Genomic DNA, 60,948 nt, shown 5'->3' with positions numbered 1-60,948 from the left:
TGTACATTAATAACATACTCGGATGTAATAATGTAAAGCAACTTCTTTCACAATAAGTGCACTTTGGTTTGTTTTCGAATTCAAATGAGTTCAAACAGGAGAAATATGTAAACAAAAGCACGTCAAAATAAAAGCTGGAGGTCACTTTGGTGTTTGAACATTTCATGTTCAATAAGATTCTCTCATTGAAACTTTAGACCATTTCAGTCATTAAAATATATTTCAGCAGAATGAAATGTTCAGATCTAAACCATGTCCTTAAAAAGGTCCCTACCAAGTCTAATCCAGGACTTTAATATGAAATGGTCTGGTTTAATCCATCATAGTTGAAAGATAAGTTTTGATCCACAATGTGAATCAGTACATTTGCCTCCAAATCCACTGAAGTAAAAGCCCCAGAAGTGCCTGGAGGAGTGACTTTGGAGTGATTCTGTCAGAGATTTGTCTCCTTCAGGATCCTTTCTGTTTGCCAACCCTGAAACAGAGCAAACACACACAGCAGGATTAAGTCAAGGTCTAAACCAGGAATTAATCAAAGTATGACAACACACATATAACTATAAAGACCAGCACTTAAGTTAGTGAGAACCAGGACTAAATCATGACCAAAACGAGACTAAACCAGAATGTATGTATGTAAGCAGGTTTAAACCTGGACCAAACAAAGACTAAACCAGATCTACAGCAGGATTTATCTCAGTCTAAATTCTGATGTCGATCCTAAACCAAATATTTTCTACAACCTTTCCGCCATAGTTATTTTTAAATTATATATGTATGTATATATATATATATATATATATATATATATATATATATATATATGAGGATTGTGCAGGGTGTGGCTCAGAACTAAACTTACCAAACAAAAATTACATTTATAATCTTACTTTGCATTGAGCAAAATATTTTCATGAAACAAATTGTGGAGTTACAGTTTAGTGTTGGCATGGAAGGCATGCAGTCAGTGGAGGAATGTTATCACAAAAACAAGGAGAAAAGAGGAGCAGACTACAAGACAAACACTGGGTAAATATTGATACATTTTCATAAAAATGTATCCAAAAAGAAATATTCATGTATTCCCAAAACACAGGCGCAAACAAGCAACTTTCAGACCAGTTATGGAAGCGCTTTGAGCTGACGCACTCACACCACTGCTGCAGAAATTGGCTTTAAAATCATTGTTTGACAAACATAATCCCTAAGAGCAGTGGTCCCCAAACTTTTTGACTTGAGGGCCACATTGGGTTCTAAAATTTGTCCGAGGGGGCGGGCCAGGAAAATATGGTGTGTTTGTGTGAACTAATGAATTACTATAAATTACACGCAAGATTTGACCTGTAACTTGTAACAAAACAACAAATGCAAGGCTCAATGTACGAATTGTTTTCCAAATGCATTAAATAATGATTAATTATCTACTGTCTTCTACTGCCCACAAGAGTCTTCAGTGTGTCAAACACTTGTGCTTCCTGCTTGATTGGCCCCGGTGGCCGTTTGTGGTGAATTTTATTTTCTGCGCGCCATAGATTTTCTTGTACGTGCCATCTCTTGGGGAAATGTGGGCATTACAGGCGAAAGGTAAAATGAACGGCCAGGCACAGTATTGCGAGTTTGAATCCCGACTCCGACATTTGCTGCCTGTCCTCTTTTCTCTCTCATCATTCCCCTTCCTTTTTTTCTCATTCCATCTACTGTCTAATAAAGCCTACGGGGAAAAAAATATATATAACTTGGACAAGCTTGGCGGGCCGGATTGAAAGGCCCAACGGACCGGATGTGGCCCGCGGGCCGTAGTTTGGGGACCACTGCCTAAGAAGAAGACAAGTCTGGTAACTCTACTGGACCAAAACAAATGAAGATGACAGCCCGCATCACAAACTAACGAGGCTAACGAGGCCAACATGGCAAGCGAACCTGACATGAAGCCGAGCAGCGTTTTTCAGACAATATGGATGATCTACATAAAATGAGGGCCGAGATGGAGGCCAATGTGGCGACAATTGGGGTCCAAGAGGAAAGTTTTCTGGAGAAGATAATACCTGAGGTCATCTCAGGAGTTGAGGTACCTCCCACCACAATAGAAAGAGCACATCGCCTGGGCAAACCAAGGCCCGCATCTGATAAACCACAACACCTGATAATGAGATTTCTTACCGATGGTGTGAAGGAACCTGTCCCGAAGGCTGCAAAGGTTAGGTTAGGAGACCGCCATTACAAAGTCAAGCGCGTCTTCTTTGCTCCAGCTATTCCATACGAGGTTCATTAACTACGACAAAAGTTCCATCACATCTGTGAGGAGCTCAGGAAGAGAAAGCTGAGCATGGACTCTCTTTCCCTGAGACTCTTTATATATTGGTGACTTTTTATAGTAAAACGCACATGCTAAGAACTCCAGGGAAAGCTAGGTGCTCTTGAGGAAGATGCAAAACACAGAGAACTTTTTAAAGATTTTGCCCTGTAAGCTTTATTAGACAGGAAAGACGGCGTGAAATGGGGGATGAAAGAGAAGGGAGGACATGCAGCAAATTGTTGGAGTCCATATCTAATGTGATGCATTTTCTTTAAAAAAAAAAAAACCCTGAAAAGGTGCATATACCGCTAAAAGAGAGAGAGAGAGAGAGAGAGAGAGAGAGAGAGAGAGAGAGAGAGAGAGAGAGAGAGAGAGAGAGAGAGAGAGATTTCTCTTTCTATTCCAGACTCTCTTGATTTCTATCCCCCACCGGCTGGTCGATGAGCCGTAATATCGTAAATGGAATAAAACAATCTCAAGATTTGTGTGGCAAGGAAGGAAACCCCGAATCAGACTTAAAACGCTACAGTTATCGAAAGAAAAAGGTGGTTAGTGTTTACCTTGTCTGAAAAATTACTTTATTTCAGCTCAAATCAGAGCGTTGCTGTACTGGTGTGACGCAGAATATGAAACTCAGTGGAAAAATATTGAGATTAATGTTGTGCCGGGGATTCCTGTACAGGCTTTACTGGCAGATGACGAACCGTCATCTGGAGGAGGTTAAGAATTACAACCTGGAAGGAACTAATCAAATTATACAACCTAAACAAAGATGTAAAAATCTTAAAATGGTTGGCTTATGACCAAGGTTTTGTACCAAATATAGAACTGACTGAGATTCGAGGTCTGGATTACAAAAGGTATAAATGTTTTTCACCCAAAGAATTCTTTGGTTTGGAGGAACAGGACTTTTATAAGTTTTCACAAATAAGGAGTTACTATAAACAAGAAATTAAACAAAGCAATGACCATTGTTGCCCTCTTACTTATAAATCGGAACTTTCTAGGGGAATTATATCTAAATTAAACACAGTTCACATAATTAAAATGCAAAAAAAATAAATTACATAGTCTAAAATAAACGCTTTGGTAATAAAAACATAAAATAACCTTCATAAATAGAGGTTAAATTCAATACTAGTCGATCTATTGTGTTCTAAATAGAAATATTCAGCAAACATCAGAGCGTGTTAGAGGAGAACACAAGGGGGCGCTCCAGAATGACTTCAGAAAAATCTTTAAAATAATCTTATGTTGGGTTCTGATATTTTCTACTAAAATATTAATTTGTTTCAATATGTTTTAATAGTTCCAGATGTAAAGGATGCATTACAAATTCCGAGTTCAGAGAATAAATGATCAGAAGTCCAAATATTGGATGACAAATTCAAAACATTTGGGCAGTTTTCACAGTTCAACACGTTTCAGCACAGTTTGCTCTGGGCCACATTCGTCCAGTTTGGAGTCAGCTTTATTACTTATCAACAATAATATTCACTTTTCCCTTCACCTTAAATATCACTTATATTTATGTATGATTTTACACAAAATTAAACATTTAAACCTTTTTTACAGTTTGATTCAAATAAAATATTGTAGAAAATATAAAACATAGCTTGAAAACGTTTTCATTATTGTATTCACAGACATTAGGCTAATAAAAGGTACCAGCCGCTAATATGAGACACACAAAAAGCAAAAACAAATGATAAAGTCAGCTCCTTTCTCAGAAAGCTAAAAGCCTGACTTTACAACAAGATACAACACAATGTCAAAACACAATCAAACTATAAAAAATAATCGTGTGACACATTCGTAAACATCATCCTTGACACTTAAGTATCTTTTACTTTTATGAAAAGCGTGCTCCAATCAACGAGCACAAAGCCACGCCCTGCGTCATGTGACCAGTCTTCTCCTCAAAATGTTCATTTCCAGCCACAAGTTTGTGTGAAGCGTAGTACAAAGTGAATATGGCTAAGAAGAAGGCACCGACGCTGCTGCAGCAGAAGTTTGAGTCACAGAGAATTAGAAATATATAAAAATAAATACATAATTTGAATGCTAGAGAACTATCTGGGACGACTTTTTAGAGATAAGCTTTTTGTTCTAAATTAAAATTCCAGTTTTTTTATATTACGTTTTTTTATTTCCAAAATGAACTAGAACTTCTTTTGGTTTTCATTTTGAGACATGAAAATAAATTGTAATAAATAAATGATAGTTTGTAAGCCTATGGTTTAAGTGTTTTTCTCAGTGCAAACCTTTAAACTGCTGCAGACTGACACCACAGTAACATAACCAAGCATTTATTATCACCAGAAGGCATTCATTCATTCATTCAGCAAAAGAAAGTTTAAGGCAAAGAGGCACAACCTAAAGTCCCTCAGTTTTCTAGTCTAATTTTTTGCTCCATTTGTGCTTTGAAACGTCAAACTCAAGCAGAAAGAAAGCAGGCGGTTCACACGGAGACGAGCTGAAGTGTAAATGTATGTGCCAGAGCAGGAAGAGATGTAAACAATAAGAGCAGGGAAATCAATGTGATCCATAAACATATAAACAGAAGAGTCAATGAGGGTAAACATCACTTCTAAAGCGTTAGTCTTGTTTCAGTCCTGGTTTGGTCTTCGTTTGACTAGTACCATTTTTAGTTTACGTTTGCAATACACACACAGCTCGTCTCCATGGGGACTTGGTCAAAGGTTAAAAGAAGAGTCATACTCACAAAAAATAAATCTGGATTATCTTTAGATGAAGGAACATCTGAGTGCAACTTGATAGACACTGGTTCCCAGGTTTAGTTTCCAGGTTTAGAATAATTTACATGTAGTAATTTTGTGAGTACAAGTCTTGCAGAAGCAGTTAGACCAGAAAGACCATGTTAGAAAAAAGTTCCAGTTTTGATTTTAACTCAAGAGAAAAAGAAAGACGATGAACCAATCACAGTCTTGCCTGGTCATTATGTTCTTTAAAGTAAATATTTGTATTGTTAGATTCAATGAACTAATATAATACTGTAGGTGCAGTCACGTGACGAAACTGAGCACTGTGATTGGCTCACAGAATGTGCAACCCATTAGAAAAGACAGATATGAATTAATTCATTTGACGAGGACTGACTTTGGGAGAAACGAGTCCATTTCACCGTTCTCTTCAGTCTCTTCTGTCGTCAAACTTCCACCAGTTCTGGACAGTCCCATTTTCCCACCATCAGCATTTCCTGCTGCTTCACTTGCCCCGCCCCCCACGCCGCTGAGCATGCTGGGAGCTTTGGGAAGACTGTACATGTAGACGGCACCGATGACCATCCCTGCCCCCGCCGTAAACATCAGATCCACATGGAAGCCAAACAGATAGACAGAGGCCACAGTGGACACGATGATGGAGAAGGACGTGGCAAAGCCTTTCAGAATGTTATCGGCGTACTTCACCACCATGGCCACCAGGAGGCCCCCAAACGCCTGGTTGAAGATGACACACCTGGAGACGGCACAAAGGCAAATCATAGAATTAGAATGATTGAGACAGGAACAATTGTACATTTAATACACATAGAAAATTTGAATGTATTGAGTATTTAGTTAAGTGAAAAATGCTACCAAAAAAGCAGATTTAAAATAAAAAATTAATGTTTCTGCACTTTTGCGATTCATTTTACAGACATTTCACATTTGTCTGATGAACCTCAGAAATGTTTTAACACATTTCTGTTGGATTGTCTGTTGGATTGTCTTATATTGTCTGAATATTGTTATCGGGATACTCCAATAACATATCAATATATTATTTATTGTCAATATCGCCCAGCCCTGATATGTAACCAGTGATATATAACCACTGTTGTCAAAAAAGAGCATTTCAATAGGGATGGGCGATATAGTTGTTCCAATATGGTCGTTTTCCCAGTTTGAGTTATGCTTAGATCTTTGTCTATTTTTTATATTTTATTATGGTATTGATTTTAGAAGTAAAGTAAATTTTCATTATGAATTATGAAAACAATGTTTTTACAGGAATATTTATTATGCAATGAAATTGTGTTGTGTAATTCAAAGACGGATTTAATGGTGGAAGATCATCGTTGACCGAGTGTAAAATAATTATACAATTGATCATTTCTTTTTCTTTCTAAACCTGGGCCTGAAAGCGACATCTTGGGTCCAAGTCGCAAACTGCGATTACAAAACAGATTAGTGTGGCTTCTCTGGACTCACCAGACCATGGAGGTGTAGCCGAAGAAAAAGCCATTGTGTGCGATCCCAGGGCCGTCGTTCCACCACATTCCCAGCAGCCCCAGTGTCGTGCCGAACATTCCGAGCTGGACGTTTCGCACCCACACAGATGCCGAGCTGCCCTTCAGGATCTTTTCAAAATAAACTCCAGCGAAACCAGAGGAGAGGCAGCTGATCACCACAGCCACCAGACCCACCGTGTAATTCTGAGAGGAGCTGTCTGACACAGAGGACTCCTTCTTACCCTCCTGCTGTACCTGCAAGAGCCACAAGGGGGCGCATTACACACAGCAAAGATCAGGAACCAGAAGCTCAGGGAAAGTAATTGGAGCATAAAATATCTTATTGTTATAGATACAAAAATAAAACGTAGTACAAGATTAGTGGTAACAATAATGATTGCTTTGCTGTGAGGCGATGTGTGCTGACAGAAGATGTTTAACGTTTTGTCATTTTGTTTAATCTTATGTGAAAATGAATTGATTCGTGACTTTGCTTCAATGCACTGACCTGAACAATGGCGACTCCAGCAAAGAGCAGCAGCAGCGAAACCCACTGGACCCTGGACAAGGTCTTTCTCAGCATCAGCACCGAGAACAGGGCTGTGGTGAGGATCTTCAACTGGTACGTTACCTAGCGACCAGAGAACAGCGGACCAACTCATGACAGGGGCAGAACAAGAGCAGACAGGAGCAAAAGAACATGGAAGTCACGTTTCACCCAGGTTCTATTTAGAGTGCGTTGGAACAGGTCCTGCTACGAGATCATCGGCCGTCTCTCAAACATAACAAATGCTTTCTTCATAAATGTAATCTAATAGTACACAAGTTATATTTTTCAATCAAAAAAAATATCCAAAAGAAGTCCGGTAATTCTAAGTTAGCGGCGCTTTTTCTACGTTGATTTCACTTTATTGCACCTCTTTGCTGCATTTTCATGTCCCTTTATGTAATGAATTGGGTTTGGCTTACGTTTTAACTTGACTGTCCATAAACAGGAAACAGACGTTATGTCATCATCACAGGATATCGTTGTGGAAAAAGATTCAGTTGTAGTCATTTGGACTCTCATTGACTCTCATCCAAGAGTCATTCTTAATCGCGAATCAAGCCTGGGAACACCGATATTTATCCTACTCTGAGTAACCCCTGCCCGCCCTCCGGGCGGGACCTCCTGTTAAAGGGAGTATTTGGTTTCACTTGAAATTAACCTCTACCTCCTATTGTAACCCGACTTTCGCTCCCCCCTCGATATGACCGGAAGGTTGAATCTTAAACCTACATGTCTGTTTAAGGACGGATTCTTTTTTCTTTTTTTAAATGAAGATTGCCTGTCTTCGATAGAGTGGTTAGCAGATGCACAGCACTCTGTGGTCCTGAACTTGCATGTCTTCTGTGCTGATAAAGCCTCTTGTGAAAAGGCTGTTTAGTCTCTCCCATGTGCCACTCTTTACAGCTTTCGTCACTACATTGCTGCTTTTGTGTCGGAATCTTGTCCTTCGGATAAACTTGAAATGTTGCCGGGTTTAAAATAAACAGGAATTTTGTGTTTTTCCGACAGGCCCGAGACATAAGCTCTCACAGCCTGTGGATACCCGGCTTGGGCTCTAATCAAAGTGAAGAGAATCAAAAAGCAGGACGTCATAAGGCGCTGGTACAGCTGGCAGCCCGGTGTAAACGCTCTCTCTTCTTTCTCACACTTATTGTGCTTTATCTCCTATATTTTGTAAATATAGTTAGTATATTTTTTCTATTTTACTGTACGATAGGGACACGCGCTGGAATAGTTTTTTAATTCAACTGTTTTTGACTTTTTTCGGCTGGATTTGAGCGTTTTTCGTTGCGTTCGTTGTGTTGTTGTGACGTGAGCTAGCTCCGAGCGAGCCCACCAGCCCCCCCCCGCGCCCTCCGGCCGCGCCCTCCGGCCGCGCTAAAGTACGGCGTGTCGTCGGTACATGTTTATATACACGTTTATATGAAAGAGGAACTTCACGAACGATCGGGACACGCACTGGAATCGCTTTGAATTAACTTGTTTTGACTTTATTCGGCTGGATTGAGTGTTTTCGTCGTGTCGTTGCGATGTGCCTTGGCTCTGAGTCCCCCGGCTCTGGCCCCGCCCCCCGGCTCCGGCCCCGCCCCCCGGCTCCGGCCCCGCCCCCCGGCCGGCGCCGTACCGCGTTTACACAAAGGAGGAACTCATGAAACTGCGGAGAACAGTCGTCTTACCCGGAGATCGTCACGTTATCCCGGCGCAATACTGACCTAACCTAATACTGATGTGCAATTCTGTCGTATGTGCAATTACTGTGAAATTCATGTGCAATTACTGTGAAATTCATGTGCAGTCTATGTGCTGTCGTGACACATATTCATGTGCAATTACTGTTGTGATCACATGCAATGGTATTTATTTATTTGTCTATGGGAGTTTTTATTTATTTATAGGAGATCTTCTACTGAAAGTGTTTTTCAGACTTCCTATAAGTGATCTGTTCTTCTGTATCTACCTCTGTATCTACCTGCGTTGCACCAATGAAATTTCCCCATGTGGGACAATAAAGGAATATCTTATCTTATCTTATCTTATCTTATCTTATCTTAAATAGGAAACAGAACCAAGAAGGAAGGGTGTTTTTGTGCATTTTTTATGGAATGGCACTTTTTGATGACGTCGCAGAGGTGGAGGTATTCTGTTGTAGCTCAGCACGACTTCCTGTAATTTTCAACTTTCAAATTTTCTTCACAAATTGAAACTTGATTGAAGAAAAAATATGTACCAGAGAGACTAACTCACCAAACAGCATCATAATTACAAAACATGAGAACCTGCCATTTTAGATAAAACACTACCCGACATTCTAAACTGAGATCATTCTAATCCATATTCAGTAGGATTCAAGGCAAAGACTAGCCCAGCGAAGTGTGGTACCTGGAAGGTGGCTGCAGGGAGGTTGGAGATAGCGATGTATTGCAGGTTGTTCTGAAGCGTGTAGATGAGCGAGGGCACAGCCAGCTTCAGCGTGTCCTTGTACTGCACCACAATGGAGTCGAACAGGGACAGGGCCGTCTCCTTCACGTTCACTGGAGGAACACAAGGTCATTTACCGCAAAACACAGGAACTATTTAAACTGGGATCTGGGATAGGAGATCGTTTCAAACACAATGTTAGTAATGCAGTGATATTCCAAATGTAGAGGTTTTGACCAGGGTTGTTACTAAAAAAGTGTCTCCATCAACATCAACCAAAAGGGGCATTAAAGCCTTAACAATTAGCTATTAACAATTTAAAGACAGTTTTGTCCTTGTGTGATGCTCATTTCAGATCTGAATACATTTTCCTTGGCAAGTGTTGTTTTAGTGTTCGTCTAAATCTGGCATTCTGCTGGGAGTGGACCATATACTGGCACTTGGGGATATCAAGATTAACCACATTTTTACACTAACGCAGATATGTATAGCCACGGCACGTTATTTGTGGGGTTTTTGGAACCTACGGTACACCGTAGAAATGCCCCCAGGCGCAACGCGAGTCACAGGCAAGGAGACGGAGCAGAACATAAAGTTACCAGATAATCCCGTTTGATTCTTCACAAAGCTTTTGTTTGTTGATGACGTGAGCCAAAGAAAGGTTGCATTCTCAGTCTCAAGCCCTTGAGCGTTACCATGGAGCTCATCTCACTAATAACTGATATAATAATAGCTTCGAGAATAAGCTTATATTTATATTATTTAATCCATTTTGGGCATTATAATATTTTCTAAATAATATGCTGTATTAAATGAGAGGCAGGTTGATTTTAACATTTTCCTCTCACAGGAATATTTGCAAGTTTAAACATACAAAAAATACAATACAAACATACAATATCAACGTTTCCTTTCTTTTTGCCGATAATTGTGATTAATCGTAAAATCGCAACATTTCCCCCTACATTAATCGTGACTCTAAAATGTTGTATTGTGACGTCCCTTCTGGTACTAATGCGAGATTTATTCACATCTAAGCTGCGCCAGTCTGTGTGCCAGTTAGTCCTTGTTGTGTCTTTACATGTGTGTGTAAATGTGTTGGCACTCACGTCTCTTCTGCAGCAGGATTATGAGCAGACATGTGAGCAACTTCAGCACCTCGGCCATGACCACGGCGGAGGTGGCATAGAAGCGGTCTCCAGGGAGAGTCCGCACGAAGCGAATCGATAGGATCAGAGACGCATTCTGCACCACCAGCACAGCCAGAGAGATGTACTTCAACTTCCTGTTCACTGAAACACAAGTCAACGTGTAAAATTGCAATTATGCGCTGTGATTATATTCAACAAGTTGGATTTTCTTATTACGCATTCCACCTTGCATCCAAATGTGGAAAGTAATGTAGGACTATGTCAAAACTTGGACTAAACTATATAATTAACATTTGTTTAATAAAAGGAATACATTTTTTTCAGATAGTACTTTCCAAAGAAAGACTGAAGTGGGTGACAAGTTTGAAAAGACCTGAACTTCCACTTGTGCACACAGGACTGGACTGAGATTAGAGCCTAAGGATGCTTGGGACACTGTGGAACCGGTTTACTACCGCAAAACAAACAGAATGTTTGTTTTGCACAATTCAAACACGTTCATTAGTCAAACAAACTAGCTTTTTGCATGACATTGGATCATGGGAGACTCACATTTGAGTGTTTGTCCTTGGTGTAGAACCACGTCACAAACCTAACATGGTACATGCATTGTTACTAGACTGAATACGTTTGTTCATTTCTTCATACTTTATAAACAAAACAAAAGTTAATATTGTGGTTAGCTGGATGGAGTAAAATATAAAGTGTTGCACTGATATTTGACAAGTCGTTAAAGGTGCACAATGTAACTTTTTTCTGATGGAGGGGCCATCACCTGCTCGTCTCTATGGAGCTTGTCTCTATGGAGATACATTAGATCTCCAAACACACTTTCATTACAAAATTCACTTTAGTCCGTTTGAGGAGAGTTGGCTTTTGAAGGCATACTTAGGAAACATGTTATTTAAATAATTTTGATAGTTGAAGTGTGAGTAGATTTTTGTGACACTTAGCAGCGGATAGTCACTTTTACACGTCAATTACGCTCAGAGCTACAAAGTGACGTGGAGCCCTGTTATCTTCAGTTAGCATTCTTCTGAAGCACATTACTTACAGTCTGTAAACATTTATCAACGAGTTTATTTTGTATCGTCTTAAGGGAAACCTAGAGCGCCACAACAAAACGCTCGTGTAGTTGTAGCACACAGAAGATAATGATAGTGGAGGTTATATGAGAGCTAACCCCTCCTGGTATGCTAGCCCATGCTCCTGGAAGTCAAGCGCAAGTGTTGTGGTGTGTGATTTTAACCATTCTAAAGCATTTCCAGTGTGTTGATGCTAAATGAACCCAGTCGTTGAGTTTCTAACATGTCTATCATTGCTCAAACACAGCGATGATCTCTCTCTTACCGTCACTCTGAGCTCGACTCACTCCCTTCTCCTCCCCAGCCTTGGAGAAGTTTCCCTCGGCCATGGCTGCGTCCCACAGCCCGCTGTTCTCCGCGGAGTCAAGGCGCTGAGGCTGCGTGTCACCCCCGAACTGAAACACCGAGGCCCAGCGGTGTGAGGCTTGTGGGGAGGGCGAAAAAGTGGGGCCCTGTTGAGCGGAAAAGGTGTCACATCGGCGTCCAGGGCCAGCGCAGCGAAACAGACGTAGGTGACATGAAGATGGGCGTGAAAAGCTAAGAGGTCCCACTCTGCGCGTAAACTACAACGCAAATGCTTAACGATACGCTCCAATTGATTGTATCTTGGATGAATATATATTTGGAAAAAAATAAAACCTGATGCCTGTACCATGAAAATACCAATACGTCCATGAAAAATACATGTCATATATGAGAGATATACAGATATACAGAGTGAGAGATCTTGTCATTCGTAAACGCTCTAGTGTCGTTACAGTCGCTTCCTTGTTCAGGTTGAGCGCAGGTTGACCAGGAAGGATTTGATTGGCCACAAACTCTCACCTGTAAAAGACGCAGTGTTTAGCGCCGTCTAAAGGATAACTCAAGTAGTGATTTGACGACATCAGAAGGTCTCATTGTTCCTCAAGAAAGCCCGCGCTGTTCCCCTCAACCCCATAATACAACATTGTACAAAAGGTCCCGTAGTTTGTGTTCGATGGAAATTTGGTTATAAGATAAAATAAGATAAGATAAGCCTTTTTTTGTCCCACAATGGGGAAATTGCAGTGTTGCAACACATAGTAGGTACAGAAGTAAACCACAAAGAACAGATAACTTATAGAAAACTTTTTTTTAAAAACACTCTTAATAGAAAAGTTCTAATAAAAATTCTTATATAAACCTCTTATATTCTTAATAAAAAGTAAAAAAAAAAGAATAGTAACAATAGTAACACTCTTATTTACAGCAGTTATATGGACGGAGAATATTGCACAATATGATTGACATTATGTCAGAGTATTGCACATGAATATGACAGTATTGCATATGATTAAGTCAGTATTGCACATGATTATGTCAGTATTTGGCACGTGGTGTCTTGGGCACAGGTACCAGACAGGAGGTCTTCCAGACCTGTGGTACCACCCTCAGCTTCAGGCTCATGTTGAACTCCACACAGTTCATCTGTGCAGGACTAAAGGAGCCTGGGGCTGATGCCGTCAGGTCCTGCTGCCTTCCTCACTTTAATCCTCTTCAGCTCTCTCTCGACAGTCAGTTATTATACCTTTACATTAATTTGCAGTTTGTGCAGTGTCTTCTTCTTCTTTGGTGTTTTATAGAGGTTGGTATCCAAGTATTACATCACCGCCACCTATTGTTATTTTTTGGACTTTATTCTTAGAGCAAAAGCACCTTATTCTTTAGACTTTAGAGAATAAAGCCTCTCCCGCTCAAAAATAGCTGAACTGAAGCCCATTACTGGGCTTCAGTTGTCCATTTTTACTTTTGAACATTAAACACTGTTAATTGGTGTGACAAATGTTCTGTTGCTGTATTAAGAAAAGAAAACCAATTTGTTCAGAAACATTTTCTTTTTATTCCAAGAAAAAAAAAGTATTTTCATCCCAAACAAGAAAATAAAATAAAACAAACTTATATAATTATTAATACAACATTATTCAATCAACAGGAGAAAGGTTCACAATTTTCTGTTTTTCTCTCCTTTTTTATTATTGACTTTTTTTCTAAGATGATATTAACTGGTGGTGGTCATTATACATGCAGCTAAATAAGTCTGATGGTGAAGGATGATAGAGGGAGAGAGGGAGGGCTCAGGCTAAAAAGGGTTTTCAGGCCAAGAAAAAAAAAAAAACACTTTTGAAATGGTTCAATAACGTGCTATGACGGATTTCCAGAGGTGCAGTGTTTAATGAGCGCTTATCCAAGGCATTTGTACATACAAACGTAAGCTTTTATTTCGGAAATGTTGGGGAAACATTTATTTGAAATCTTATCTCAATTTGGTTATTTATAGTTTCAGCAAAATAAACAAATATAACTTCAGTTGTAAAACTTTTACATTAAAGTTATTTTAAAACAAAAAGAAAAAAAATCTGTACATCTTTACAGATTAGTTAATACAATGGCTACTTTTTTTCTCTGGCAAAAGCGCTCACTAAATGAACCACACCCGCTGAGCAATTGTCATCGATAGCAAAGAACAATTTTACAAAACAGACTTTTATATCCACATGCTAAATTAGCGTTTTTATAGGGCAGGGGTGGGGACATTTAGTTACTGATTTCGTTATTGATTTTATCTCGTTTTATCACAGTTGAGAATTTAGAAGTCTTTATATATGTTTTTTGAAGGAAAAAAAAGATGGACAAAGCAAAACTGACGGCAATACAGATTAAGAGACCAAAGTAAGACTTACAGGTGATTTTGAGCTCGTTAAGAAAATGCCATTAGCTTTACCATTAACTTTCCATTAGCATTTTTCCCAGGAAGTAGAATATTGTGCAAAATTGAACATCAAGTTGAAGGAGTTGTTGCTAACTGTTTGGAGGGGCTAGTAAGTGCTCTCAAAATTGGGATGGTAAATGTTGACTGTCACAACATTTTGACTTTAAAATCCCCTATTATGCTTTATTCTGACACTTTTGCCTTTTTGTTTCACATTTTATGAAGTGTGTTTGTGTGCGAGTGTTTCTTCCACCTGGTGTCCGAGTCATTATATAGCATTAGAGAAAACCAACCTTATAAAATGGTTTAAAGCTCAAAATGTCAAAACAGCATAATAAGGAGCTTTACAAAGCAACACCAGCATAATTCAGTTTAGTTCTTAAAGGAACCCATTTTCATATCATAACATGCCCATAGTTCTCAGCTGACGTTCGGGGGAGTGGTAGAATGAGGGAACTAAAGGGTGTGTTTGCTGATTTATTGGAATCCGGTCTGCGAAGTTGGAAAGAGGAGGGACAGTGGTAAGAGGAGTGAAGGTAGTGGGGAAGAGGAGGGTTGTCTGTATCAGCTGCTGTCAGGAGAAGGCTCTCTCTCTCTGTGCATGCTGCTGGAGCTGCTCTGCCGCTGTTTGATGCTGTCTAAATACTCCTGCTGGGACACCGCCAGGACGGAAGCCAGGATCTCGTCATCTTCCCAATCTGTCAGACCTAAGCACAGAAGAACTTGGATGAACGGCTGCTGGAAGGCCAAAATATAATCATCATCTATTTAAACATAAAAAAGACCAGTACTATGGGGCTTAAAAGCCCTCTACATATTTTAATGCAGCTGGATTATTAGAGATGGGAATACATACATACAGTAAATTGTTTTTATGTATCTTGTTTCTAGACTTTATCTGATTTAATTATATCTAATGAATGGTACCATTTTGAAGTAAGTAAAAGCATTTAAATATTCTAAAACAGCATTTGAGGCTCTTAATCATTTCAGTGGAGCTGGTGTTAACAAAATCAATAACTTATTACACTATGTGAACAAAACAAAAACATGTGGGAATGGGCCACATCAGGCTGTAAACTGTGTCCTTGCTCCTCATGTGTCCTTTTGTAACCAACAAACAGCCGACCCCTGACCTCTGCTGTGCTCCAGGTGTGTGCAGCCTTGCCTCAGCGTTTGCATAAATGCATCAGATGTATATCCACACAGACTGTGAAACGTAGTCTGCAGGCTTCACAAGAGGAGGAGGCTGATCAATAAGAGGAATTATTAACTGAAGATGCTGACGATTCAAAGTAGAACCAGTTTTCAATTCCAATCCTTGTGTATTATGTTTTGTGTATTTGGCAGTGATTTGTGATTCTTTCTCATTGTTTGTCCTGTTCTCTATCTAAAATCAACCTGTCAGGGGACAAAATAGCCATATTGGCTTAAATATCACTTATTTACACACCAAATGTGTATTTATATTAATTTGTCCCTTTGGACACATGGACGCAAAATAAAAATAAATCAAAGAGGCTCTTGAGAAAAAAGAATAATACTTTTAGCAAATGTCAGCTAAAAGATCAATATTAGCAACCAGAAATGCTCTTGGGGAGTTCAGCATTGGGAGATATGCAAAAACCCATCAAACATAAATAAAATAAAACTAATATTTAAAGTATGTTGATATAGTAACACTAACAACAAAAGCTAGTTCACTCTTCTGTGATAAAATGTCTCACCGAAAGCCGTTGGGGACATCTCCTGCATGATAGCTCTGTATTCCAGATGGTGACGACTGGGATTACTGGGACCTAGAACACAAACACAAACAATGCTAATTTACAAGTGTCACAAGTACTGGCACTATGAATAGAAATAATGATACCGCTTTCATTCACATAGATTACTGCAAGTATTGCATATTACATGACCATTATATTTAACGCTTATCCTGCCAATGACAGAAATATCCATTTTATAAATCCCAAGTGTTGCCTGATGTTAATTTCCGTAGTTGTCTCGGTGCATAACCAGCCACATACATAACAATGATGGGAGCACAAAGTCAGACTGGAGCAGAAAAAACGGCTTTCTTCCAAATGGATCTCAAAAAATAAAAAAAAATATCTTGCACTAAAACAATTAAGTTGAGCAAGCTTTAAAGCAGATATTTAATTGAAGAAAATTACGTTACTGGATCAGAGTTCGGAGAGGAGGGTATGATGAATAATACCTGCCTGAGTTCAGACAGTTATTCTCCTGTGGCCAGAATATGGAATAGTAAGTTAATTAATTATGTTAATTATGTGTGGATGCATGTAGCCCTGCAATCAATCTGTGCATCATAAAGGAGACAATGTATGTGGCACCTTGTGTGCAATGCTACTTTAGTTTTGTTCTTTTTACCGTGTAGCCCACCTATTATAATCCTATAGACATTATTTCATTGCAGTTGTACATCTTTTTTTCACCAAACTTTTAACGTTTGACAAAAGTCTGTTTTTTCTCCACTTTTTTGCCTCAAAATGCTTGGTAAACTGTGAAAACCCCTGGCAGGCTGTGGGGTCTGGCAGGGAAAGTGTTCATCGTAAATAACTGACACTCCGCCCGCGCCCAGTTTGTGAACCTCTCCAATCATTGTCTGAGCCTCACCTGGAGCACAAGGGGACGGCGGTTTGCTGAGAATGAGAGCAGCTCCCCCTGGGGATGGAGGCTTGTTGCTGGTTGCCGTAGCTGTGGTGAGGTCGGAGTGAGAGGCGTCTGTTTCACGTTGTCGCGGCGACCGGGCACTCCAGTCGTCCAATCCGCTTGAGGCAGCTGCTGTCGCCGAGCTGCAGGTGGCACTGGCTTTACGAGGCTTTAAACATACAAAATAAAATACCTTGACTTCCCCCAAAACTGACAATATTTGACTGTTAATGATGTCAAACAGAATTAACAAGTCTAAAAGGACAAAACAGGACTTTGTCAGGACTGCACCGTGTCCAGCTCTGGTACCTGTCTGGTCTTCTCCTGGTCCTGGAGCCACTGCAGGTAGGACTCTCGTGCCACCTGCTCCTCGATGGCCTCATTAGTGGCCTCCCAGTCCGTGGCTCGTTTCTTATCCTCCAACATCTGCTGTTCAATCCACGACTCTTCTGAGGTCTTTATGGCAGACTTCATCAGTGACTGGTCAGCATACTGGAGCAGAGCAGACAAAAACAGACTAAATGTGTAAAATCATTCATTTTTTAACCTTGAACAGGTGTAAGCTCAGATTCAATGAGACTTGCGTGTGTACCCGTCTGATGTACTTACCCCTGGTTTGAAGGCGGGCAGTCCAAGCCCAACTCCGATAGTGGCCTTGTTGGGGTTGACCACAGAGTTGTAGTGAATATTCCGGTGGTAGCTGACACGGATGGGCTCATCGTGGTTTTGGTGGATGGAGTGGAAGGTGTTGATGGGCTCTGTGCCGTACTGGTAAACCTCCACCGGACGGTTGTACATCTCCGCCATGGCTTGCATCTCAATATGGTTGCCGTGGCAGTTGTTCTTGCGCTTGCGGTTAATGTAAGTGGTGAAGTCTTCTGTCACATAGTTTGAAAAGTAGTCCGCGTTCTTCATCTGAAAGAAAACAAAAACATCAAAAAAGGAGACAATTATGGGCAATGCCAGATTTGAAGGTGTCACATGACTGAAAGGCTTATTACACAAGAATAAACATGGACAGAAGGAGACAGAGCACAATCTTAAGCATGGATTGGAAAGAGTTAACCTGCCTCACAGCAAACTGATCTGTCTCTCACTCTGAATTTAGTTCTTCACATGAATCTGTGAAGGCTCATGCAGATTGGTCAAAGCGTTACAACAGCAGAAGAAACAGACACATTTAATTGTGTAAAATCCAGTGTGCCATTGTGTGCTGGTTTTTGAAAAACAAAGTCTATATTTCTCCTAAAATAGGACAAAGTATGGCCATTGGCGCCGCTATGTTTATTTGACTTCCGCCCAAACCACAATGCTGCTGTGATTGGTTCAAGTCCCACATGTGGGTCCAAAATGCCATGTGATTGGCCAGTTAAATCACTTTGCAGACTGCAAACAAATCAGCGGGAGACTAACAAGATGGATTCTAAAGAGATTGTGAACTTCATCTTTCTGGCAATGTTAGGAAAGAGGAGGGACTCACCAAATAATCCATACAGTGTTTCCTGACCACTTCGTGCATGTCCTGGTCTCCATACACCTGGTCCGCTGTAACACACACAAAGGTTAAGATACTTCACGTCAGGAAAAAGGGTCCATCTACATTCTCTTGAGGATCCTGGCTCAGATCTCTTGTTCTTGAATGGTGCGATTTATAAAACATTTGTCATTGCCTGTGAGTGATATTGCCAATATTTTTACCAAAAAAGAGACACTTCATCCGAGTGCATTAGCGACTATACATCAGAACATGTGTCTGTGTCTGTCTTACCGACAGCTCTGAAGAGACAGGCGCCATCTTCCTTCATTTTCTTTATAACAAAGCCCTTTTTCTCTGTTAGAGTCTTCTCAAACCAGTGCTCCTGCTAAAAAAAATGATAAAAGTTTTAACATTTTAGACCCAACACAGATCAATCCCACAATTTCTCCAGAACAAAACCACTTACAAAGAGTGAAGCTATGTAATGCTCACCCAACCCACTCACTTTTGCTAGGACAGATATGGCTGAGTTTAAGATGCCATAGTTTGAAATGGAGCTGGGGGCATTTCTCTAATAAAATTATGATTTTGTATAGATTCTGAGTGGAATGTGTTGACATCAGTATAGGATTAGATAGAATAATGAGTCATAAAGTCATGATAAAGGCCTGGACATCAGCACATAATATTATGTTCGCTCACCTGTTCCACAGTGGCCGGGTCCACAGCTTGTAGTCGTGCAGCATTCTCATACTCATCCTCACTATTGTTTCCGGCTCCTTCCTCCTGGTCCTGACTGGCCCCAGGGCCGGCAACCCCCGGCTGCCCCCCTCCAGTGAGAGCACCCACGGCCACTGAGCAGCCTACAGCCTGTCTTCTGCGTTTGCTCAGCCCAGGACCAGAGCAGCAGCTGCCCAGGCCTCCCCCACAGCTCCCAAGTTCAGCCCGTGAGGCTCCAGGCTCTGAGGGGCCAACAGAGGGAGGGGCTGTAGGTGGAGGAGAGGTGCTGGGCGTGGGGGGAGGCGGGGCATATGACCAGGGAGGGGGAGAGGCTCGCGGCCGTGCAGACGAACTGCCACGACTATCTTCATCTGGACCTCCAGAACTGGTCTTTTTCTTGGGAAGAATGGTCATGGCTCAGCACGAGCAGAACAAGCTGTAGGTGGAAGGATCAGAGGGTTAGGCTGGAGTTACACTCTGTACAGTTTTAGGGTTATTTCAATTAACATTGATAATAGGCATAGACTGCATATATATAAGTGGATGGCATACTGTTCGGATACAGCAATTTGAAGCCTATCGTGACAAGCAACTTTAACGGCTAATGAGTTCCATATTTGGAAATCCAAGTCCATGTTTCATGGCAAAGACAATAGTGAAATATTAAAAATGCCAGGATGATGTAGAACTTTTTAAAACAAACATTTAGGTCCAGAATGATGAACCTGACAGCAGCAGCAACAGAGACAGAGGCGCAGATGTCTCAATAAAAAGTGAATGGGAGCAGATTCAGGCTCATGCTCACTTCTTACATGGACCGCGGTGGCCGGCAGGTTAGCTACGCCCACTTATATATACAGTCTACTCTGTGAAAAGCAAGGATAGGAAGGATAACATAAATATATTGTTGTAATATATTCAAAATATAACCTTTCAACATTTTGATCGTGTTTTAATTATTATTTATAATAATAACTTCAGAACCTATGGTGAAAATCAGTGCTGTATAATTTGCTGTTATGACCTACAAAAATTCTATTTGGACTTCACCATCTAGAAAAGTCTGTTCTTCAAATGCAATAATATGACACCAGAGTTCTTCTTTAAAAAGCCTCTTTTGGCATCTCAAAGATGCAGCAGTGTGCACTGGCTTAGCTTGTGTGTGCAGAAAATTTCCAGTCAAGACCAACTAGAGTCCGCAACAAACCTTTTTTGACCTTTTTTTTGTTTGTTCAAAAAGGTCATCTGTAAAAGTTATTCATCTTTGATGCAAGTCTGTCAGGGTGCAAGTCAGAGGATTAACTAATAATGCCCTTGGAATCATTATCTTGCTGCTCATATGATAAAAGACTGTGGCCTCTGTAAGCATTGATACTCATGAATCTTTGATGGCTAGATCAATCAGTTTGAGATACTAAACTGATCAATTTACAGCTGAAATCTTATAACATAGCTACCAGTATATGCTATAAGATCATTCTTAAGTGAAATACCATACGGTGGAATATTAAAAACAAAGCAATAAAGTAGCAGGTAGTGGATCCTCCACCTTTAAAAAATAATGACATAGAACCCGTTAAATAATTTACACACCTTTTTGTTGACACAAAGGACTTTCACCAAAAGGTTTATGTAGTGCCCAGATGGGCAATAAAAATGTAGTTTTTATTCATTTGAGACAGGGACAGTGCACAATATACATTAACCTTAATCGGGAGATGCGTTGTACCAGGTTGTAGCTCAAGTGCTAATTTCACCTGTAGTCCCTGGTAGGGCTGATGTTATTAAGTCCCACTGAGGGGGAGGCCTATTGCACATGTGAGTGGTACGTGAAACAGGAGCCCCGCAGGAAAACTATACAGACACGGGGAGAACATGCAAACTCCGCCCCTAACTGTGCTACTAATCATGATCTGATCCTCTGTGCTATTTTGTTTTGATATGGGCATATTGTGTTAAATGCAGCTCTTTGCTCAGAGACATTTGTCCCACCCACTCTTCCTATTGGTCATCCTCTGTTTTGCTCTGAGTGAGTGACAGGCGGATTCAAACCAGAACAGTGAACTGTGAGATTTCAGAAGCATCAAATGACTTCAGCCACTTCTTAAAGGAAATGTACTAAGTTTAGGAGAATTGTGATAAAATATTAATTGTGACGTGCTTTTTTAAAATTGTGATTTTTTGGCTTTTACTAAGGAGTTTTACAACACATTCGGTGACAAATGCAGGGATGATAAAAGTGTGCACCCGTGCACGGGTCTAATCAATGTGACGATTATTAAAGTTGCCTTCGGTATGCATATGGTCATGATTATATATGCTCTGATTCTTTAAGATAAAGTTACCTTTCTCCGGGAATAATCCTTCTTGTATTATCCACTTCACCCCCTGAGTAAAAATGCGGTTCAAGAAAAAGGGTTGGTTTTGTTGCACTTTTCCCTGTGAACCACAACAGTCCTACAGGCTTGGCGGAGGCCAGATGTTCCCTGCGAAAGCAGACGCCGGTGTCCGCTTTAAATACACTCAAAATGGGCTCCGTTTCACCGTTTTGCGGCTCTCTGGGCGTAGACAGAGCAGCATACAGACAGCGTCTGTTTCCAGCGGTAAAGTCAGTACACTTTAGGTAGAAAAGACAGCGATCGTTAGCTCAAGTGTTATTGATGCAGTGTTGTTTTAAGCTCTTTAGCTTCCAGACCGCTTCTTTGCTTTCATGAATATTCGCACTAATGTTACTTACTTCAGATACCAAGTTCACAAATGTTACGAGAGAGAATTGCTCAACATGGTCTTGTAAATGGTGAGCCAAGCAGTTCCAGAAACTCCTCCATCAAAACATCGCTGGCGTTAGCAGTTGATGTTAGCTTCACTGCTGTAGCTAACAGCTAATGCTACAGACTCAAACGACAGTCACCCTGTTCAGATCGAATATTTCGACGTTTTTGGCTTTAAATCCTTCCAGCGAGGTCCCGAACACACAAAAAAACCGTTATCCGAATCTGCAGTGAACAACAGGACACACCGCTCAGCAGTTTAAGCACAGGTTATAAAGCAAAAAAGACTCGTCCCTTCGTTTCCACCTCACCACCACTCACAAAACATCAACACAGACTGACGTACGGCACCGTGCGTGTTGACGTCACTTCCCACTTACGTTACTTCTTTAATCAGATGATTTCTTTAAATAAAAGGAATACATGGAACATGAACTAAGTTATAAAATAACACATATTATTTGTACAATACGTACATTATTATAAAAGACACTGAAGTACATTTTATTTTTGAAGTGAATAAATAGTAGGCAAACTTTTTTGGTTGATTCAACAGATCTATTTTGATTTGTTCAATTGCAGGAGTTTTATTGGGGTGCAGTGGACATGCGGCGGGAACAGACTGAAGTTTTGAAAAAAGACTTCTTGAAGTTATTCGACGTGCTTGGTAAAATGGAAATCAAAACATTCATAAGTGGACCTCTTCCAAACATCGACAGGAGGATAAACAAGTTTAGCCGGCTTCTTCAGCTGAACACATGACTGTCCAAAGAGTGTTCCCCGAGAGGACTACACTACATTGAGAACTTCTATCTATTCTGGAAACGAGAGGACCTGTTTAAGAGAAATGGCCCCCACCCATGCAGAGGTGGAGTGAGGGTGCTGACAGAGAACCTGCTCCACGCTCTGAGGCATTGGACTGGGCCTGGACAGGGTCCTGAGCAGATAGTTAGAGAAGAGAGGAATGAGAGAACAATTCCTGCTCTATCAGCCAGAGACTGAGCCAATGTTTCAACATCAAAAGCACCACAACCTCAGCCTCCACCAAAGGATTCATTAGCAGCTGCTCCACCACCACCAGCAAAAGATTCAGCTCCAGCTGCTCCACATTCACCTCCACCGCCTCCAGCAAAGGAACAATCTTCAAAGGCCTTTGACCCATCTGTGACAAGCCCAACAACATCCCTGTCATCGCCCCTGCCTTCGCACCAGCCCTGGGTTCCCCCTGCAACATCTACTCCCACTAAAGATTCATCATTCCCCTTCTCATCTCCACTCTCACCCATGGGCCTTCCCAGCCATTTTGAAAGTCTGATCAAATCAGGCATTAAGATGGCTCCACTCACGCCCAATATAGCAAGGGCTATGTCAATACTTATCAACTCTTCCCTGCACAAGCCGACTACACCAACAAAAGCCCCACCACCCATCCCCCCTCGCCTCTCACCTGGTCCCAAACTCTCCTTGGCTACAAAAGCCCCACCACCCATCCAACCTCGCCTTTCACCTGGTATCTCCCATAGCTAGGATGCACTGGGTCTCAGCGTTGCCGGGACTTATTTTCACATTAAAAATCAAACCAACCCGGGGCCCTATGTAAAAAGAGCCCCCCCTAGTGCTATTTCTGTAGCCACATCATCACACAGATGGAAAAACAAAATGCGAGTCAGGCCCAATCTGAGAAATGTGATTAATATTCCCTGTGAAAAGATAAAGCCCAGTCCCACTGAAACTAGTCTGAAACTTGCTGTGCTAAATGTCAGATCCTTATGTAACAAATCTCTCTTAATTAATAATTTTATTTCTTCCTATAATCTTGATTTTATGTTTTTAACTGAAACATGGCTTGACAAAAACACAGGAAATGTAGTTCTGATAGAATCTGCTCCACCCAACTTTAAGTTTGAATCTGAAACACGAGAAAACAAAAAAGGGGGTGGAGTCTGTGCTGTCTTTAGAGATGAAATAATTACCCGCAGGTTGTCTTTTGGGGTGTTTTCATCATTTGAGTATGTATCCTTTAAAATGGAGCTAAAACGGTCTCCATCCATTCTCTTCATTGTTTTATACAAGCCTCCCCAGCACTGCCAAAGTTTATTGATGATTTTACTGAGATGCTTTCAGTCGTATGCACAGACTTTGATGGTTTGGTCATTACAGGTGATTTCAATGTGCATGTTGATAATATTTGTGACAGAAAGGCTAAAGAGCTTGATGCTGTCCTTGAAACCTTCAGTCTTACTCAGCATGTGAGAGGCCCCACCCACAGCAAAGGACACACTCTAGATCTCATAATTACAAAGGGGGTAAATATTTCAAATGTTAATGTGATCGATGTTGCTCTGTCTGATCATTTCTGTGTCTTCTTTGACCTGTCTGTTTCTCCCAAACCACCGGTTGGTCCTGCAGTTGTTCAGAGGAGACACATAAGTGATGGCACAGGTGCACTGTTTATGGAAATGATAAACTTTGAAAATGTCTCATGTTCTAATGTAAATGATTTGTTGAACTCTGTTACATCTAGTGTTTTGAATGTTCTGGACACCATTGTCCCTATAAAGGCTAAAATGGTTAAAAATAAGCAGAAGGCGCCGTGGAGAAATGATGACTCGGTCAGGGCACAGAAAAGGGAGTGCCGCAGGGCCGAACGGAAATGGCGCAAGTCAAAGCTCCAGGTTCAAAAAGAGATTTACAAAGAGAAGCTGAACATGTACAACCTCATTTTATGTAGAACTAGGGAAAGATATTTTTCTGAAATAATTGGAAGCTGCAGTAACAACTCGCGTGTCCTGTTTGCCACAGTAAACAGATTAACAAACCCTCCAGCTCAGCTGCCGTTAGAACTCATTTCCACATCCAAGTGTAATGAGTTTGCATTATTCTTTAATGACAAAGTATAGGGCATTAAAAATGCTATAAATCCCACAATGCAAAAAATTACCCTAAAACCACCAAGACACTTAGAGCTAACTCACTTTGCACCAGTAACTGACAAAACTGTCCATGAGATCATCACCAGTCTGAGTTCATCTACATGCTGCCTCGATGTGTTACCCACCAGATTTCTAAAGTCTGTGCTGAACAGTTTGCTAGCACCATTCACTCACATAGTTAACATATCGCTTCAATCTGGAACATTCCCAATGTCTTTGAAAACTGCGGTCATAAAACCTCTCCTAAAGAAGAGCAGTCTTGATGCCGCAGTACTGAGTCATTACCGGCCCATCTCTAATCGGCCATTTTGGGGCAAAGTCCTTGAAAAGGTTGTTTACCAACAGCTCACAGATTTCCTCTTAATAAACAACTAATTTGATGTTTTTCAGTCAGGTTTTAGACCTCATCACAGCACTGAGACTGCTCTTGTCAAGGTGACAAATGACATCCGCCTGAACACTGACACGGGCAAAGCCTCAGTCTTAATTCTGTTAGATCTGAGTGCTGCTTTTGACACTGTCGATCATGGGATCCTCTTACAGAGACTAGAGGACTGGGTGGGCATCACTGGCACTGCCCTAAACTGGTTAAGGTCCTATCTGGAAGACAGGAAGTACTTTGTTGAAATTGGTAGCTGTGTCTCAGACCACATGACCCTGACCTGTGGAGTGCCCCAAGGGTCAGTCCTGGGTCCCCTTCTGTTCAACCTCTACATGCTGCCGTTAGGTCAGTTGATACGCAGTGAAAATGTGTCCTATCACAATTATGCAGACGACACTCAGATCTATGTTTCACTATCGGCAGGTGACTATGGACCAGTAGATTCACTCTGTCACTGCATCCAACAGATCAGTTTGTGGATGCAAAACAACTTTCTCCAGCTGAACTCAGACAAGACTGAAATAATCGTTTTTGGCCCACAGAAACAAAGAGAAAGTGTTAGCGGTCACCTCCAGAGTCTCGCTCTAAAACCTGCAAATCAAATTAGAAATCTGGGGGTAATAATGAACTCAGACTTGAACTTTAATAGCCACGTCAAATCAATAACATCAGCAGCTTTTTACCATCTAAAAAACATTGCCAAAATCAAAAATATAGTGTCAAAACCAGATTTAGAGAGATTTATCCATGCGTTTGTCTCCAGTAGATTAGACTACTGTAACGGCCTGCTCACTGGCCTCTCCAAACGAGCTGTAAAACAGCTGCAGTACATCCAGAACGCTGCTGCTCGGGTCCTGACTAGAACCAGGAAGTATGATCACATTAGTCCTGTTCTCAGGTCCCTGCACTGGCTCCCTGTGGCTCAGAGAATAGAATTTAAAGCAGCTCTGCTTGTGTACAAGTCTCTCCATGGCCTAGCACCAAAGTACATCTTGGATATGTTAGTGCCATATGAACCATCTCGGACTCTGAGGACCTCAGGGACCGGCCTCCTGCTGGTGCCCAGAGTCAGGAATAAACATGGGGAAACTGCATTTCAGTTTTATGCAGCTAAAATCTGGAACAGTCTTCCTGAAGATGTGAGACAGGCTTCTACTCTGACAATGTTCAAATCTAAGCTAAAAACAGTTTTGTTTAGCTGCGCATATGACTGAAAGGATTTTTTCTTTGCACTCTTCTCTTTTGTTTGTGATTTTATTAGTTTAGACAATCAGTTGGATTGATAATTTTTAATTTAGTTAATTTTATTGTATTTCTGTTTCTGTAATTTCTTTGTGATTTGAATGCATTTTTCCTGCTGTGTGAAGCACTTTGAATTGCCTTGTGTATGAAATGTGCTCTACAAATGAACTTGCCTTGCCTTGCCTTATTGCTCAAAAATACCTTGTACATCGCAGTACATCCCTACAACAAGCAAGGTCACTTCTCCAGAGATCTCACATATATGTTGGTTGGCCCAATGGTAGCACCTTCTTGTATACACAGTGAGGAAAGTAGGTAGAATTAGAATCAGAAAAGGTTTATTGCCATTGCTAATGAACAAAATTCACAAACAAAGGAACTTGGTTTGGTGATTCAGTGCAACATAAAACCATTAACAATGATAATAAAACAACATTTAGTATTTGAACATCCTACAATTTTGCAAGTTCTCCCACTTAGAAATTATGGAGGAGTCTGAAAGGTTCATCGTAGGTGCATTTCCACTGTGAGGGACAGAATCTAAAAAAACACCTGAAAATCACATTGTATGATTTTTAAATCAATCAAATCAATGTTAATATTGATTACAGAGGTCAAACATTTTCTGTAGTTCTTGACCAGGTTTACACACACTGCAGCTAGACCTGTCAGGTTTTGGGGCTGACGCTGAGCAACACGGAGTTTTAGCTTCCTCCAAAGATTTTCTATTAGGGTTAGGTCTGGAGACTAGCTATACTTATCCCAAGGTAACAATAGCATGCTTGAAGGTCAATGAAAGCCACAAGAATGTATAATAGTACATGACCAGTTTTTATCACTTAATATAATTCAAGAAACAACTACCTCCACACAGAAACTGTCCTACTAAAACAATAAAGGTTTAATACAAATTTCTTGTGATGAAAAAGCAAAGATAAAACTGATCTCATGAACAGTGGAAGTCAATTGAGTAGATACTCTCTGAGTTTCTGAGCAAATTAATATGAAGACACTTACTTAATATGAAGACACTGTTCTTGTCCTCCAGACCCTGCCTATTTTCTCCCCCTCACTCCTCTTTAGTCCTCCAGACCCCACCTCTCCTCTCCCCCTCACTCCCCTTTAGTGCTCCAGACCCCACCCCTCCTCACTCCTCTTTAGTCCTCCAGACCCCACCTCTCCTCTCCCCCTCACTCCCCTTTAGTCCTCCAGACCCCACCCCTCCTCACTCCCCTTTAGTCCTCCAGACCCCACCTCTCCTCTCCCCCTCACTCCCCTTTAGTCCTCCAGACCCCACCCTTCCTCACTCCCCTTTAGTCCTGCAGACCCCACCTCTCCTCTCCCCCTCACTCCCCTTTAGTCCTCCAGACCCCACCCCTCCTCACTCCCCTTTAGTCCTCCAGACCCCACCTCTCCTCTCCCCCTCACTCCCCTTTAGTCCTCCAGACCCCACCCCTCCTCACTCCCCTTTAGTCCTCCAGACCCCACCTCTCCTCTCCCCCTCACTCCCCTTTAGTCCTCCAGACCCCCCCTCTCCTCTCCCCCTCACTCCCCTTTAGTCCTCCAGACCCCCCCTCTCCTCTCCCCCTCACTCCCCTTTAGTCCTCCAGACCCCCCCTCCCCCCTTACTCCCCTTTAGTCCTCCAGACCCCACCCTCCCTCACTCCCCTTCAGTCCTCCAGACCCCCCCTCCCCTCCTCACTCCCCTTTAGTCCTCCAGACCCCACCTCTCCTCTCCCCCTCACTCCCTTTAGTCCTCCACACCCCACCTCTCCTCTCCCCCTCACTCCCCTTTAGTCCTCCAGACCCCACCTCTCCTCACTCCCCTTTAGTCCTCCAGACCCCCCCTCTCCTCTCCCCCTCACTCCCCTTTAGTCCTCCAGACCCCCCCTCCCCCCTTACTCCCCTTTAGTCCTCCAGACCCCACCCCTCCTCACTCCCCTTTAGTCCTCCAGACCCCCCCTCTCCTCTCCCCCTCACTCCCCTTCAGTCCTCCAGACCCCCCCTCCCCTCCTCACTCCCCTTTAGTCCTCCAGACCCCACCTCTCCTCTCCCCCTCACTCCCCTTTAGTCCTCCAGACCCCCCCTCTCCTCTCCCCCTCACTCCCCTTCAGTCCTCCAGACCCCCCCTCCCCTCCTCACTCCCCTTTAGTCCTCCAGACCCCACCTCTCCTCTCCCCCTCACTCCCCTTCAGTCCTCCAGACCCCACCTCTCCTCTCCCCCTCACTCCCCTTTAGTCCTCCAGACCCCACGTCTCCTCTCCCCCTCACTCCCTTTTAGTCCTCCAGACCCCCCCTCCCCTCCTCACTCCCCTTTAGTCCTCCAGACCCCACCTCTCCTCTCCCCCTCACTCCCTTTAGTCCTCCACACCCCACCTCTCCTCTCCCCCTCACTCCCCTTTAGTCCTCCAGACCCCCCCTCCCCCCCTTACTCCCCTTTAGTCCTCCAGACCCCACCCCTCCTCACTCCCCTTTAGTCCTCCAGACCCCCCCTCTCCTCTCCCCCTCACTCCCCTTTAGTCCTCCAGACCCCCCCTCCCCCCCTTACTCCCCTTTAGTCCTCCAGACCCCACCCTTCCTCACTCCCCTTTAGTCCTCCAGACCCCACCTCTCCTCTCCCCCTCACTCCCCTTCAGTCCTCCAGACCCCCCCTCCCCTCCTCACTCCCCTTTAGTCCTCCAGACCCCACCTCTCCTCTCCCCCTCACTCCCCTTCAGTCCTCCAGACCCCCCCTCCCCTCCTCACTCCCCTTTAGTCCTCCAGACCCCACCTCTCCTCTCCCCCTCACTCCCCTTCAGTCCTCCAGACCCCACCTCTCCTCTCCCCCTCACTCCCCTTTAGTCCTCCAGACCCCACCTCTCCTCTCCCCCTCACTCCCCTTCAGTCCTCCAGACCCCACCTCTCCTCTCCCCCTCACTCCCCTTTAGTCCTCCAGACCCCACGTCTCCTCTCCCCCTCACTCCCTTTTAGTCCTCCAGACCCCCCCTCCCCTCCTCACTCCCCTTTAGTCCTCCAGACCCCACCTCTCCTCTCCCCCTCACTCCCTTTAGTCCTCCACACCCCACCTCTCCTCTCCCCCTCACTCCCCTTTAGTCCTCCAGACCCCCCCTCCCCCCCTTACTCCCCTTTAGTCCTCCAGACCCCACCCCTCCTCACTCCCCTTTAGTCCTCCAGACCCCCCCTCTCCTCTCCCCCTCACTCCCCTTTAGTCCTCCAGACCCCACCCTTCCTCACTCCCCTTTAGTCCTCCAGACCCCACCTCTCCTCTCCCCCTCACTCCCCTTCAGTCCTCCAGACCCCCCCTCCCCTCCTCACTCCCCTTTAGTCCTCCAGACCCCACCTCTCCTCTCCCCCTCACTCCCCTTCAGTCCTCCAGACCCCCCCTCCCCTCCTCACTCCCCTTTAGTCCTCCAGACCCCACCTCTCCTCTCCCCCTCACTCCCCTTCAGTCCTCCAGACCCCACCTCTCCTCTCCCCCTCACTCCCCTTTAGTCCTCCAGACCCCACCTCTCCTCTCCCCCTCACTCCCCTTCAGTCCTCCAGACCCCACCTCTCCTCTCCCCCTCACTCCCCTTTAGTCCTCCAGACCCCACCTCTCCTCTCCCCCTCACTCCCCTTCAGTCCTCCAGACCCCACCTCTCCTCTCCCCCTCACTCCCCTTTAGTCCTCCAGACCCCACGTCTCCTCTCCCCCTCACTCCCTTTTAGTCCTCCAGACCCCCCCTCCCCTCCTCACTCCCCTTTAGTCCTCCAGACCCCACCTCTCCTCTCCCCCTCACTCCCTTTAGTCCTCCACACCCCACCTCTCCTCTCCCCCTCACTCCCCTTTAGTCCTCCAGACCCCCCCTCCCCCCCTTACTCCCCTTTAGTCCTCCAGACCCCACCCCTCCTCACTCCCCTTTAGTCCTCCAGACCCCCCCTCTCCTCTCCCCCTCACTCCCCTTTAGTCCTCCAGACCCCACCTCTCCTCTCCCCCTCACTCCCTTTTAGTCCCCCAGACCCCCCCTCCCCTCCTCACTCCCCTTTAGTCCTCCAGACCCCACCTCTCCTCTCCCCCTCACTCCCCTTTAGTCTTCCAGACCCCACCTCTCCTCTCCCCCTCACTCCCCTTTAGTCCTCCAGACCCCCCTCCCCCCTTACTCCCCTTTAGTCCTCCAGACCCCACCCCTCCTCACTCCCCTTTAGTCCTCCAGACCCCCCCTCCCCCCTTACTCCCCTTTAGTCCTCCAGACCCCACCCCTCCTCACTCCCCTTTAGTCCTCCAGACCCCACCTCTCCTCTCCCCCTCACTCCCCTTCAGTCCTCCAGACCCCCCCTCTCCTCTCCCCCTCACTCCCCTTTAGTCCTCCAGACCCCACCTCTCCTCTCCCCCCACTCCCCTTTAGTCCTCCAGACCCCCGCTCCCCCCCTTACTCCCCTTTAGTCCTCCAGACCCCACCCCTCCTCACTCCCCTTTAGTCCTCCAGACCCCACCTCTCCTCTCCCCCTCACTCCCCTTTAGTCCTCCAGACCCCACCTCTCCTCTCCCCCTCACTCCCCTTAGTCCTCCAGACCCCACCTTTCCTCTCCCCCTCACTCCCCTTTAGTCCTCCAGATCCCACCCCTCCTCTCCCCCTCACTCCCCTTTAGTTCTCCAGACCCCACCTCACTTACATAACACTACACTTTATTACAAGCCTTGTAATAAAAAAAGAAAAGAAAAAAAAAGTCTCAGAGAACTTTTTAAAAACACGGTTCGACCCCCTCCAGACCCCCCCTCCCCCCCTCACTCCCTTTAGTCCTCCACACCCCACCTCTCCTCTCCCCCTCACTCCCCTTCAGTCCTCCAGACCCCACCTCTCCTCTCCCCCTCACTCCCTTTTAGTCCCCCAGACCCCCCCTCCCCTCCTCACTCCCCTTTAGTCCTCCAGACCCCCCCTCTCCTCTCCCCCTCACTCCCCTTTAGTCCTCCAGACCCCCCCTCCCCCCCTTACTCCCCTTTAGTCCTCCAGACCCCACCCTTCCTCACTCCCCTTTAGTCCTCCAGACCCCACCTCTCCTCTCCCCCTCACTCCCCTTCAGTCCTCCAGACCCCCCCTCCCCTCCTCACTCCCCTTTAGTCCTCCAGACCCCACCTCTCCTCACTCCCCTTTAGTCCTCCAGACCCCACCTCTCCTCACTCCCCTTTAGTCCTCCAGACCCCACCTCTCCTCTCCCCCTCACTCCCCTTCAGTCCTCCAGACCCCCCCTCCCCTCCTCACTCCCCTTTAGTCCTCCAGACCCCACCTCTCCTCTCCCCCTCACTCCCCTTCAGTCCTCCAGACCCCACCTCTCCTCTCCCCCTCACTCTCCTTAGTCCTCCAGACCCCACCTTTCCTCTCCCCCTCACTCCCCTTTAGTCCATCAGACCCCACCTCTCCTCTCCCCCTCACTCCTCTTTAGTCCTCCAGACCCCACCTCTCCTCTCCCCCTCACTCCCCTTTAGTCGTCCAGACCCCACCTCTCCTCTCCCCCTCACTCCCCTTAGTCCTCCAGACCCCACCTCTCCTCTCCCCCTCACTCCCCTTTAGTCCTCCAGACCCCACCTCTCCTCTCCCCCTCACTCCCCTTAGTCCTCCAGACCCCACCTTTCCTCTCCCCCTCACTCCCCTTTAGTCCTCCAGACCCCCCCTCCCCCCTTACTCCCCTTTAGTCCTCCAGACCCCACCCCTCCTCACTCCCCTTTAGTCCTCCAGACCCCCCCTCCCCCCTTACTCCCCTTTAGTCCTCCAGACCCCACCCCTCTTCACTCCCCTTTAGTCCTCCAGACCCCACCTCTCCTCTCCCCCTCACTCCCCTTCAGTCCTCCAGACCCCCCCTCTCCTCTCCCCCTCACTCCCCTTTAGTCCTCCAGACCCCACCTCTCCTCTCCCCCTCACTCCCCTTTAGTCCTCCAGACCCCCGCTCCCCCCCTTACTCCCCTTTAGTCCTCCAGACCCCACCCCTCCTCACTCCCCTTCAGTCCTCCAGACCCCACCTCTCCTCTCCCCCTCACTCTCCTTAGTCCTCCAGACCCCACCTTTCCTCTCCCCCTCACTCCCCTTTAGTCCATCAGACCCCACCTCTCCTCTCCCCCTCACTCCTCTTTAGTCCTCCAGACCCCACCTCTCCTCTCCCCCTCACTCCCCTTTAGTCCTCCAGACCCCACCTCTCCTCTCCCCCTCACTCCCCTTAGTCCTCCAGACCCCACCTTTCCTCTCCCCCTCACTCCCCTTTAGTCCATCAGACCCCACCTCTCCTCTCCCCCTCACTCCTCTTTAGTCCTCCAGACCCCACCTCTCCTCTCCCCCTCACTCCCCTTTAGTCGTCCAGACCCCACCTCTCCTCTCCCCCTCACTCCCCTTAGTCCTCCAGACCCCACCTCTCCTCTCCCCCTCACTCCCCTTTAGTCCTCCAGACCCCACCTCTCCTCTCCCCCTCACTCCCCTTTAGTCCTCCAGACCCCCCCTCCCCTCCTCACTCCCCTTTAGTCCTCCAGACCCCACCTCTCCTCTCCCCCTCACTCCCCTTTAGTCCTCCAGACCCCACCTTTCCTCTCCCCCTCACTCCCCTTTAGTCCATCAGACCCCACCTCCCCTCCTCACTCCCCTTTAGTCCTCCAGACCCCACCTCCCCTCCTCACTCCCCTTTAGTCCTCCAGACCCCACCTTTCCTCTCCCCCTCACTCCCCTTTAGTCCATCAGACCCCACCTCTCCTCTCCCCCTCACTCCCCTTTAGTCCTCCAGATCCCACCCCTCCTCTCCCCCTCACTCCCCTTTAGTTCTCCAGACCCCACCTCTCCTCTCCCCCTCACTCCCCTTAGTCCTCCAGACCCCACCCCTCCTCTCCCCCTCACTCCCCGTCACTCCCCCCTCTTCCGCCTCACTTTCCCCTTTAGTTTCCTCTGTTTGCTAGGTTTAGGTGTTTTGTCCCACTTTGCATCTAGCTTTCTTTGAATCAACGAAAACAATCACACCCTTTTCCCCATTTCCATTTTATTATATATTTTTCATGCAGAAAGATAAAACATTTCCAGTTTCCTCTATAAGAGGGGTTCCCAAAGTGTGTGTGGGGGGATCGTCTGATCTCAGAGGCTCACATCAAGTACATACTGTTGTTGTGTCCAAGGCAAAACGCTTGCCTACGCATGGATGTGGTGAGTGAGTGAATGGCAGTGACTGGTGGGGCCTCGCTTCTGTAAGTCTACCCCAAGGCAGCTGTGGCTAGTACCTCCAACCAGGAGCTACGGGCAAAATTGTAAAAGCTTTGAATTGAAAAGTGCTCTATGAGGCTATTACATTATTATTAAACATGTTTTTAATACAACAATGTATATACTATACATTAAAGTAATCAAATATTTAACTTTTCAAAAATATTACTGAAGTACATTTCTGTTAATTTTCAGTTGCATGTTTAATTTATGGATGTTTGTCTAAAAACACTGGGAACCCCATTCAAGAATACATTACACTCATCATTTTGAGGCTATTGTAAAAAAACGAAAGAAGAACAAAAAAGATCTACTACAGAAAACACACAATTAATTTGAGGAATAATCCTGCATAGATATAACCTGTCAACCTAAAAGGCCCTATAGGTTAGGTTGACTGGAATAAAAATGATAGATGAACTTAGACCCAAATAGAGAAACAAACGGAGAACGAAAACATCACACTCCAACCTCATTTGTCATATTACTATAGCTGTTAGTAGTTAAATCATAATCAGAAAGGTTATGTGTGTGTGTGTGTGTGTGTGTGTGTCTGTGTGTGTGTGTGTGTGTGTGAGTTTTGGTGATTTCTAGTTTGCAAATCTTATTCACTGACTGACTTGTACGTTAAGTCAAATCTCAACTGAATAAAGTTTAGATTTAAAGTAGCTCCAAACAGAGCACTGTATGTGTATGGTCTTAATATTATGGCTGATTTAGTTGGTGTAATATTGCTGGAGTGATGTCTGGCATGATATGAGCTCGTGAGGAAGGCAGGAGAACTGTGGAGTCCATCTAGGAAAATCACAAGATCAAAAAAGAAACATTAATGTACTTTCAAAAATGCATTAAGTCAGTGTTGGTCAAACTATAAAAGGTTACTCAGCTCCTGCATGCTGCAGTTATTTCTAACTGCGTGTAAAATATAGTGTTCAAAGGTGTACGTCTTACTGAACTGCCCCGTACATTTCTGACTTGATTAAATTGATATATTAATAAATATTTTCAGACCTGCAATGTTCAGATGGGCACAACAAAGTAGCCGGTGTCATCCTGGTCTGTCTCCAGAGTGTCCAGCGAGCGGCGCTGTTTGCCTTTACCTTCAGGGTTGCCTTGACCTCCAGAGTTGCCTTGACCTCCAGAGTTGCCTTGACCTCCAGAGTTGCCTTGACCTCCAGAGTTCCCAGGCTTTGTGGAGTCACAGTTCTGCAGGAGGCATCAGAGAAAGCAGAGAAAGAAAGCTATGAGAAAAAGCAATGGAAGAAGAACTTCTAGAGAATACGACAAAGTCTGAGGAATAAAGTCTTGGATGCCAACCGCCATAAAACAACAACAACAACAAATACAACAACAACAACAACAACAAGAAAGCTATGATATGACTGTGGTTGAGAAAAGAAGGCTATTAAATTGAGATCAAGTTGCGTCTATGCCTGTTTACTCCTGAAATAGTCCAGACAACGTAAGGATCCAAATATTGTGATACAAAGAATATAAATGTTAAGTTTTTTTTTCTCCTGAAAATCCTTATTGAGTCTTTATAGAGTCATTACAGTTGTATTCCAAATGATTTAGATACAAAATTATGATTAGCAATTTCTAAAGGTTGGGTGCACTGAACCAAAACAAAGGAATGGGATGTGTGTAGTTCCATCTTCTTTTTCAACAAAATGATGTATTTAGGCCAATATTATTGTGTGTCTTGAATATTGTGGTTATTGTCAGTGCTTTAGTGCTGCTTTACTCCTGATTTAGTTCACATGGTGTTGGTCCATACCGGTTTACAGCCTGGAGCAGTGGATAAGCAAAGCTTCATCTTGCACTTCAGGAACATGTTCCCATTTCCACCTTTAAACTGGAACATTTTGATCCGCATCACAGTCCCTCTGTTTCCTTTAGCTGGGAACACCTTAATGGTTTTGTCCTTTGGGTTTCCACACCTGAACAGTAAGATAATGGTTAACTTACAATTAAGTAGAGTCCAGGGTTAAACCAGCAATGTTTTTGTAATGAAGAAAAAAATAAACATCGTAATTGTTATCAGTGAGAACTATTTGATTTGACCATGTTTACATTGTAACTGTGGAAATCTGAAATGAAAACTCTGCATACCATACTAATTCTAAAATGGCCACAATTAATATGTTTTATTTCTTTCCATTAAAATGTGATCTGACTAATCATGATTATTTATTAATGGAATATTCTTGACATCCTAGTGCCAGGGTTTAGACCACAGGCTGGGTTTAGACCAAAGACTGGGTTTAGACCAAAGACTGGGTTTAGACCACAGGCTGGGTTTAGACCACAGGCTGGGTTTAGACCACAGACTGGGTTTAGACCACAGGCTGGGTTTAGACCACAGACCGGGTTTAGACCACAGGCTGGGTTTAGACCACAGACTGGGTTTAGACCACAGGCTGGGTTTAGACCACAGACCGGGTTTAGACCACAGGCTGGGATTAGACCAAAGACTAGGTTTAGACCACAGGCTGGGTTTAGTCCACAGACCGGGTTTAGACCACAGGCTGGGTTTAGACCACAGACCGGGTTTAGACCACAGGCTGGGTTTAGACCAAAGACTAGGTTTAGACCACAGGCTGGGTTTAGTCCACAGACTGGGTTTAGACCACAGGCTGGGTTTAGACCACAGACCGGGTTTAGACCACAGGCTGGGTTTAGACCAAAGACTAGGTTTAGACCACAGACTGGGTTTAGACCACAGACCGGGTTTAGACCACAGGCTGGGTTTAGACCAAAGACTAGGTTTAGACCACAGGCTGGGTTTAGTCCACAGACCGGGTTTAGACCACAGGCTGGGTTTAGACCACAGACCGGGTTTAGACCACAGGCTGGGTTTAGACCAAAGACTAGGTTTAGACCACAGGCTGGGTTTAGTCCACAGACTGGGTTACGTCCACAGTCTGGGTTTAGGCCTGTGACAGAAATTGGGCTCATACCACAAACCACTAGCAAAGGTAAGCTAGTTGGTATGTTGGCAGCAGAACTCACCCCCCTGAGATGAGTGAGTACTTGAGCCCCCCTTTCGCTTTGCTGCTTGAGAAGTAGCAGTCGTCAGCCTTCATGAGCAGCAGAGCCCCGTCCATTCCCTCGGACTCTATGCTGATGTAGATCATTTGGTTCATCTTGATGCCTTTGCTGAAGTCAAAGGGCTTCTTCAGGTTGATGTCAGAGAACATGCCCACAGACATATTGTATTTCCATGAGCCTTGAATGGCTTCCTGAATCCCGTTTCTGTCACAAAAGAACATGAAACATATGTCATTCTTTATTATGGAGGTAGAAACAGTTTAACTCTATTTTTGAAGTTGTCAAGCAGCGGAAGAAGTGAGGTGCGGATCAGCAAAAGAAGTCCAGCACCTTCTAAAGCCTCGATTGAAGGTGTGAGAGATTATAGTAAATGTGAGGTAATGATGGAGAAAGGCCAGGAGCCAGTGGAAAAGATCATATCTCTCATTTTATAGCAGAAGGTACTGACCCTCCTTTGGCATGGAAGTGGATGGTCTTAAGCGTGGGCTGGTTGTAGAAGCAGGAAAAGTCCAGTTTGAATGAGGATTTCCTGGAGATAACCCCAGAATCAGAACTGGAGTTGAATTGCACTATGTTCTGATACACAAACTTGTCTCCTTGTTCCTGCAGAAGAGAATGACCATGAATCCTCTGTCTCATCTGATGCTGTCCATCCCAGGGCCACATACCCTCTGTCACTCCTCTATAACAACTCTTATCACAGTAACTAAGTTTGCATCCTCTTTCACGACATCCTCTTGACACTTCACCAAATCTAATTAGGTTTACCTAGTTAGGTGTCTTACCTTTACTTTTGTGCCACATAGAGCATTAGAGTCGAAGTTGAAGGTAATCTGTTCTTCCTTGTCGTCTACTGTTCCTTGGCAGCTTTCCTGATTCAGATGGAGGTCGCTCACATTTAGACCTTTCTCACTCAACACACACATAGGGATCGAGACCGAAGCCTGCTGATTCTGACAGGTGGTCTCTGAGAACACGAAAAATGACAGATTCTGAAACAGGACTAAACCAGGACTATGTACGGTGACCTAAACTAGGAACAAAGAATGGCAGATGAGCTGCAGGTGTCTGGGGTAAGGTACCTCTTTGTTTGAAGTATTTTTTTACTCCAGCTCGGCATCTACAGTGCGGCACTTTTGAAAGACCCAACTCACAGAACTCACTGTCCCTGCAGACTGTGTCAGCACATTTATTCAGCGCTGGAAGAATAAAAGTGATGGTGAAATCAGATGTGAACCAGCACTAATCTGATAATTAAACATATAATGTATGTCTTCTTACGACACTGAGCCATCGTCATGTAATTGTCCGCTCTTTCCGGTTTGCACATCAGGGCAAAACTATGGAAAAAATGGCAGAAGAGCTCGCCCTGGTCTGGGTATTTGCAGAGGATCTGAAAACAGGCCTCAAAGAACGGCTGGTGGAGGGGTAAGGAATCCCCACACTTCTGAATCAACCCATCAGGCAAGAGTCCAGCACACCTACAACCAAACAATGATCTAATTAGTCTAATCAGGTCATATACAATGGCTTGCACAATTCATATTCATATTTGTACCCCTGGAACTTTCTCACATTTTGTCATATCACAACCACAAAAAAGTGGTTAATTGACCTGGTAAGTTCTTGAAAAACTAAACAAAAAAAACTGTATACATAATATCTGTAGCTATGCCCATATATCTGGGAATATGGGCATAGCTACAGATATATGGGTGACATATTCTCAAATGAGAGTAGTCTTGCCAATAAAAATGTAGGGGTCACTCACCGCTCAGTCTGAGTTGTACAGTTTATGGAGCTGTCAGGAGGGTGCGTGTCCACGGTGTCACAGCTAGAGGGCAACAAACACCACATTAGGCAGCAGGGAAAACAAGCGAGACTAAATCAGAAATACTGATCTATAACCAGGATGGAAAAAGAAACCAATGAACACATCAAATAAGAAAATAAATCAACCAGCATCAGACAAGGCTAAAGGGAGTGATAGAAAAGGCAATTCAGTACATTTTGTAGTTGACCTGACAGAAAATTTGAGATTGCTTAAAACCATGTCCATCTCATAAACCTCATCAACCAAAGTCATAAAGGACAAGCCCAAAAGCAGCATGAAAGGGGGTCCCATGAATAAAGGGACCCATTCACGAAACAGAGACGCGCCCACATCTTCAGTTCAGCTAATCACCTGTCTGGGCTGTGCGTCTGGTCTTTGAAGCTCTCTGCATCAGTGATGTTCATGCACAGACCCTGGAGTCCTTCTGGAAATCGTCCATCTCCTACACCTGAACATTATCACACTCATTGGGTCCACTCTGACAGAAGAATTCACTGTCCCAAAATAATTTAGCTTGGGTCTTTTTTAATCAAGGGGTCATAAAAGTCATTGTCCCACCTGTAATGAGGACGCTGGTACCGTCCAAGACTATGGTCCAGTTGGTTTGTCCAAGAAATATGGCACCTACATGTAAATTATTGGTGTATTCAAAAAGTACTGATTCCACTGGGGTCAGTCCTTCAGAAAGGCTGAGGCGAGAGCCGTTGACCTGTGGAACACAAGACATACCGATCTTTACGTCGAGTTGTCTTCTGAGGCAGGTTACAAAACAAAACAAGAACAATACCTTTGATGTAGAGCTTTTTAAGACATAGGGCCAACACATAAACCACAGCATTATTGTGATATCATGTGGTTGTGGGGCTGGTGTAATCCCTCATTATTCCTTTTTGATCTTTTCAAACCAGTTTTCTTGGTCATTTAAAACTCTCATTTCAGGAGCTCGTCTGCGCTCTTTGTGACAGTAACAGAAATGTAGTTGTTTTGATGGACAAACCAATTCTTAAAAGGTAGCGCATTTGTAGTTCCAAAATCAATTAACTTGGCTATTGAATATAATTTATAAAGTGACATGAACAGGTCTTTTTTATCAAAGCAAATTAATTCAATAGTTTGTAAATGTCTTCTCAAACCCACTCAGCTGAATTATTAGAAGTAAGGAGCAGTTTACAATCCATATGCTGAGACATTTGGATGATTGAATGTGTAACATAAACACCACTAGATACATCTTGCACACACATACCTCCTAATTGTTATATTTTATGAATCATCAACACCAAACTAAACAAACTAACTAAAACTCTTTCTGAGTTTGTGAATTCTGCTATTGGAAAATGGAAATTAATCTGGCCTTACTGACACAAACTGTTCTGTTCAGGTTTAAGTCTTGGTTCAGTCCTGCTTTAAGTCTTGGTTCAGTCCTGGTTTAAGTCTTGGTTCAGTCCTGGTTTAAGTCTTGGTTCAGTCCTGGTTTAAGTCTTGGTTCAGTCCTGGTTCTGACCTGGACTTGTCGGCCTGGTCCTATGATGAAGGTGTTGCTGTGGTTTGGCTCTCTGGCAGTGAGGATCACGCGGTGGGGGAAGCCCATGTCAGTGCGGCGCCGCTCCCTGAATTCAACCACAACCCCAAATGTACCTGTCGCCAACAGAGTGTAGCTGCAGAGATCAGGGACCAGTCCAACACGTCCTGCAAAGTCCACCATCGCCGGACCCACCAGAGCACACTGGGGGGCCGAAGTACACCTGGAAACACAATGACCACGTAAGTATGATATGGTCCATGGTCTTTCCTTGGTTTGGAGGACTACTTAATTAAGTATCACAGTAACATTTGCCAGTAAAAGGACAAGTTGCTCAATTAAACAAATGCTGTAGTACTAGAGCCTCCAAAGCGTAGCGGTGGAAAGTAACTAAGGATAAAAGTATGTAACTAAGGATAAAAGTATGCAAACTGTTGGACATCTGTCTGAACACCACTTACTTTCAATTCCGGGGACAATTTTACAGACAGATTCATGGCTGTGCCATGGGCTCGCCCGTCTCTCCCATAGTGGCCAACCTGTACATGGAGCACTTTGAGAAGAAGGCACTGTCCTCATTCTCAGGCATAGCCCCAAAACTGTGGCTCCGCTATGTCGATGATACTTTTGTAACAATCAAGAAACAGGAGTTGGAAACCTTCTCTGATCACATCAATGCTGTGGACCATGATCAGAGGAGAGGACGGGAAACTCCAAATAGAAGTATATAGGAAACCTACACACACGGACCAGTATCTGCTCTTTGGTTCCAACCACCCACTACAGCACAAGCTGGGGGTGATCAGAACCTTACAACACAGAGCTCAAGGTGTGCCCACCAGCTCAGAGGGCAAGAAGAAAGAGGAAAAACATGTCCGAAATGCCCTCTCAGCCTGTGGTTACCCCGCTTGGGCTCTCAACAGAGTGAAGAGAACCAAGAAGCAGGACAAAAGGGAAACTGAACAGAGAAGGAAGGGTGATTCTATCCCTCATGTCTCTGGCCTGTCGGAAAAACTGCTGAGAATTTTTAGACAACACGAAGTCCCTGTTTATTTTAAACCAGGAAACACTTTAAGACAAAAACTGGTTCATCCTAAGGACAAGTTGCCGACTCAAAAACAGAGCAATGTAGTTTATTCTGTAGGGTAACATACTAGTACAAGTACTGTAAGGTTATGAATGTCCACCCACTTGTGAAGGAGGCGGGGCATTCAGGTTTGATATTGATTAAAGAATTGTTCAAGAATTCAAACATGACACACTGCCTAAATGTGGGTAAGTTTGAATCGTATTTTTAAGAGAAGAATGGGGCACCAGCCGGATAATCAGCAATTTAACAACTCTAACATCAGATATCTAGATTAATTAATTAATTAGAAATTAATTTGCTCGTTGATCTAAAGGTTTGAGAACGTAACCGTGACATTGACCCCTTTTCTGGAAATGAAGGAACACTTAACCAAATGTGGGTTATGAAGATTTAATGACCAAAGAATTAAACAGATAAATATGAATCAGGAATATGCAAATGAGTCGATAACAGATGGAAAACACTAGACATGATTGTTCTAGATCTATCTAGGTGTGTGCAAGAGTTAACTCTCAGATGAAATTCAGCCAGCCTGTGAGGTGCATTCATACGAACGGAACCAGAAGCTGTGATCCTGAGGAGACGGGCCTGCGTGGGGTCCAAGGGCCTGCTTGGGGTCCAAGGGCCTGCGTCGGGTCCAAGGGCCTGCTCTGGAGCTCGGCTCTGACGTTGTCTGGCCAAAGAAGGACTGGATCGGTTCTGCAATCTGCGTTCTCCTTGGCTCTGAGGCGTTCTCCTTGGCTCTGAGGCGTTCTCCTTGGCTCTGAGGCGTTCCCGAATGAAAAGGCCGTCGTGCTGCTCCACCGATGTGGCTGATCTAAAAGGCTGTGGACTTGAAAAAGTTGCAAAAGGTCCTTGCTTGATTTTGCGTGATGCAGCATCAATCACGTTTTTAAAAACGGGCACAGGTTTCTTAGTTCCGGGAGGGAACATTAGCTTCTCTTGGAAAAGTCTTTGTCCCGTAGCGTAGCATCGCTCACGCTAACTAGGCCCGAGGCCTGCTCTCAAGGCCTCATGGACCTTGCTGGTGGGACCCTGGATGGAGGGTCGAGCTTCGAAAAAAACTCGGATGGAACTCGCTCTGGAGCTCGGATGGAACTCGCTCTGGAGCTCGGATGGAACTCTACATAGTATAAGAACTATGTAAGTACTAAGTACATAAGTGGTGCGGCCCGTGTGGGACGATTCAAACTAAAATTGTAATTCCTAAAAAATCTAAAAGTGAACCTCCAAAACTAGACCCTAACTCCGCGTCTAGTGTGTGATGCTTGGTGACCACCAGCTCCTAAACACGAAGCTTGATCCCTGTTGTGTGTGCGATACATTTGTTTAATAAGACCTTTGTAGACTATAGTTATTGCCGAACACTTACGGAAAAATACTGATCTACAGTTAATAGTCTGTGCACAGCCGCAGAACCCCCAGAGTGACTTTACCTGTTGTAAATTCTGTCTTATCAGTCTTGTCAACTGAAAGCAGAAAAGCACGTAGAGAGTAGATGCTATTACCGCAAGTCTCCGGGATACACACCTCTACACAGTACATGATTAGTAGAACATTGCTGCGATGCTCCAGAATGTTAGAAAATATGTACACCTTAAACAACAGCCTGCACTACTGCGAGGCCCAATCTGCCGATGACTGCTGCACAGAAGTGAGCTCACGCCGCTCAGCGACCCTAATAGTCCCTCGGCTGTGAAGCTTCACACTTAAGGCTTAACCGGAAGTTGATCTAAGTCACTTCCTAAAACACGTCTCGTACCTGCACAGGCAGCAGGCATGTTTGGAGTGGATCACAAAAGCTACCAAAGTTATTCATCACAAACTCATTTGGCCTCAACGAGGTTGAATGAACAATTTATTGTTGTTTTGAATAGATTCACATTACAAAGGCTAAATGGTTTAATCAAACGGTTTCAAATTGATTCTGAGAATGCAAAGACGTGGGAGGCCTCGCTCCACATCTTCCTTGGACACGTGAGACCTGAGAGTGGCTGATTACAGAGTGGCATTTAAAGACCTTGAATTATTCCCTAAAATCGATCAAAACCTAATTCTTAATACCTGCATTTCTTCTAACTAAGTTGAGCCCAGGCACAGCCTGTCTAACCAAATGTGTCATTAATTGATTTCATATCTTTGTTTATTAAACCACACAAAACCATCCTGGTTTATAGAGCCTTTGTATTGATCTTTGAAGAATTATAATTGTCGGTCAATGAATCGTGTACTCCCCTTCAGAGAATGAGACTGAGTAGATATTAATGTTTTGCTGAACAAGCTTCAGATGGTGCCCTTTTAAATATAAATATGAACATTAACTACCTAAAGTGCTACACGTGTTGTCCACGATGAAATGGCTAGTCCCAGAGAATATACATTCCATCTTGGTACAAATGTGTGAGCAAGAAACGAGTATAATTACCCTACAATTCTATCCAATCCAGTGAAGATAGTTGTAAAGAACGTTACATAGGTGAGATTAAACAGCCTCTAAACAAGGGGCTCTATCAGCACAGAAGAAATACTAGTTCAGGACCACAGAGCACCGTGCATCTCCATCTTGAAGCCTCTAATCACTCGTTTGAAGACGGTGAGGTGAAGGTTTTAAGCAGGGAGAAAAGATGGTTTGAAAGAGGAGTCAAGGAAGCTATTTTTGTTAAAAAAGAAAAACCTTCTTTAAACAGAAATGGAGGGCTTAGGTTTAATCTTCCTGTAGTCTACAATGGGATCCTGAACCCCTGGAGAGGTAGAGGACCAGTACCAGGACATTTAGATGCTGATCAGGTACTCAGGGTGGGTGAGCCAGGGTCTCACAAAGACAAAGGGGAGACTAAGCCCATTAAAGGGTTGAATAGGCTCGGTAGATACCAAGAGGGTAAGTTTCTGTTGAAACAAACAACTCTTTCCTCTTCAGGAAGGCTCCTCCCAATGGGCTGGACTTACCACAGAATAGTATAAATATCAGAGTTCTCGACCTAAATTCTTTTATTGACAATGACTCTTGGATGAGAGTCGAAACGTCTATTTTTTCTAACTGAGTCCAGATGAAACAACTGAAGCTTTTTCTACTAACTAAGGATACAAGTTATAAGTACTGTACTCCTCTCTGTACTATTTTGAGCCATCTGTAATTCACTTTATAGTATTTTTTATAATATTTTTCACAATGGAAACGTTGTACTTTCACTCCAAAGCTGAGAGCATCTATATTTTCTATTCTAGTACATTTTATTTTTTTAGGCTGTAGGTTTATTAGACAGGACAGCTAAATGTGAAATGGTCTGGATTCAAACTCTGACAAGTCAGGACTACCTTAGCTGGAGGATTGCAGCTATCCTCACGTCAAAAGGAAAATGCAGGCTTATGAGTAAAATAGAAAGGGGGATGAGCAAAAGGAAGCTGCCAAATATTGCTCTGAAAGTGAAATAGACTTTTTTCCCCCTCATTCGTCCAGGAGGGTTCCATCGCAGAAAAGGATTCAAGTCTAGTCATCTGGACATTGTTTTGAAAATCAGAAGCTCAGAGTAGCTTAAACTCTGAGCCCAGGCCATGTCCACAGATTGAAAATGACGTTCGGATGAAATTTGAAACGTCTTGATTTTCAAAGCAGTGATTACGCTTGAACACTTTTCTACACAAACAGGCTCAGCCACAAACATTTATTTATTTTTAAATGTTTCTGTTTATGCAAGTTTTGTTCCGTATAGTCTTCTTTAGATTTTGATTAATGCTCAAAACCTTAAGTAGTGTCAAATTCGGTGGTGGAAAATAATTAAGAACAAAAGTAAAAGTACTGTACTAAAGTAAAAATGTCTAAAGGTATGTGTACTTTACATTTTACAGTGATTCTGTTTTACTTGACTACATTTGAGAGCATTTATCTGTACTAAAGTCTAATGAGTACTCCACTGTTTGAAACTATTATTAGCACGTTCACAGTTTGAGTTTAACAACCCAACTTTGATCAACATACAAAAATATACACACAAAAACTTCTTTTTTTTCAATTAATAGAATTCATTTCTTCACTTTGTCACAGTATTTTTTTAACAGGCACTTACTTTTAATTAAGTCAATTTTTTCATGTCATGCTTTTACTTAATAATACAATTTAGTACTTTTACTATCTGTCGTTGGATCGAAAAAAGTAAAAGGAATTAAAAGGTCTACGAACAGTCCTGGTTTAGTCCAGGTTTAGTACTGGTTCAGTCATGGTTTTGATTCTTATGAAAAGTGTATTTACTTGTAAACAGGAGAGCTTGGACTGCATTTTTCTCCCACAGCGCATTGTTCTTCGGCTATTTCTCCCACAGCGCTGCAACTGACAATGAGGGCCTTTTCACACTTCTGCTGCCCTTTCTGCAAAAACGCCCCTAAAACACACACAAAATAGGACAAAGTCCCACAAAAAACAGGTTAAAGTCACACACAAAACAGGTTAAAGTCACACAAACACACACACACCTTTATGTCTGCATCCAGTCAGATCTGCAGATGTCTCTGAGCCGTTGTAGTTCAGAGTTTGCAACAGTTTGTCTCCCACAAACACTTTGAATTCCTATGAATGTTTAGACCTGGTTTACTTCAGTCGATGGGGTTCAATTACACTTCCTCAGAAAAGTATTTTAACAAACTTCATAACAAACATAGAGCTGAATCCAAGTTTAGCATTTTACCTTTTTGTACTTGCTTTAGCTTAACCCGTTTGACTTATTACCGTAGCTTGATATGATGAATTAATCTTTAGAGTGGTTTGATTTCCAAGAGATCCAACAGTTCCACTGGGAGTAATGGACAAGGCGAACTCGGACTGGAAAAAACAAAACAAAAAACAATTAAGCATCTTTGAAAAGTCGATTCAGAGTTGTTGATGCGTGCATGAAGTGACCAGAGTTGAGTATGAGATTATCCTCTGATAAAAAAGGTCATACAATAATGTTATTGGTAACGCAGGAGTACTCTAACGCGTTACTTTCAGAAGTAATGCTACCCAACGCTGAGAATGATTAACAAAGAAATTAAGCAAAACAAGAAGTGGAAGAGTGGATCTTCTGCCCAATGTTTGTGAATTTGGCCTAGATCCTTTCCTCTTCTTGCCCCCATTTATTTAAGTAATACTTTTGAGTGTGAAAAGCACTTTGGGGAAATAAGTGAGTGAGACACATGTTAAAGATGTATGTAACCTTTCTTTGTAAGAATGTTTGATTATTATTATTGTTGTTTATTTGGGGGGACAGTGCATGATGCACATGCTGTAAACACGCACACTCGGATTGTGGCCATGTGCCAATTTCCATCCATTGTCCAGCATTCACTCTCGCAAACACATTCTCATTCACACACCAGCATACATCCTTGGGCAAGTGTCTTGCAAGTGTCTTGCCCAATGACACAAAGGCAGGATGCACTATTACACCACTGTAGCATTGCAGTGGTCTCCCATCTAAGTACATGGGCACCTTTTATTATGGAGTAAATTATGTTGTCATAAATGTACAAAGTGGTTTCTAACCACTAACATGCAAACAAAGATCAGAGCTTCTGGAGTTTCCGGTTGTTGTTGATGTTCTTCTGGGTGTCTCACCGATATGTTTTGAGCATCTTTTTGGAATGACACTAAGAGGCTGCATTTGCTCGGGGCAGTGGTGCTAGTGGACACTTGGACACCCCCAGGCTCGAGTGAATGCAGTCTCCTTCAGCATCAGCGCCGCTCGTCTCCAGGAAGCAGATCGAAGACTGGCCTGAGCCTGTTGTGATCTGAAAATTCGCACAATTCGCACAGTTAGAGACACTTGACACCTGAGAGTCAAATCCACACCTTTTGAATTGACTGGGCTATTTCCTTTGTTATCTATAAACACAAGATTTGAAAAGAAATGTGGAACAAAAAAAAAAATGGAATATTTTCCCCTCTTGCCTGTATACTTGAAAATTTTGTGGCCTGTAGGCTTTATTGACAGTGAAAAGGGGATGAGAGAGAAGGGACTTGAACTCATGACACTGCGGTCGGCTGCACTGCATGGCACACTTGTGCTGTGGATTACACATTTTTCAAAAAACAAATACATTTCTACGTTTATTTTACATGTGCAGTTTATGTTTTTAGGATTCAGTGCACATTTTATACACCTTAAATTCGAGAGAAGACTGCATTACAAACTGATAATCTAATCCATTTCAGAGCATTTTTGTACAGTTCTAAACGAATATGTTTGCACTTTTTTGTTGTTTGCTGAATATATTTGACTCTCAACAAAACTACCGAAACAAGAGCTTGATATAAAAAAAAAAAAAAAAAAAAAAAAAAAAAAACTCATTCAATTAGAATTGTACAAATATGGGTATATTATGAGGAATGGATATATATTGTGTGCTAACCCCAGATAATTAGAACTCACCTTCACACTGGTTGAGAGTTTCCCAAAATACGCCACACGACAGTCACTGATGTCCACAACTGTAGCTCCTTAAACAGAATCAGGAAGAACAAGGACTGAACAATAATTCAAAGAGTAGTTCTTAACCTCTGATCGTCCTGAAGCTGCAGGTACAGGGACTCTTCTAAACCACATTCTAAACATTTATTTTACTTGGGTCTTGAAGAGATGACTGTAAAAGTATTTGTTCTAGAGGACATTGATGATCAACTTATTAACCAGGACAAAAGAAGGACAAAAACAAGATCATGAACTAACCTGTCAGGTGAGTGACTAAAGCCAGCCACAGCAGAAGAAGCATTTTGGAAATTGTTCATTTGGATTTGAACTGCAAAAAATACCTCTGAAAAAAATAAACAATAATTAACTTACCGAAGAAAAAACAATGTAAAAAAATAAACAGATTGCTGTCAACTGAGTCTGGGACAGAGTGTAGAACTTTTCAGATATTGTTACACACAAGCCTCCTCCGTGTTGTAGCGCAGCTTCTTAATTCAACTCTTTGACACTACAAAAATCTGATGAGGACCTGCCACGTGACACGGCACCAAACTAAAATAACTCATCCAATTTTTTTTCAAACATCTACCCCAAAACACAGAGCTCTATCATGGACTTCATTCATAAAATAGACTGATTCCCTTCTCAAGATGTACAAATCTCCCCAAACCCCTGATAAACATAGGAACCTCAAAAATATTTACCTTAAAATTGTATTTGAAAAAACAAACAAAAACATTAACAACAATATTTACCTTAGAATTTGATTTAAAAAAACTAATCTATTGGACACAATATAGAATTATTGAATACTGTATGTAGGTGAATATATTGAAAACAAAATTAAAAGTAGAAGAAATACACTTTTGAATTCTAATTTGTAGTTTTTTTCTTTGAATTTGAGCATTATTATTTAATTCAACACATATCTATGTCCTGAAAACTATCAAAAGATTCAATGTATTTCTTCAAAGGATTCTCCTGGTTTTCTGAATACAGGTTCTGAAGAGCGAGGTGAAAATACATTTTACATTGAATCAAATTAATCGTTGTTAATCTGTTCCACCAGAGAAAACAAATCTAAAGATAAGATATTAGATATATTTTACAAGGCTGACTTTGATCATTATCTTGATGTCATTTTAAGATTTTAAGATAACTACACTTATTCCTGCCATACAAGACTTAATTACTTAACTAATGCACCTCATTTTTAACTCTAACCTTAATTAAATAGTCACTAAGCTTCATTATGAATTGAGTCTTTGTTCCTGTTTCGTCAAAGCTAAATTAAGGTGTAGCTATTATAAAGTGGTATTGATTTTTTAAACATTTGAATGAGCAAAACGTTTCTGTAACTCATGGGATAGAACAAGAGCAAAAATAATATAGCATTTCATTTTTAGTAGTAATACCGGAGTAAGCTCTTACCTGCCGTACGTAACTGCTGTGAAAAGACTCAGAAGTCGACACGTCTTATTCCCAAATCTGAAATATGTAGTGAAACCTGCTAAACTGCAAAGGAGCCAGGGGGAAAGCCTTCAGATGGAGACACATAAGACGCTCATATGTAAAAGAAAAAACTGCACAAGGCTCTCTGAACAGTAGACAGACAAAAATCCCACCACCCAACTAATACTTTTTAAAAATTCTTATGCTGACCAGGATTGCAAAAAAACAATAAATTGGACATACGTCCAGTTTGATTTAGCTCTGGTTTGGTTTAGTCTTGGATTAATACAACAAATTTAGATATTCGATTATAGAATTGTTAAATGCCTAATACAGGCTGGTGCCCCGCATAACTCCAATAAACATGCCCACGCTCATGCAGTGTCATGTTTGAAACCTTGATACTATTCTTTATTCAATATCAACTTTGAATGTCACCCTCTGTCATAAGTGGGAGGACATGAATAACACTACATTACTTGCACTTGTACTTGCACTTGTAAGAATCCCCTGCAGAGATTAGAGTTAATCTGAGAGATGCTCTAGATTCTGTTCAGCGGGTCACACACAAACACACGCTGTTACTTTACTGAGCATGAAACACTGCTTCATCGCAGAGTGAACATGAATCTGGAGGCAGTCATGAAACTGAATGAACTCACCTTTTATATTCAACATCTTCCTGAGGATCTCTGAGCCTTAAGAGACCTGAAACCACTGAGACTTGTGTCAGGTGTACCCAGTACTACAGCGATTACTACTGCTATTACTACTGCTATTACTACAGCTATTACAACTAATATTACTACTGCTATTACTACTGCTATTACTACTGCTATTACTACTGCTATTACTACAGCTATTACAACTAATATTACTACTGCTATTACTACTGCTATTACTACTGCTATTACTACTGCTATTACTACAGCTATTACAACTAATATTACTACTGCTATTACTACTGCTATTACTACAGCTATTACAACTAATATTACTACTGCTATTACTACTGCTATTACTACAGCTATTACAACTAATATTACTGCTGCTATTACTACTGCTATTACTACAGCTATTACTACAGCTATTACTACTGCTATTACTACTGCTATTACTACAGCTATTACTACAGCTATTACTACTGATATTACTACTAATATTACTACTGCTATTTCTGCTGCTTCTGCATACTTCTATTTTAGTTTGGACCTGGTTCCATCCTGGTTTATTCCTGACTTAACCATATTTCCCCAGGTCTCCAGATTGTGTTGAACTCCATCATGAAGGCCATGGTTCCTCTCTTGTCATTGCACTTCTCGTCCTCTTTGTCATTATTATCTATGCCATCATTGGACTGGAGTTGTTCATCGGACGCATGCACAAGACCTGCTACTACATGAGCTCAGGTAAAGTGTTTGGTCCTATGAAAATGTACAAGTTCCTCGCATACTGTACATCAGTGTCAATCACTGTGTCCCAGTTTTCTGTAATTCTCTGCTAAATATGTTTTTTAAAAGGGAGTGTCTACAGAGCCGCGGCAGGCGGCCGAAACTGCTAGGCTATTTCGTGCAGAGGCTCCTGAAACTGCTGGGCTATTTGACCGCGCCGGGTTAGGGTTAAGGTCAGGGTTAAGGTCAGGGTTAGCCATGAGGCTATATGACTGTGCCGCGGCTGCTGAAACTGCTGGGCTATTTCACCGCGCCACGGCTCTGTAACCAAGGCCTTTTTAAAATGCTGACGTAGTTGCTATGGTTAAAATACTTTTTTTTTTCCATTTTTTCCACAGGCTTTTGGTTGACATTCATTTCTTTACTTCTTAGTGATTTTTATACATTTATTCAGTTTTGGAAAGTAACTGAATACATGTACCAAAAATACGTATTCAGAACACTGAGTAGTTGCATTCTCGTATAGTTAAGCTTTCATTTGGTGATGTTCAAAATACAGTTACTTTCCTAAAATCAGAAGAATACGTTACGGGATTTTATTGTGAATGAATGTGTGTTAACTTCCTTAATTTGTTATAAAGGTTCTCTTATTTCATAAATGAATCCAGAACAAATGGTAAAACAAAAGGTGTTTAATATTACTTTGTGTTTTATTCTAAATAATGCAACTCAACGTGAAAGTATTCAGAATACAATTACTCTGATTAGACAAAGTAACGGAAAATGTTACAATATACATTTTAATGCAGGTATTCAGTATTCTGTAACTAAATGCATTTTCAAAATATTATTCTCATCGTTGAGTAGATTACCTTAGAGTTCCTGAAATGTTTTTGTTTCTTTAAAAGCACTAGCATTTTGAATAGTTATTTTGTCACATGTGATGGTCAATGGATAAATGAGGTATTATTATAATGATAGTCAACTTAAACGTCCGAATTGTTTGAACATTCCTTGAAACAATGTGCTTGACTTGCTAATAAATGTACGCAAATAATAAATACAGAGATTTTAGCAGTTCATTGAGGTAAATGTGTTTTTTGTTGAAACATACAAAGGTGTAACGGCCAAAAGAGGTCCAAATTATTTCCAGGTTGTTCTGGTGATAATTGCAATGAGGTGTTGTCCATCCCAGTGTTACCGCAGTGTTTTCTTTTTGTCACATTGTATAAATACAGATTGATAAGTCTTGATCAGAATAAACAAAAAACATTGGGGAAAAACTTAGAAAATCAGGACTAAGTGTACTCGATTTCATTATTCATGCAACTACCAAAAGAAACAAAACAGAAATGTGTCAAAGTGAGTTTATTTCTAATTGGTAGTGATTTAGTGCTCACATAAAATAGTAATAATAACCATACAACTCATTGCCATATTAACAATAGTAACAAGGACAGAATATAAAATACCCTGAACATTTTAAAGTCTCTGCTAATGTCCATCTGGAATTAGCTCAAAGTACTATAGTACTGATGTAGTAGTCCAAATCCTTCTTTAAGTGCAAACTATTTTGTTCAAAATCAAACCTGTTTGGAATGTTTAGAGGGTAGAACCACGTTGGTAAAACTCAAAAACAGACCTAAACCAGGTCTAAACATTCCAAATCCAGATGAATGCAAATTATAACCACGGCTAAAAAAGGGCCTAAAATAGGAACAAACCAGGTTTTACATGCAAATATGACTGTTCTAAACATAATAAGAATCAAATCTCATTCAGCAAAAATCCAAGATCTAAATTTTGTGTCTTAATTAGGATTAGTAAAACACAGGCACACAGGCAGCCACATTTGGTGGCTTTCTGTCCGATCTGCCAAGGTGTGACACATTTACTTAAAATAGGCCCAAAGCAGCATCAAACTAAATAAAAGTTTAAAGTTTCAGATTCTCTTGTCTTTTCAGCAACTATCCATTTAGACCGAGTGATTAAGAGAACAAACCAATCCTGCACCGACCCATGTGATAAATCATGCTGAAGCACATCTCTGTGTAAAATAAATAACAACAATGGACACCCATGTGTGTTAGTGTTTAGTGGCCATGTGTGTAGTCAGTCTGATTACTTTGTGCCGGCTTGTTTCACAAATTGTTACCAGACTTCACACTTACGCAGCGACAAGTCTGCGTTTGTCATTCTAGGGGAAAATCAGGACTAAATCCTAACTAAACCGGATTTGAGTCAGAATAAAAGAATAATTGAAACCAAACGAAGACTACATTAAACAGGTTTGTGTAATTGTGTGTGGATCTCAGTGATAGCGCAGTTGATTTGCTTCACCTGTTAACATGCACTGTCCTGACCAAAAATATATATATATAAATGTTGTGCATTTATTTCCTGTGTAATGTAATTCAAGGCTGTTTTATTTGTTAGGTGTGTGGGGCCGGCATAGAACCTTTGTTGAAAACAAAAGGGGCAGGCCAGGTTAAACCAGGCACAAACCATATCTTAACACTGTTGGAGTCAGAATCTTTCTGCAGAAATGTCCCTCTGTGAAAGAGCAAGGTCAGATCAGTGAATAAAAAATGTGCACACTCTTTTCTTCAGTGCGCGTATGTGCTCATGTCCTTGGCTCAGTTAGAGTCCAGCTCCTCTGTGTCCCGTAGCTACCACATGTACGTGGTCTTTGAGGTGTCGATGTGCCCCTCCTCCCTGTGCTCCTCCTCTTTCTCCTCTTTGTCCTTCTCCGCCTCGCTCTCCCATAACATGATGAGCGGTGGGTACAGCTCATTGAGAGGGATGGAAGTGGTGTGCTGCATGTACTTCTTTAATGAGTGGGCATGGCTTTGAGGTAGGTTAGCCACTCTGCGACGGCCCATGTAAAACAGCAGCAGTGCCATAATACACAGAGCAAACATGGAGCCCAAAATTGCTGCCACCGCCACACCGCCATGACGAGACGCCACCAGCTCCACGGAGAAGGCGGAGTCTTTTGTGGTGACATTCAGGCAGGAAGTGTGGTAAGGGGCGGGGCTTAGTGAGTGGGGCGAGGGTGAGGAGATGGTCAGGCAAATGTGGTACAGAGTGGAAGGGAGAAGGTGAGTGAGGTTGTACTCCTGAACATCTGCTGGAACCTGAGGCAAAGAACAACAGGTTAGACTGGGACTAAACCAATGCAAAGTTCTATGTATGGTCAACTGTCCCGGTTTAAGTCTGAATATAACAAATGTAAAATAGTTAGTTACTTAGGTAGCTTTAAGACGTCTAACCTAGGTTTTACCCTGACCAAACACAGGATCAGGTTACAAACAGACCCTTTGACTAACTCAAAGCTAAATAAGTCTAAAACAGAGCTAACCCAGAACTAAACAGATACAAACGAGGAGCAGACCTTGGCAGTGTAGCTGATGTGTGGGTTGTGGATGTGGACCGTGGCTGTAGTAAACCGAGGCAGGCTCCCAGGAGGGTCTTGTTCCTGGTTCTGGACTTGTTTGGGTTTTGTGGGATGCAGCTTCCACTCCAGGACCACAGACTGAGCGTGCACCACCTGCAGAGACAATCGTCACATTAAAGCTCAGTTACTCCTTTTTACAAACAATGACAGGGCTCTCACAAACAATCGAACGCATCCTGATTCTTCACATCTAAATTGTCTAAATATATAGTATATAGTATTCAAAGCAGGCACAGATTAGGTTGGGTGTGACGAAAAGCAAAGAGAATTTTGCCCTTATTTGCTTTCTCAGAAACATTGCAGTTTCAAAGACATCACAGGTTTTGTATGATGACCTTGTTATTAGTTGTAACTTGCATGGTTTTAAATATGCGAATACTTCAGTCTGTAACACAAGAACTGGACAAACAGTTGTTATGTTGGAGTTTAAGATAAGATAAGATAAGATAATCCTTTATTGTCCCACATGGGGAAATTCCATTGATGCAACGCAGGTACAGAATGTTCACAGTCTACTTGAGCATTGAAGAGCAATATTGCTCTGTGCTTTGCGTCTTGCAGCAACTAAAAGTGGCTCTTTTTGTTATTTGTTTAAAAAAGTAGCAACCTTTCTCTGCTCTTTTGCATTTCTTGTGCATTAACAGGCCACCAATGTCCACACTATAATCTGTGTTACAATAAGCATTGTAATTTGGCCTTCAACGTATTATCTGCTGCCTAAGTTTCAGTAAGAGAAATATATTATATTACTCTTACTGAAACTTAAAGTTGTGTAACTAAACACCAGTGTCAGAGCCTTTCTCTGTTCACAGCATCAAAAGGGGAGAAAAGGGAAGGGGTAAACCTGAGCATAGTTTGTATGACGAACTTAGAGTAACAGATACTGCAGTGGACAAGAGTTAGAAGACAATATTCAAATACACATACTATACTCAGTATCACATTTAAAGCAGCCTTTCCTAAGGCTCTCAAAAAGCCTGGAAAACACAGAACACATTTAGCTAGTTACAACTAGGGTTGGGACAATGAACAATAGTATTGTTTATTGTTTAGTGATAGTAATTAATAGTATTGTTTTTATTTTTATTGTGATGAAAAGGATAAATAATCGTTCATTGTGCCTTTTCTATAATCATGATAATCCCCAACAAAAGTAATTATACCATCACATTAGTCCTGTTCTCAGGTCCCTGCACTGGCTCCCTGTGGCTCAGAGAATAGACTTTAAAGCAGCTCTGCTTGTGTACAAGTCTCTCCATGGCCTAGCACCAAAGTACATCTCTGACATGTTAGTGTCATATGAACCATCTCGGACTCTGAGGACCTCAGGGACCGGCCTCCTGCTGGTGCCCAGAGTCAGGATTAAACATGGGGAATCAGTTTTATGAAGTTAAAATCATCTTCTCAGTCTTCAGTCTTCCTGAAGATGTGAGACAGGCCTCTACTCTAACAAAGTTCAAATCTAGGCTCAATAGACTTCTGTTTAACTGTGCATATCACTGAAGGAATTTTCATGAATTAAATTAAATTCTATAAACCTTTGTAACGCCCCAAATCACAACAGCAGTTGCCTCAGTGCGTGTAATTATTGCCCACTGCTTGTGACAAGTTGAATACTATAATAGTTGTTTAAAAATGCAACTTATTCATAATGTTAAAATTACAATTATTAATATCTAAACATGTTTTAGATTGTCAGAAAAATTGTATCATTAAAAGCAATTATTTTGGCCATGATAATTGTGACACAAAATGTGAATATCATTCCAGGTCTAGTTGCTACTAACACAACTATTGCTGCACTTAACACATTATTCCCAACTAAGAAAATTCTCACCATGTTTCCTGCTACAGTCGTCACACTTCATCCTTTCAACATGCTGCTATTACTGAGCTTACAAATACATATGAGTATGGCAAAAGATTACGGTTACCTTTGCAAGCACCACAAGAGAGGCTGGACTGCTGATGTTGCTTCCCAGCCATGGTCGCTCGAGGCTGGACTCAGAGCTTGTGGTCTTCCTTCCGGGGTTCTGGAGCTCCACAATCACAGACAGACTCTTGGTGTCAGCTCCCTCTGCATTCCAGGCCACACAGGTGTAAGTCCCTGAGAACGGAGGAAAGTCCATTAACCCTGGATTAAATCTGGACCATACAAGTACTAAACAATGAATAAACAGGTCTTACACCACTTATAAAACCAGGGCAAAGCAAAGGGCTAAGGAAGGACCGTCAGGTCTAATATAGAACTGAATATCATAATAATGCCTTGCTTATGTAATGTGCTTTACAGGCCTCTTAAAGCTGTAGCCATTATGCACCCACTCTATACTCAGTGGTGGTGAGCCTGTTACTACCACTGATCACTTACTCACACTCTGCATTCATACAAGGCAAGGTGAGCAAAGTGTCTTGCCTAAGGGCACTACGACAGTCCTGAACTATGACCTGGTTATTGTATTGGCTAGGGTCAGAGTAAACCTGTTCCCCACCTGTATCAGAGGCCTCAGCATGATCGATGACTAAAGCCCCAGGCTCCAGTACATGATGTCTTTTCTGCTTTGTGCTGCTTAAGCCACGCCCCTCTGGCTCCTCCCGCGATACAATTGGTGCAGCCACCGCCTCGGAGCTCACCTGACCAAAACCAAAAATTCAGTTAGTCCATTGGAACAGATCAGCTTGTTCTCAGAATGCATTTGGTGTGAGAAAATGTTTTCTAAATGTACATTTCTAGCTTAAAAGAACAAATAGACTAAAGTGGGACTAAAACAAAACTGAAGTGGGTTGAAACAAGGACTTAATTGGGCAAAACGAGCACTAAAGAAAGATACTGCATGCATCTGTGTTGTGTACCTTGTCTCCAGTGGGCGTGACCCAATAAAACTGAGGGGCTGGGTCAGCATCTGCCCAGCACTCTATGGTGATTGGCTGCCCCTCGCTGACGTTCATCACCGAAGGAAAGACATTGGACGAGATCTCGGGCAGACAGCTATTGACCCCACCCCCTGAAGACATGACCACTTCCTGCAGCTGCCGGCCAATCAGGTGCAGGGGAGCGTGGCAAACCGTGAGGGTGGGCTCCAGCAGCGTCAGGTGGGAGGAGTCCCCCAGGTGAGCGGCCCAGGTGTGCAGGCAATCGCAGCGCAGCGGGTTGGAGTGGACCGAGAGCTCTTTGAGTGACGGGAGAGAGGAGAGCAGCAGGGGGGAGAGGAAGGACAGAGAAGAGCTGTGCACCATGAGCGAGCGCAGACACGGGACGCCACTAGGGACAAAATACAGAGAGAAATGTGATAAAAGACAAATAAAAGAGTATAATGTTTGTACGTGAAGTCTGCAACGGCAAAGTGTACCTAAAGCTGTCGGGATGCAGGTGAGACAGGTGGATGTTGTTGCACAGCTCCACCTTGATAAGTTCTGGAAGGTCCTGGAACGAGTTTGGCTCCACCATCAGTAGCTGCTCCATGTTGTTCAAACTGAAACAAAAAGTCTGTTCATGAGAGTGACCAGGACTACTTTATGATAGAGGCTCAGTACTACAAGGGTTCAGGCCTGGTGAAGGGCTGATTGTGTTCCTGGTCCAGTGGTTCTTAAACTTTTCAGCGCTTGAGTACAGCTATAAGGACTTGTACTGAGCCGAGGCCCATGTTTGACATGGCATTGCATTTAGGCTGCTCCTTCTGAGGTTTACTTAAGAGATAATAGTTATAAAGCAGGTATGAAGGTGGTTTGAGTTAAACTAGCCCAGTTCATTTTAATGTATTAAAAGTGTGTAAGTTTCTAAACCATTTCATTTACAGATTTATTGAGGCAATTGCTGTTTTGTCTCATTATTTTTAATCTGCCAGCTAGGATAAATAAATATTGAAAATAAATATTCTTATAGGACTGTCTGCTCCTCTCTGCTCCTTTCTGTTCCTCTCTGCTACAGTCTGTTCCTCTCTGCTCCTCTCTGTTCCTCTCTGCTCCTCTCTGCTCCTCTCTGCTCCTCTCTGCTCCTCTCTGCTACAGTCTGCTCCTCTCTGCTACAGTCTTCTCCTCTCTGTTCCTCTCTGCTCCTCTCTGCTCCTCTCTGCTACAGTCTTCTCCTCTCTGTTCCTCTCTGTTCCTCTCTGCTCCTCTCTGCTCCTCTCTGCTCCTCTCTGCTACAGTCTTCTCCTCTCTGTTCCTCTCTGTTCCTCTCTGCTCCTCTCTGCTCCTCTCTGCTCCTCTCTGCTACAGTCTTCTCCTCTCTGTTCCTCTCTGCTCCTCTCTGCTCCTCTCTGCTCCTCTCTGCTACAGTCTTCTCCTCTCTGTTCCTCTCTGCTCCTCTCTGCTCCTCTCTGCTCCTCTCTGCTCCTCTCTGCTACAGTCTTCTCCTCTCTGTTCCTCTCTGCTCCTCTCTGCTCCTCTCTTCTACACTCTGCTACAGTCTACTCCTCTCTGCTTCTCTCTGCTACAGTCTGTTCCTCTCTGCTCTTCTCTGTTCCTCTCTGCTCCTCTCTGCTCCTCTCTTCTACACTCTGCTACAGTCTTCTCCTCTCTGCTTCTCTCTGCTACAGTCTGTTCCTCTCTGCTCCTCTCTGTTCCTCTCTGCTCCTCTCTGTTCCTCTCTGCTCCTCTCTGCTCCTCTCTGCTCCTCTCTGCTCCTCTCTGCTACAGTCTTCTCCTCTCTGTTCCTCTCTGCTCCTCTCTGCTCCTCTCTTCTACACTCTGCTACAGTCTTCTCCTCTCTGCTCCTCTCTGCTACAGTCTTCTCCTCTCTGCTCCTCTCTTCTACACTCTGCGCTCCTCTTTAAAAATTCCATCTTGGTCGAGTCTTGTTGAATGGATCCATCTTACCTGACCTCCTCGAGGTGAAGCAGGTCTTGGAAGTCTCCCTGTTGGATTCTACTCATGGGATTTCGGTTCAGGTCCAAGAATTTCAGGTTTGGAAGAACTTTCAAAGCTTCTCGAGGGACTGACCTGAGAGAATATGTGAGAGAGAGGGGTTAGACCTGGTGTAAAGGTCAGGTTTGCTCTATTATATTGATGGATTTACTGCATAAGTTCCTGAGTGAGGGGAAGTAATATGTAAACACAAGTCTAAAATACAGAAGTCTAAAATATACCGACTAAACTAAATGGTCTATGAGTCAATGGTCACATTTATACAGCGCATTTCTAACTTCAAGGCACTCAAAGCGCTTTGCATCAAGAAACCACTCACACATTCACACACCAGCGCACGCAGACACTGGGGTGAGGCGCGTTAAGTGTCTTGCCCAAGGACACAACGGCAGTATTCATCTGAGGAAGCTGTGACCGAAACACCAACTTTTAGGTCAGTGGATCTCACCGCTCTACCAAGGATGTTTACTACAAACTAAAGACACAAACACTAAGCCATGGATAATGGTTAAAACTGAAATACTACAGTGAAAACTTACAAATTACAAACTTAATAGTATATGTGAGATCAGTTCTTGGCACTAATCTGGAGGTTGATTCAGAGCCTGGTGTTTTTTCACAAATGTAGTGCTTATTGTGTTGGGTGAGGCTGGTCTAGTCTAGTCCCAAACCTGAGCTTGTTGTCATAGAAGGAAAGACTCTCAAGACTGTCCAGTCCAGTGAAGGCGTTAGGAGACACAGACTTTAGCCCCATAGAAGCCAAAACCAGGCTGTGGAGTCGGGGCAGGGACTGGAAAGACCCCTCTTTCAGCACCAAGACCGGGTTTTCCCCCAGCATCAGGATCTCAAGCACGGGAAGGGAGTCGAACCAGCGACTGTCAATGGACTCCAGGCGATTTGAGTTTAGGTGCAGTCTGGAAAGAACATACATCCGAACACCACAAAATAAGTCATGAAAGCTCAGGTTAAACTTACAATTATAATTGATTTGAATACTTTAATATTCTAATGAAACAGTTAGATCATATTTATATTTGATATATATAATTAATAATTGATCTTGCTTTTTGACAGCATATTATTATACTTCTGCTGTTCTTACTTTATGTTGCAAGACTAAAATATCCCCATTGTGTGACAAATCTCTTTATCTGACCTTTAGTTATTTATTAATAAAAGAAAAAAGAAAAGTAACAGCGGCAGCAGTATTAGTACCGGAGCAGGCTGGTGAGTCCGCTGAAGGCCCAGGTTTCAATGGTTCTAATCCGATTGTGGTTGATGTAAAGTTCTTCTAAACTTGAAAGGTTCCTGAGACCAAAGTCTGACAGAACCTCAATCCGATTCTCCTCCAGGTACAATGTGACCAGGCTGTTCAGGGAGGAAAAGTCCAGAGAAGAGACCTAAAAAACAGACCCAAGCAGAGCAGAGGTAAATCACACTGCTGAGCTGAGGTAAAAGAGAACAGGGTTTTAACCAGCTAAATAATAAATCCAAAAGATCAACTCCATTGTATTTCATTCTGCATTGAGCAAATGTCATATGAACTGTGTCACTTACTATTTGAGAGTTCTGTAATAATTAGCACATTTTGCGTTTCTTAGTAATTTATTTATTTTGAGCAAATGAACACAGGGTATGAAGAACACAAGTCCCCCTTGTCTTCTAAATAGGCTCAGTCCTGGTTTAGTTCTGGGTAAGTTCTGTTCTGACAGAAGCTGCTTATTCTTCTTCTGTTACTTTTAATGGCGGTTGGCTGCCAACTGAAAAAGTGCATTCACCGCCACTTACTGTAGTTGTACATCTAACTTCTTCAGGAGAGAGAAAGAGAGAGAAAAACTCTCCTTATTGCGTACAGTGGACAATCACAAAAGATGTAGCTGTAGTCTAATAACATGATTGAAGGTTTTTGTGTCTCTTATGTGTGTTTTGGATGAATAAAAAACATCTTCTACTAAGCAGAATATCTTAT

The 60,948-nt window shown here is 42.9% G+C and overlaps 4 protein-coding genes and 1 long non-coding RNA gene across 6 annotated transcripts in view; all 5 read right to left on the bottom strand.

Annotated features, from left to right (window-relative positions):
- Positions 1 to 370: 370 nt before the first annotated feature.
- On the bottom strand, positions 371 to 12,185 carry slc35a2 (solute carrier family 35 member 2). Its single transcript, XM_072449423.1, has 7 exons — positions 12,000 to 12,185; positions 10,608 to 10,790; positions 9,460 to 9,611; positions 7,039 to 7,161; positions 6,511 to 6,785; positions 5,417 to 5,776; positions 371 to 475 (listed from the first exon to the last, which is right to left on the bottom strand). The coding sequence occupies exons 1-7, from the start codon at positions 12,061 to 12,063 to the stop codon at positions 451 to 453; spliced, it is 1,182 nt and encodes a 393-aa protein (XP_072305524.1). The 5' UTR covers positions 12,064 to 12,185; the 3' UTR covers positions 371 to 450.
- Positions 12,186 to 13,571: 1,386 nt separating this feature from the next.
- Positions 13,572 to 22,446, bottom strand: otud5a (OTU deubiquitinase 5a). 2 transcript variants are annotated; one of them, XM_072449421.1, is made up of 9 exons: positions 21,684 to 22,446; positions 19,321 to 19,774; positions 18,910 to 19,003; positions 18,622 to 18,686; positions 17,751 to 18,056; positions 17,451 to 17,633; positions 17,106 to 17,310; positions 16,193 to 16,264; positions 13,572 to 15,172 (listed from the first exon to the last, which is right to left on the bottom strand). In XM_072449421.1, the coding sequence occupies exons 2-9, from the start codon at positions 19,750 to 19,752 to the stop codon at positions 15,030 to 15,032; spliced, it is 1,500 nt and encodes a 499-aa protein (XP_072305522.1). In that variant the 5' UTR covers positions 19,753 to 19,774; positions 21,684 to 22,446; the 3' UTR covers positions 13,572 to 15,029. The 2 variants fall into 2 exon arrangements, with proteins under 2 accessions (XP_072305522.1, XP_072305523.1); XM_072449422.1 differs by having other exon boundaries at positions 18,910 to 19,000.
- A 12,450-nt stretch (positions 22,447 to 34,896) lies between these two features.
- On the bottom strand, positions 34,897 to 43,154 carry LOC140362531 (pancreatic secretory granule membrane major glycoprotein GP2-like). Its single transcript, XM_072448617.1, has 13 exons — positions 43,136 to 43,154; positions 42,782 to 42,842; positions 40,266 to 40,506; positions 39,320 to 39,470; positions 39,113 to 39,209; positions 38,699 to 38,761; positions 38,209 to 38,408; positions 38,010 to 38,126; positions 37,713 to 37,894; positions 37,376 to 37,530; positions 36,889 to 37,131; positions 35,654 to 35,816; positions 34,897 to 35,082 (listed from the first exon to the last, which is right to left on the bottom strand). Exons 1-13 carry the CDS (start codon positions 43,152 to 43,154, stop codon positions 34,897 to 34,899), a joined length of 1,878 nt encoding a protein of 625 aa, XP_072304718.1.
- A 2,481-nt stretch (positions 43,155 to 45,635) lies between these two features.
- LOC140362443 (uncharacterized) lies at positions 45,636 to 47,124 on the bottom strand. The gene is made up of 4 exons (XR_011927091.1): positions 46,961 to 47,124; positions 46,094 to 46,186; positions 45,841 to 45,934; positions 45,636 to 45,749 (listed from the first exon to the last, which is right to left on the bottom strand). It is a non-coding gene; the product is annotated as an uncharacterized lncRNA (long non-coding RNA).
- A 5,890-nt stretch (positions 47,125 to 53,014) lies between these two features.
- The window catches only part of LOC140363090 (leucine-rich repeat neuronal protein 1), an 11,351-nt gene continuing 3,417 nt past the window's right edge, over positions 53,015 to 60,948 (bottom strand). Inside the window, exons 5-13 of the mRNA XM_072449420.1 lie at positions 60,195 to 60,379; positions 59,651 to 59,893; positions 58,932 to 59,054; positions 57,464 to 57,586; positions 56,967 to 57,375; positions 56,606 to 56,747; positions 56,048 to 56,220; positions 54,051 to 54,206; positions 53,015 to 53,793 (exon numbers count right to left, since the gene is read on the bottom strand). Of these exons, the coding sequence (XP_072305521.1) occupies positions 53,326 to 53,793; positions 54,051 to 54,206; positions 56,048 to 56,220; positions 56,606 to 56,747; positions 56,967 to 57,375; positions 57,464 to 57,586; positions 58,932 to 59,054; positions 59,651 to 59,893; positions 60,195 to 60,379 (2,022 nt within the window). The 3' untranslated portion in view covers positions 53,015 to 53,325. The remainder of the gene's footprint in view (positions 53,794 to 54,050; positions 54,207 to 56,047; positions 56,221 to 56,605; positions 56,748 to 56,966; positions 57,376 to 57,463; positions 57,587 to 58,931; positions 59,055 to 59,650; positions 59,894 to 60,194; positions 60,380 to 60,948) is intronic.

This window comes from Eucyclogobius newberryi, unplaced genomic scaffold (genome assembly GCF_026437365.1).
Source record: "Eucyclogobius newberryi isolate DKJ021-1_F unplaced genomic scaffold, fEucNew1.0.hap1 SCAF_17, whole genome shotgun sequence".
NCBI classification, from domain to species: Eukaryota; Metazoa; Chordata; class Actinopteri; order Gobiiformes; family Gobiidae; genus Eucyclogobius; species Eucyclogobius newberryi.
This window is presented reverse-complemented; position numbering and strand designations above follow the sequence as displayed.

Coding starts and splice junctions, on each gene's coding strand:
- slc35a2 (XM_072449423.1), bottom strand. CDS start 12,063: ATGGCCGAGGGAAACTTCTCCAAGGCTGGGGAGGAGAAGGGAGTGAGT. Junction 7,162..9,459: donor TCCCTGCAGCCACCTTCCAG/GTACCACACTTC, acceptor TCTGGTCGCTAG/GTAACGTACCAGTTGAAGAT. Junction 476..5,416: donor ATGGACTCGTTTCTCCCAAA/GTCAGTCCTCGT, acceptor GCTCTGTTTCAG/GGTTGGCAAACAGAAAGGAT.
- LOC140362531 (XM_072448617.1), bottom strand. Junction 39,210..39,319: donor TACCAGCGTCCTCATTACAG/GTGGGACAATGA, acceptor GATAATGTTCAG/GTGTAGGAGATGGACGATTT. Junction 38,409..38,698: donor TGTACAACTCAGACTGAGCG/GTGAGTGACCCC, acceptor GTTTGGTTGTAG/GTGTGCTGGACTCTTGCCTG.
- otud5a (XM_072449421.1), bottom strand. CDS start 19,752: ATGACCATTCTTCCCAAGAAAAAGACCAGTTCTGGAGGTCCAGATGAA. Junction 18,687..18,909: donor CTGTCTCTTCAGAGCTGTCG/GTAAGACAGACA, acceptor TGTGTGTTACAG/CGGACCAGGTGTATGGAGAC. Junction 17,311..17,450: donor ACCAGGAGAAGACCAGACAG/GTACCAGAGCTG, acceptor GTATGTTTAAAG/CCTCGTAAAGCCAGTGCCAC.